At 42.3% G+C, this 60,948-nt stretch overlaps 3 protein-coding genes and 1 long non-coding RNA gene across 6 annotated transcripts; 3 read left to right on the top strand and 1 right to left on the bottom strand.

Moving 5' to 3' along the window:
• The first annotated feature begins 3,790 nt into the window (after positions 1-3,790).
• LOC135573575 (uncharacterized) lies at positions 3,791-5,293 on the top strand. Its single transcript, XR_010464789.1, has 2 exons — positions 3,791-4,200; positions 4,525-5,293. It is a non-coding gene; the product is annotated as an uncharacterized LOC135573575 (long non-coding RNA).
• Positions 5,294-15,168: 9,875 nt separating this feature from the next.
• Positions 15,169-42,296, top strand: LOC115135480 (5-hydroxytryptamine receptor 2C-like). Of its 3 annotated transcripts, XM_029670202.2 has the most exons (5): positions 15,169-15,488; positions 21,683-21,890; positions 37,140-37,628; positions 39,295-39,495; positions 40,045-42,296. In XM_029670202.2, exons 3-5 carry the CDS (start codon positions 37,268-37,270, stop codon positions 40,824-40,826), a joined length of 1,344 nt encoding a protein of 447 aa, XP_029526062.1. In that variant the 5' UTR covers positions 15,169-15,488; positions 21,683-21,890; positions 37,140-37,267; the 3' UTR covers positions 40,827-42,296. The 3 variants fall into 3 exon arrangements, 1 of the variants encoding a protein (XP_029526062.1); XR_010464887.1 differs by lacking the exons at positions 37,140-37,628; positions 39,295-39,495; positions 40,045-42,296 and adding an exon at positions 22,144-22,334 and having other exon boundaries at positions 15,250-15,488; XR_003864506.2 differs by lacking the exons at positions 37,140-37,628; positions 39,295-39,495; positions 40,045-42,296 and adding an exon at positions 22,144-22,334 and having other exon boundaries at positions 15,256-15,488; positions 21,683-21,902.
• A 42-nt stretch (positions 42,297-42,338) lies between these two features.
• Positions 42,339-54,628, top strand: LOC115135479 (actin-binding protein WASF3-like). Its single transcript, XM_029670201.2, has 9 exons — positions 42,339-42,640; positions 48,340-48,500; positions 48,743-48,877; positions 50,890-51,043; positions 51,250-51,379; positions 52,197-52,369; positions 53,196-53,462; positions 53,664-54,043; positions 54,220-54,628. Exons 2-9 carry the CDS (start codon positions 48,368-48,370, stop codon positions 54,375-54,377), a joined length of 1,530 nt encoding a protein of 509 aa, XP_029526061.1. The 5' UTR covers positions 42,339-42,640; positions 48,340-48,367; the 3' UTR covers positions 54,378-54,628.
• Positions 54,629-56,749: 2,121 nt separating this feature from the next.
• LOC115136399 (G-protein coupled receptor 12-like) lies at positions 56,750-59,739 on the bottom strand. Its single transcript, XM_029671982.2, has one exon. It carries the CDS (start codon positions 59,719-59,721, stop codon positions 58,729-58,731), a length of 993 nt encoding a protein of 330 aa, XP_029527842.2. The 5' UTR covers positions 59,722-59,739; the 3' UTR covers positions 56,750-58,728.
• Between the last annotated feature and the right edge of the window lie 1,209 nt (positions 59,740-60,948).

Genomic DNA, 60,948 nt, shown 5'->3' with positions numbered 1-60,948 from the left:
CAATGCCCCCAAATTGATGGCTCACACGGAGGCTCGCTTTTTTCCTGAGCTCTTTTTTTGTAACCTATAGCCTACTACAAGTGTTCCGTTTGGAAAACTTGAACAGTCACCTCACTGTTTTATTCGGCTCTAATGCTATATGTTTGGATCTTCTTTTTGCAAATACATAAGTATGCCTACATGGTTGGCTTATTGATCCTTGATTTGTATTAGGTGTAAAAATATCCAATATGTTCAGTAGGTTATTGATATTAAGCTTGACTTTACTCAAAGGCTCGCATTCCTTCATTATTCAGATTTGTCTCAGAGTTAAAAGAGTGAACAGAAGACATAGAAGCTTCTATTGTGTCTGGCCACAAGCCAAACTGGTGGCCCCCAATTCCCTTATGCCCCCAAAAGGTACAGTATGTCACAGCTGACATGTGGGGGTGAAATGGCTTAACCTTAATCACAGCTTTGTGTACCTAGACATGATATAGACCTACTCAAACGTTGAACTTGTGCTGGCTGTTGAATGGGGACTTTACAACATAATACACTGCATTCAGAAAGTATTCAGACCTCTTCCCTTTTCCCACATTTTGTTACATTACAGCCTTATTCTAAAATTGATACAGTTATTGTTTTTCCACATCAATCTACACACCCCATAATGACAAAGCGAAAACAGGTTTTTAGAAATGTTTGCAAAAAAAAAAATACCTTATTTGCGTAAGTATTCAGATCGTTTGCTATGAGACTTGAAATTGATCTCAGGTGCATCCTGTTTCCATTGATCATCCTTGAGATGGTTCAACAACTTGATTGTAGTCCACCTGTTGTAAATTCCATTGATTGGACATGATTTGGAAAGGCACACACCTGTCTATATAAGGTCCCACAGTTGACAGTGAATGTCAGAGCAAAAAGCAAGCCATGAGGTCGAAGGAATTGTCCGTAGAGCTACGAGACAGGATTGTATCGAGGCACAGATCTGGGGAATGGTACCAAAAACATTCTGCAGCATTGAAGGTCCCCAAGAACACAGTGGCCTCCATCATTCTTAAATGGAAGAAGTTTGGAACCACCAAGACTCTTCCAATAACTGGCAGCCCGGCCAAACTGAGCAAACTGGGGAGAAGAGCCTTAGTCAGGGAGTTCCTCTGTGGAGATGGGAGAACCTTCCAGAAGGACAACCATCTCTGCAGTACTCCACCAATCAGGCCTTTATGGTGGAGTGGCCAGACAGAAGCCACTCCTCAGTAAAAGGCCCATGACAGCCTGCTTGGAGTTTGCCAAAAGGCACCTAAAGGACTCTCAGACCATGAGAAACCAGATTTTCTGGTCTGATGAAACCAAGATTGAATTCTTTGGACTGAATGCCAAGCGTCACGTCTGGAGGACACCTGGCACCATCCCTGCGGTGAAGCGTGGTGGCGGCAGCATCATGCTGTGGAGATGTTTTTCAGTGTCAGGGACTGGGAGACTAGTCAGGATCTAGGGAAAGATGAACGGAGCAAAATACAGCGAGATCCTTGATGAAAACCTACTCCAGAGCGCCAGGGCCTCAGACTGGGGCCGAAGGTTCACCTTCCTACAGGACAATGACCGTAAGTACACAGCAAAGACAATGCAGGAGAGGCTTCGGGACAAGTCTCTGAATGTCCTTGAGTGGCGCAGCCAGAGCCCGGACTTGAACCCGATCTAACATCTCTGGAGAGACCTGAAAATAGCTGTGCAGCGATGCTCCCCATCCAAGCTGATAGAGCTTGAGAGAATCTGCAGAGAAGAATGGGAGAAACTGCCCAAATACAGGTGTGCCAAGCTTGTAGCGTCATACCCAAGAAGACTCAAGGCTGTAATCGCTGCCAAAGGTGCTTCAACAAAGTAAAGGGTCTGAATACTTATGTAAATGTGGTACAATATTTCTGTTTATTTACAATACATTTGCAAAAATGTCTAATAAACCTGTTGCTTTGTCGTTATGGGATATGCGTACCATGTGTAGATTGATGAAGGAAAAAAACAATTTAATCCATTTTAGAATAAGGCTGAAACGTAACAACATTTGGAGGGATCTGAATGCTTTCCGAATGCTTTCCAAATGCACTGCATGCATTTTCACTCCATTCTCAGTCCCCCGCTGTGTCTTGACTGCTTTCCTTGGCACTGCCTATCCCATTCCATCACAGCTGGATATTGTATATGCAGAGGCCTTATGGACCTTGCATCTGTGCTCCAGACTACAAATTTAACACACATTCTACATTCCTGATGTTTTATGATTCCAGGGATTCAGGCCTATTTGTTCCAGATATAATGTCTCAAGCAGTCTTCTATTCCGTGACATTTTCATTGTTCTCTCTATCCAATGGCATGGACTAATTTGACACATTCCAGGCTACTTAACAGCTGAAGCAGCAGTCAATGGCATGATGATTCAAATGCACATAGTGCCCTCTACTGTCAGAAACTGCCATTACATAACCTACTACAACAACACTATGTTGCTGCTGGCTGGGATGTTGGTTACCAGGGATAGTAGCATGATGTAGAACAATAGCTGGCGCTAGATTGATTTTGGGTTCCAAGAGTCAGCATTTCTAAGCACCTTCACAGGGCTTATATAAACGCTTCACAAATCATTTATAAGTTGAGTTATGAAACATTTGGCAAAGCATAGGTGAATTAATGGTTGTACAGGCCTAGGTAATGTCACAGTACCAGAACCATAGAAATCGAATCTCAATCTAGTTCTGTGACCAGCACTCTGGGCCATCATTTTGGTGAAGCATAATGTTGTTGTCGTGGCAACACAACCCGACAATCCAGCTGTTGCACAAAATGTGTACTTCATTTCTTAGCCGCTTCTACTGAATATTTGGAGAAGAGCAAAACACAAATCTATCAGCAACGTATTGGCCAGAGTGACACCTCAGTCTAAATACTCAGATGGAAATTGATAGATGTAATTTCTTGTCTTCATTTCAGATATATATTTTTTCCCCCACCGACCTGAAAATCCAAAGAGGACAACAAACAACATCCTTGTGCTCTGAGTATGCCCTGATCGATCATCTGAGTATGCCCTGATCGAACATCTGAGTATGCCCTGATCGATCATCTGAGTATGTCCTGATCGATCATCTGAGTATGCCCTGATCGATCATCTGAGTATGCCCTGATCGATTATCTGAGTATGCCCTGATCGATCATCTGAGTATGCCCTGATCGATCATCTGAGTATGCCCTGATCGATCATCTGTAGCCTAATCAAGTAGCCTATTTGGTTGGCTATTTTCTTAAACAATCTATCTAACTGTACTAATGTATTATCATGTCCCCTCTGTTACTAAATGTGATTAAATATGACTTTTTCTGTTTTACTGTATATCAATAATGGGGCTAGACGAGACTGGACTGGACTAGACTGGACTAGACTAGACTGGACTGAATATAATAGAAACCAGGTTTCCCTTTGTAATCCATGTTAGTGTGCAAGCCCTGCCACATCCGACGCGCGTCAGAGCTGGTGTAGTAGGATTTGATTTTCGACCTGTAATGACACTTTGCCTGTTTGATGGTTCATCGGAGGGAGTAGCAGGATTTCTTATAAGCTTCAGGGTTAGCTCATTGAAAGCAGCAGCTCTAGCTTTTCTTTAGCTCAGTGAGGATGTTGCCTGGTTGGAATATGTATGTACGGTCACTGTGGGGACGATGCACTTATTTTTGAAGCCGGTACTGATGTGGTAAACTCCTCAATGCCATTGGATGAGTCTCGGAACATATTCCAGTCTGTGCTAGCGAAACAGTTCTGTAATTTAGCATCCATTTCATTGGACCACTTCTGTATTGTGCACGTCACTGGTACTTCCTGTTTGACTTTTTCTTGTAAGGAGGAATCCGGAGGATAGAGTTGTGGTCAGATTTGTCAAATGGAGGGTGAGGAAGAGCCTTGTATGTGTCCCTCTGTGTGGAGTAAAGGTGGTCTAGAGTTTTGTTGCCTGTAGTTAGTTGACACGTTGGTAGAAATGAGGTAAAACCGATTTCAGTTTTCCTGCAATAAAATCACCGGCCACTGGGAGAACCTGTTGGACGTGAGACTGAACAAAGAAAGGACAAGAGACGCCCTCATGAGATGAAGATCAGAGCAGCGGTGGATGAGAGGAAATAGTAAAATCGCTAGACTTATCAAGACTTATCAAGTCGTTGAAAAGACAGGTACAGATACTTCACTCACCTTCTCGTAATGTTTCCTTACCTTGACGGTAATCTGAGACTGAGATCCACACCCTGGTTTGTATACCGAATAGAAATATAAGCTACAATAGTGCAAATAGCCAGAGCCATAGGAATATGACAATAATATTAGACAGGTACAGCCACGTTTCGCTAACATTATCTTGTATATTGCCAGAGCCACTATTCAGTTGAGATTGAATGGACCACACGTAGCATATTCTTGTTTGTAGCCTATGCATAAACTAGCTCAAAATAGTGATGCTGTAACTGTAGAAATTACTTAACTGTTTCTTTCACTTTCAGATTCCCAGACTGGACAGCTACAGGGATTATTACATCCCCAACCTCATCAAAAGGGAATAGGATGAAGAGAGGAACACACACACACACACACACACACACACACACACACATACACACGATAATCCATCCATGTGATTGATATGGCATATCAAGAAGATGATTAAGCAGCATGATCATTACACAAGTACAGCTTGTGCTGGGGACGATAAAAGGCACATCGATGGCAATTTGAATGCACAGAGATACTGCGATGAGATCCCGAGGTCCATTGTCGTGCCGTTCATCCACCCCCATCCACATCATGTTTCAGCATGATAATGCACAGCCCCATGTTGCAAGGGTCTGTACACAATTCCTGGAAGCTGAAAATATCCTAGTTCTTCCATTGCCTGCATACTCACCAGAAATGCCACCCATTGAGCATGTTTGGGATGCTCTGGATCGACGTGTAGGACAGCGTGTTCTAGTTCCTGCCAATATCCAGCAACTTTGCACAGCCATTGAAGAGGAGTGGGACTATATTCAACAGGTCACAGTCAACAGCCTGATCAACTCTATGCGGAGGAGATGTGTCGTGCTACATGAGGCAAATGGTGGTCACACCAGATACTGACTGGTTTTCTGATCCATGTCCCTACCTTTTTTAAAGGGATATATCTGTGACCAACAGATGCATATCTGTATTGCCAGTTATGTGAAATCAATAGACTTCAAATCCATAGACTTCAATCCTTATATGAACTGTAACTCAGTAAAATCTTTGAAATTGTTGCATGTTGCGTTCATATTTTTTCTCAGAAACTGCCTTTTCACGCACGACAGTGTCTAGGTTTTAACGAGAATGGTGCGACAAACAAAAAACACCCAGTCAGCAGCAGTCCTGTGGGAAAAAAACAGCTTGTTGATGAGAGAGGTTGAAAGAGAATGGCAAGAATTGTGCAAGCTGCAGGCAGGTCACAAACAGACAAATACCAGCGCACACAACAGTGGTGTGCAGAACAGCATCTCGGAACGCACTACTCGTCGATCCTTGTCATGGATGGGTTATTGCAGCAGACGACCACACCACACAATCATTTTCAGGTCTTGACATAGATTTTCAAGAAGATTTCATTCAAAGCTGTAACTCGGCCACTCGGGACTTATTAGGACATTTCAGCTTTTCATTTTGTAGTAATTTGTAAAAATGTCTAAAATTATAATTCCACTCTGACATTAATTTCACTTTTGACATTAATCTACACTACCGGCCAAAGGTTTTTCATTCAACAGTTTTTCTTTATTTTTACTATTTTATACATTGTAGAATAATAGTGAATACATCAGAACTATGAAATAACACATATGGAATCATGTAGTAACCAAAAAAAGTGTTAAACAAATCAAAATATATTTTATATTTGAGATTCTTCAAATTGCCAGCCTTTGCCTTGATGACAGCTTTGCACACTCTTGGCATTCTCTCAACCAGCTTCATGAGGTAGTCACTTGGAATATATTTCAATTAACAGATGATCTCATATGTATTTCCCACCGTAAAGCATGGAGGAGGAGGTGTTATGGTGTGGGGGTGCTTTGCTGGTGACACTGTCTGTGATTTATTTAGAATGTATTTATTTATTTTAAATTTTACCCCCTTTTCTCCCCAATTGTTGTTAGTAATTACTATCTTGTCTCATTGCTACAACTCCCGTATGGGCTCGGGAGAGACGAAGGTCGAAAGCCATGCGTCCTCCGAAACACAACCCAACCAAGCCGCACTACTTCTTAACACAGCGCGCCTCCAACCTGGAAGCCAGCCACACCAATGTGTCGGAGGAAACACCGTGCACCTGGCTACCTTGGTTGCACTGGTGCGCGATGAGACAAGGATATCCCTACCGGCCAACCCTCCCTAACCCAGACGACGCTAGGCCAATTGTGCGTAGCCCCATGGACCTCGAGAACACGAGAAAGTAAGAAGCTATATTCAGGGTCAGTTCCAATACCATATTTCAATGTGCAGGGATACTGGAGTGATAGAGGTAGGTATGTATAGTGGTAAAGTGACTAGGCTATACATTGAGTGTACAAAACATTAAGAAGACCTTCCTAATATTGAGTTGAATCCTCCCTCTTTTGTCCTTAGAACAACCTCAATTTGTCAGGCCATGGACTCTACAAGGTGTTGAAAGCTTTCCGTAGGGATGATGGCCCATTGACTCCAATGCTTCCCACAATTGTGTCAAGTTGGCTGGATGTCCTTTGGGTGGTGGACTATTCTTGATACATTAAGAGTTTAATGTACATGCTACTTCACAATATCATACTGGAACTATTCTGTTAAAATAACTAACCAAAATATATTTTTAGAGGGTGATGGTGCTTGATGCTGCTGTGAACCACCACAAGTATATCTTTGTTGATGAAAAGGGCTTCAAACTGGCCAAGACTCTGCGCCGTGGACGGAAACTCATCGGCCATAGGGCGACAGTCCAAGTGCCTGGACAATGTGGGGAAAATGTCTCCATGTGCGCAGCTATCTCTGAAGATGGTATGGTAGTACATTTAATGATTTTGTTTGTTTGTTGCATGAATGATTGTAGAGGATGTCTTCATTGATTACACATTGGATATATATTACACGGGCACACACACATGTAAATAGTGCCGTGCATGCACTCAAACATATTCATTTGGCCTTGCTGTTATGATTGTTGTTGTCCTTGATGTCTTTTGTTTTTTGCCATGTTGTTTTCTGTTTTCCCTCCCTCATTTTTGTCTTTTATTCATTTTGTTGGTTGTTGGGGCATTGGGAGGGGTCTTGGGGTGGGGAATGGAATTATTTTATTTATTTTTCCCGGGGGCGTTGACCCTGGTTGCTTCTGTGTATTGAGGCTGTTAGATGACTAATGTGATGTAGTTGTTGAGCAGCTTCCCTGCAAGTATATTGTATGTTTTAAATATTACAAAAGAAATAGTTGTGAAAATGTACCACATCACTGTGAAGCTACAGTAGAACCAAAGTAATACTTTTTTTTACTGACTTAGACAACCAGGTGAGGGGAGTTCCTTACTAATTAGTGACCTTAATTCATAACTCTAGTACAAGCGTGGAGCGAATGTCACGTTCTGACCTTTATTTCCTTTGTTTTGTCGTTATTTAGTATGGTCAGGGCGTGAGTTGGGGTGGGCAGTCTATGTTTGTTTTTCTATGATTTTGGGATTTCTATGTTTCGGCCTAGTATGGCTCTCAATCAGAGGCAGGTGTCGTTAGTTGTCTCTGATTGAGAAACATACTTAGGTAGCCTGGGTTTCACTGTTTGTTTGTGGGTGTTTGTTTCCGTGTCTGTGTTTGTCGCCACACGGTAGTGTTTTGGTATTCATAGTGTTCAGATCATGTTTTTAAATAAACAACCATGGACACTTACCACGCCGCATCTTGGTCCGATCCCTGCTACACCTCCTCTTCAGACGAAGAGGAGGAAAACCCTTACAGCGAAAACCAGCAGACCCTCCGTGGAATGAGTTTGACACATGCCTTAGACCCACTACTATTTGCATACTGCCCCAAACAGATCCACGGACGACGCAATCGCACTGCACACTGCCCTATCCCACCTGGATAAGAGGAATACCTATGTACGAACGCTGTTCATCGACTACAGCTCAGCCTTCAACACCGTAGTGCCATCCAAGCTCATCACTAAGCTGGGTCCTGTACTTCCTGACGGCCGACCCCCTAATTTGGACAATATCCCTCATTTATTGGTGGAGCTGGCTGCGTGGGTGGACTCCCTAATAGGTTACACACCCAGTGCATATGGATGGCTTGTACATTTCTCAAATGTCCGATCAATTTTTATCTTCCCACTAAATTTTCCTAACGGCAAAAAGTAAATGGACAGTCCTTCAACTTAGTGGATTTGGCTATTTCAGCCAAACCCGTTGCTGACAGGGGTATAAAATCAAGAACACCGCCATGCAATCTCCATAGACAAACATTGGTAGTAGAAGAGTGTACTGAAGAGCTCAGTGACTTTCAACGTGGCAAGATCAAGCACAAGTCAGTTCGTAAAAATGTCTGCCCTGCCAGAGCTGCCCCGGTGAACTGTAAGTGCTGTTATTGTGAAGTGGAAACGTCTAAGAGCAACAATGGCTCAGCCGCGAAGTGGTAGGCCACACATGCTCACAGAACGCGAGTGCTGAAGCACGTAGTGCGTAAAAATCGCTTATCCTCTGTTGCAACACTCACTACCAAGTTCCAAACTGCCACTGGAAGCAAGGTCAGCACAAAAACTGTTTGTCGGGAGCTTCATAACCTGTCAGCCAACAACAACATGTCTAGGACTGCTAGCGGAACCCCTCGCCAACAGCCAATGAAATTGCAGGGCGCCAAATACAAATCAACAGAAATCTCATAAATCAAATTTCTCAAACATACAAGTATTAGGCACCATTTTAAAGATACAATTCTCTTTAATCCAGCCACAGTGTCTGATTTCAAAAATGCTTTACAGCAAAAGCTCCACAAACGATTATGTTAGGTCACCACCAACTCACAGACAAACCCAGCCATTTTTCCAGCCAAAGAGAGGAGTCACAAAAAGCACAAATAGAGATAAAATTAATCACTAACCTTTGATGATCCTCATCAGATGACACTCATAGGACTTCATGTTACACAATACATGTATGTTTTGTTCGGTAAGGTTCATATTATATCCAAAAATCTCATTTTACATTGGCGTGTTATGTTCAGTAGTTCCAAAACATGCAGCCACATGAATTCACAGAAATACTCATTATAAATGTTGATGAACATTCAAGTGTTATGCATGGAACTTTAGATACACTTCTCCTTAATGCAACCGCTGTGTTAGATTTTTTTTTTTTACTTTACAGAAAAAGCATAATCTGGGAACGGCACTCAGAGCCCAAACCAGCCAAAAGAAATATCCGCCATTTTGCGCAGTCAACATTAGTCATAAATAGCATTATAAATATTCACTTACCTTTGATGATCTTCATCAGAATGCAGTTCCCCAATAAATGTTTGTTTTGTTCGATAATGTCCATTTATGTCCATTCATGTCCAAATAGCTTCTTCTGTTAGGGCGTCAGGTAAACAAATCCAAAAGTCAAATCTGGTCCAGTCAGAAGAAAAGTTTAAAAAATTATATTACAGGTCGAAGAAACTTGACAAACTAAGTATAGAATCAATCTTTAGGATGTTTTTATCATAAATGTTCAATAATGTTCCAACCGGAGAATTCCATTGTCTGAAGAAAAGCAATGGAACGAGAGATACCTCTCATGTGAAATGTGACTGAGAACGAGGCTTCTGGCAGACCCCTTAGTCAAACAGCTCTCATCTGGCCCCCCTTCACAGGAGCAGCCTGAAACAACGTTCTAAAGACCGTTGACATCTAGTGGAAGCCTTAGGAAGTGCAAAATATCCCATATCCCACTGTGAATTCGATAGGGGCTGAGTTCAAAAACTCCAAACCTCTGATTTCCGGAGTTCTGTTATACTCACAGACATCATTCAAACAGTTTTAGAAACTTCAGAGTGTTTTATATCCAATAATAATAATAATATGCATATATTAGCATCTGGGACTGAATAGGAGGCAGTTCACTCTGGGCACGCTATTCATCCAAAAGTGCTATCCCAAAGAAGATAAAATGGCTTTCCATGGCCGAGCAAGCCTAAGATCACCATGCACAATGCCAAGTGTCGGCTGGAGTTGTGTAAAGCTCGCCACCATTGGACTCTGGAGCAGTGGAAACACATTCTTTGGAGTGATGAATCACACTTTATCATCTGGCAGTCTGACGGACAAATCTGGGTTTGGTGGATGCCAGGAGAACTCTATCTGACTGATTGCATAGTGCCAACTGTAAAGTTTGGTGGAGGAGGAATAATAGTCTGGGGCTGTTTTTCATCGTTCGGACTAGGCCCCTTAGTTCTAGTGAAGGGAAATCTTAACGTACAGTGTACAGTGAAGAATAACTTGACTGGCCTGCACAGAGCCCTGACCTGAATTGGAATGCCGACTGCGAGCCAGGCCTAATCGCTCTTGTGGCTGAATGAAAGCAATCCCTGCAGCAATGTTCCAACATCTAGTGGAAAGCCTTTCCAGAAGAGTGGAAGCTGTTATAGCAGCAAAGGGGGGACCAACTCCATTTAAATGCCCATGATTTTGGAATGAGATGTTCGACAAGCAGGTGTCCACATACTTTGGTCTGTATAGTATAGGGTACTGTAGGGTACAAAATAAACTTTCCAAGGTCACTGATTCACCCAATGATGAAGATGAAGCATAGATTACTCACCAGTGATGGCCGATGCGGCTCGTGCCAGTATCTGAAGTTAAGCTACTTTTAAAAGAAAACAGTGGTGTTCGCTCAGAATGGCTCAAAAGTTGTTGAGAGGCGGACGAACAGCTGCAATCAACCATAGAAATATAATCCATAAATGGCAGTTCCCATTCAAGTCAGGACTGGCAGCCGTTCTCTGTAGTTAAATGATGCCCTCTATTAGTAGTAGTATTTTGTAGTAGTAGTAGTATTTTGAAATAGTATTTAGTAGTAGTGGTATTTTGAATGATTTTATTTATGTGTGTTCAGACAGGAGTAATATCATTTTGGGGAGAATTATTATTTATAGCCTGATTTTGTCCAAATTATTTCAATTCATCAGGGGGTGCTGCAGCATCCCCAGCACGCCTACTTCCCGCGGCTATGGACGTGTACACTTATCCTTTTTTTAAACTGACTATTGTATTTCTTGATTAAATCTGACTTCGTTTAAAATAATGATTAATCCAGGAATGTCACATGTTCGTAGACACTAGATAAATCAATTAAATTTTGCTCAATTACTTCCGAACCCTCGTGTCCGCAGAGCTCCTCCTAACCACTCTATTGTCTCTCTGTCATTTCAAATCCTGAGTCCAGACATGTCCAGGCCGTGCTGTTTGGGGATATATATGAGGTATTATTGAAAATTGGGTGGCACGGAGAGAATGGAGGAGAGAAACAGGGAGGTGGGCAGGGTGGAGACAAAGCTGCAGCCTTGCTTCTCTTCTCTTTTTCTCATTAGATGAGTTGCTTCTGTCAGAGGTCATCTTGGTCTGTATGGCCCACCTAGTTTAGTAGCACCAACGCTTCCACCCTGGTCAGTGTCACTGAAGTCATGCAGAGACATATCTCTGGTGGACTTTTACCAATACAGTGTTCGTCGATGAATATTCAAACCGTGGAGTGTTTCAGGTGCACATTTACAGACTCCCGGAGAGTAGGCCAAATAAGACTTCCTGTTAGGATTTTCATGATTAGAGCATAGGGTTGATAGTCGAAATATAGCAAGATCTGTTGTCAATCTGCTTCAAGTGTGGTCAGGGGAATGCTAAATAGCATGTGGGAGGCAACGTGGTCTCGATAATGTGTCTTGACAGATAAGTAACACAAAGGGGTTTGATTGCGTCACCAAAAAAGGGAAGTGCAGAAGTGAAAGGCATGCAGGGTGAGATATGTGGCTGTACAAGGGAGTTGACCAGTTTTGGTCTATTTCTGGGAAAACGCATTTCCTTGATAAGATTAGTCCCGTCTCGAATAAATATATTTTGTAGGAGGTACGCACTCAAAAAAGAAAATGTAAAAATGATTTATGCTATTTTATCATTGTGTCTCATCTCTAACCTAGCGGGTGCAGGTAGTAACCTGAGTGTTTCCCAGTGTCTCCAGCTGATTCTGGTCTCTGTCACATCCCTATAGTGTTTGCTGAGATGTCCATGGGCTGACCATTGGGCCATATGTCAGACAGAGGGCCCTCATGATAAAGCAAAGTACCTCCTCGCCGTCCTGGATATGTCATACCTGGTTATTCCCCCCTGGTCTGAGGGCCAAAAACATGGGCAGAAAATACAGATCTTTTTCTCTGCTTTGGCCATGTTGCTGAGCCATCAGCCATGTCAAGACTCTTTAGTGCCAACTGAGTGGCACAATGACGGCCTCCATCTACAGTAGCCCTCGGCTATACCTGTGATAACCAAAAAGTAAACAACACAGTGTTTATTCATAGCCTACGTTGAAATGAGGACAGTTGGAAAATATTTAAAACACCATTGAGGGGGTTAGGGACATGAGTGCAAGACATAAAACAGATATTTTTTTACAATGTTATTGTTGGTATTGACAGTACAATATGGTAGGCTGTTTAAGACGTTTAGTAGTAGCCTATAAGTTATTTCACAAATTGTGCAAGAAATTCACATTCAGTTGAAGAAAGAGAACCCTATCTAATAAAACACAATGTATTTTGCAAGAGGAAGGAAGCTTTCAAACAGACTACATTTGAAATGCATTATTCAGCAAGTTTCATCATCTTCTCTGAAAATGATGTGGAGATCTGCCTGGTTGAATAAATGTTGTTGTCCAATTGAACCAACGTGGAACAGACTTTGAATTGACATCTGTGCCCAGTGGGTGTGGGTTTTTCCCAGTGAGCAAAATGACGTTGAAAATAAGTATTTTCCAGATGTTGAAATTAGGTTCATTTTCAGTTGTGAATGAAAGTTAAAAAGAGGTATTTTCCGGAATTTGAAAAGGCGTCATTTACGGACAAATTTCATTCACTTATACATTCACTTATATCTACATAAAGAAAGATCACAATATGTCATATGTATTATTCCTCCCATCTGTCATATGCATTTATGTTAGCTTTTCCAATAGTGTTAAAAAATGTCGTTCCCTACTCGGGGAGCTGGGCCGTCACCGACGTTCGTTTCACGTGAGCGGTTCAGAGACGTCTTTGAGCAGTCCCAGACATCCTAATATTTTCAAACATGTTTGATTTTAAAGGCAGAAAATCTACAATGCTCTTGTAGTTTGAGATGTGCAAGGACAAGTTTTGAGAACAGTGATCAGCAATAGCCAATGAGAGCTCGCCAGAGAACAAGCCAGTGAGATGATGACGTCTTATCACATTACCCAGAATGTGTAGACTCTCGAACAGGAGCGATTACTACTACTAGCCTACTAGTATGCATTTGTGCTTGCCTTTAACCAAAGCCGAAGTGTTAAATCATTACAGCTCTGAAGTTCGCAAGCAATGTTATACAATTCAAAATGAATTGGCAGTAGTTTAAGGTAGTACTTAAGTAAAAATACTTGAAAGTACTACTTAAGTCGTTTTGGGGGTATCTGTACTTTACTTTACTATTTCTATTTTTGACAACTTTTACTTTTATTTCACTACATTCCTAAAGAAAATTATATACTTTTTACTCCATACATTTTTCCTGACACCCAAAAGTACTTGGTACATTTTGAATGTTTAGCAGGACAGGAAATGGTCCAATTCACACACTTATCAAGAGAGCATCCCTGGTCATCCCTACTGCCTCTGATCTGGCGGACTCACTAAACACATGCTTCGTTTGTAAATTATATCTGAGTGTGTCCCTGGCTCTCCGTAAATTTAAAAAACAAGAAAATGGTGCCGTCTGGTTTGCTTAATATAAGGAATTTGAAATGATTTATTTACTTTTGATACTTAAGTATATTTTAGCAATAACATTTACTTTTAATACTTAAGTATATTTAAAACCAAATACTTTTAGACGTCTCTCAAGTCGAGTCATTTTCTAATGAAGGTGTTTTCACTTTTACTCAAGTACGACAATTGGATACTTTTTCCACCACTGTGAATAAGCTAGATCAGTGGTATTTAAACTATTTCTGCGAGGACCACATTTTTGCTGCAAGCATTTCTGGGATCCTATTTCGCAAGAATTTGTCTGAAAAGCAATGCATTTCGATTTTTACTTCAACAAATAACATTCAAATCATTACAATTAATCTCTTATCAAAATTAAAAGAAACCATTAAATACATTTATATATTGTCCCACATTTTGAATTACACTGAGCTAGATATTACAGTACTGTATGACAAGCGTGAATGTATAACTGAAAACTTTCTGAGTCTGCTTTGAACCACAGCTCGTTCTAGCTACACAACCTAATCACATCATTGTTTTTGCGAGACAGCGTGGTATAGCGAATCCACGTGACCAAGTGAAGATCCTTGTATTGTGTGACCCCCTTTTGTGTAACATTGGTCAGTGTGTGCACCACTATGTTGGCAAGACAAAACACTTTAGGAAAGACAGTTGTTTAATGTGAGAGGCTACACAATGTTATTATTTTTGAAAGTCTAGATAAGAGCATCTTCTAAAAGCCAAAAATGTAAATGTAAAAAGGAACACTTGCAAAGCAAGTTTTATTCTAATGGGCTCCACCCCCAAACAAGACCACATTTGGTCGGTCTGGACGTCTATGTCTCACAAGTTTGGACAGTACAGTAGAGTTTAGTTCAGTACAGTACAGTATAATTTAGTTTAGTAACAGTACAGTAAAGTTTAGTATAGTAGAGAACAGTAAGGTAAAGTACAGTAGGGTAAAGTACAGTACAATATACTTCACTCTACTGTGCTCTACTGTAGTGTACTGAACTATAGGCTACTCTACTTTACTGTATATTACTGTACTGTAATTAACTGTACTCTACTTTACCGTACTGTACTCCACGGTATGGTGCTGCATTGTCCACACTTGTGAAACATAGACATCTATGATGGGTTCAGGTTTGGTCCAGTCCGGATGTATCTGTACATTGAAATCAAATCTAAGCCAATAGACGTCTATTATTGGTTCAGATATGGTTCAGTCCAAGGCCAAATGTCAATGTATTTTCAATGTCGAATGAACTTCGGCGCCGGACAGTGCTCACTGGGTGGGTTTGTTCTCGAGTTGAAGTCAGATGATACACGTTTTCAACTGTAACTGACGCAGATTATACACCGACAGTTCTCATGAAAGGAAGCTGAAAAACATGGGGGTATGATGGAAAACACGTTTTTGAGGAAGTGAAAACGAAAAGGGTGCGCAGAACATCCGACAGTATCATCGGCGGTATGTAACTTCTCGCTTTGAAATACAGTAGATGGGTTATCCTATGTAAAGACATACAAGCGCTCTCCAAACACATAGGCTACATGTTTTTTTTGTGAACTGTGAATTCATTTACGTCACTTTGCTCTTATACAGACAGAGTTTTAGTATTCTCAGTTCTAAATAGCCACTCTAAATAGCCACATTTTTATAAAGCCACAATCTTAATTCGTTTTCAAATGAAAGCCCTGTGGACATTTGAATTTGATTAGCTATAGCCTAAAGCTGAGGGATGGGCTGAAAAAATGTAAACATTCTCAAATTCATAGCTGGAGCTCAGGATGCAAGGACGGACAGTGCATGAGATCAACATGAGTTTGTTTTATCAGGGAGTCATACTGAGACCAAGGTATCTTACAGATGAGCGCTGAATTACATAAATTACAGAAAACACACACGTCAAAATATACATACAAAATGCAAGCAGAAAGAAAAACACTGTCATAAAAAACAAACACATTCATCAGTAATAAAGTCCTCAGTCAGCTTTCTGGAAATCCCTAGAGGCTCTAGAACATCACATTCATCAGTAATAAGGTCCTCAGTCAGCTTTCTGAAAAGCCCTAGAGGCTCTAGAACATCAAAATGTAAGAATATTTTGAAGATTGTTCCACAAATAAGGTGCAAGAAAACTCAGTAGAGACCAAATTAATTTCCAGAGTTAGCCATCCCTGAGACCGTGGGTAGTAACTCGTATGTCTAAAGTTAAGTGACGATGTCAGGTACAGTGGGACTTTTGATTTTATTTTAAAGCGCTTTACACATGAAAGCATAGCAATGTACTGTATCAACCTACGTGGCATCAAAGTGGGCAAATCAACTTTCTGGTTGCTGCGGTGATGAGTACTACAATTAATCGCCTGTAATAAAGCGCAGTGCGCTATGATGAACTGTATCTAACGGATAAAATGAAGTGGCAGCTGAGTTCATATAGATGATGTCGCCATAGTCTAGGACCGATAGGAAAGTCAACTGAATAATCTGCTTTCGCACACTGGGCAACTCTGCGCAACTGTTTTTGTGTTTTATTTTGAGAAACTCCGTCGGGGTCTCACCTTACTGTTGAGAGTTAGAATAATAGAATACACAAGGTGCAATTTTGACATTTGGTGGTGCATCACTAGTCACTCAATTAGCCCATGTCAGCAAAACTAGGTTACATTTTCTTTACAGACAAATCGATATTGTTCATGTAAAAAGTACAGGACCCAGAATCTGTTTGTACGCCTTCCACACTTTGGGGATAGTGACAGATATAATAGTCAGGTAAAAAATATTGGTCAATGATTCAGCAATCCCCAGTAGATTTTTTGTTGTTGTTATATCAATATTTTTTATTTAATTTAATTAGACAAGTCAGTTAAAAATAAATTACAATAACTGCCTACCAGGAACAGTGGGTTAACTGCCTTGTTCAGGGGCAGAATGACAGATTTTTACCTTGTCAGCTCAGGGATTCAAACCAGCAATCTTTCAGTTTCTGGCCCAACGCTCTAACCACTAGGCTACCTGCCACCCCTTAAGCAAAGCATCTAGCACATCACAGATAGCAAATTGTTGAGATGAAAACAAAGATTCACTTGAAGTTGATGGGTTAACCGTCGAGTCAGCTAGAGGCTGGCAGAGGGAAGTGCAGTCAATTCACTAACCAGGGTCAATTAAACCACTATCTCTCAATTAAAAAGTCTACCGAGATAAAATGATGATTCAAATAATCACTTATTCCATTCTTAGTTACGATGCCAGAGCCAGACAGAACTTGCTTAGGCAGGGAAGAAAATGAATTGGTACACTTCAGTGCGTTTACTGATCACCTGCCGAGTCAGAGATTAAAAAGTAGCTTTGATTTAGCTTTCTTAAATCGAGATAATACATCTGTTTCTCAATTGTCTGAAAGATTGCCAGTCCACTACAGTCAATTTGCCTTGCTTTGGCCCAGGCCTGATTTCTCATCTGAATGAGCTCAGATAGCTCAGAAGTGTTAAGTTTATCTTTGACTCTGAATTGTTTATCTGCCCAGAGGAATACATATGGAGGATACATTTTCTAGAGCCAGCTCAGGGTCAGTAATTACAGGAGATCGTGGCTAAATCAGAGTAGAACATGTCATGAAAAAAACCCTTTGAGGAAACTTTTTCAAATTAAACTAGGATTAGTATTTTGCTGTTTCGTAACTGTAATATATACTATGGGACAATGATACCTGAGATCATTTGCAAATACTCCAATAGACAAATATTTATGGGGAATTAAATCAATCAATGAGGAGTAAACAGGGTTTTTCACATTTAGCAGTGTGGGTTTTGAGATCAATTGAGTCATATTAAAACCAATCCATATACTCTTAAATTGATCTGAGGCCGGATATAGCCAGTCTAAATTAAAATCCCTAAAATAACCAACTCTGAGGAGAGAAAAGGTGTTGAAAGTTGTTAAACATTCAGAGGTAGCACCAATAGCATCCGCCATGGCAGCAGGGGGGGCGGTAAATCCCAGCAACAAATATATGTGTCTTCTGGTTTATGGACACATCTACAACCATGGGCTCAAATTTCATTATAATAATATACTTCACTGTCTTTATCAGACACAGAACCATGTTCCCGAGAGACCCAGAATGTCAGGACACGAGTCCTGTCCTCAAATGTAAATTGTGTAATAAAAAAAAATAATCATACTTCGCACACTTATTAGCATTAGCCCAACCCCCTACAATATTTAAAGTCAGAGGGGGTATTCAGCTCATTCCCATAAGTGCTAACAGGCATAGGGTCATCTGCAGCTATTTGTTGAGAGAGCTGAGACTTTGCCAAGGTCCCTGGCCAATCACGTGAGAGCAGAACAGACTGAGCATTTGACAGACCTCCCTCAAGTCGCTGGATGCAGAGCTGGAACTGGGAAAGCAGCGTTGCCAGATCTCAGTCGACACGGATGAAGGTCCCACCTAAAGAATTGAGCTGCTGCAGAGGACCGGAGTGGCTGCCAATGCTCCATTCTGGGTGTGCACAGGAGGTCTTGGTATTTGCATGTATTAAGGATCCCCATTAGATGCTGCCAAGGCATCAGCTACTCTTCCTGGGGTCCGGCAAAATTAAGTCAGTTATACATTTAAAAAAAACATTACAATACATTAATAACAGATTTCACAACATATTAAGTGTGTGCCCTCAGGCCTCTACTCTACTACCACATATCTATAAACACAAAATTCATGTGTACATGTGTGTATAGTGCGTATGTTATCGTGTGTTTGTATGCATGTGTCTATGTTTGTGTTCAAGTCAAATCAAATTTGATTGGTCGCATACACGTGATTAGCAGATGTTATTGCGGGTGTGGCGAAATGCTTGTACTTCTACATGTAGCTCCGACAGTGCAGTAATATCTAACAAGTAATATCTTACAAATTACACAACATATACCCAATACACACAAATCTAAGTAGGAATGAATTAAGACTATACATATGGACGAGCGATGTCATAGCGGAACAGACTAAGATACAGTAGAGTAGTATAGAATACATTATATACATATGAGATGAGTAATGCAAGATATGTAAACATTAAGTGAATAAGATACCATAGAATAGTATAGAATTCAGGTTGTTTTCCAGGCACCACACTCCCAAAGCCCACACCTCCTCTCTGTAGGCTGTCTCGTTATCATTGGCAATCAAGCCTACTACTGTTGTGTCGTCTGCAAGCTATCCCCTCAGAATACAATGACCTCCTGGAAGTGTTCAGTAAGGCACGTGCTACTTCCCTTCCCCCGCACCGTCCTTATGATTGTGCCATTGATTTTCTCCCAGGCACTACACCACCTCGGGGTCTGTTGTATATTCTCTGTCTGGACCAGAGACCAAAGCTATGGAGGATTACATAGAGGATTCTCTGGCCACTGGGGCCGTCCGTCCGTCTGCATCTCCTGCTGACGCAGGGTTTTTCTTTGTGGAAGAAGGACAACACCCTGCATCCGTGCATTGACTACCGGATATTTAATGACGTTACTGTCAAGAATCGTTACCCCCTACCTCTCCTCAGCGTTTGAACCTCTCCAGTGGGCCACCATATTTTCCAAGTTGGACCTTCGAAATGTCTACCACCTGGTTTGGATACGCGAGGGGGGATGACTGGAAGACAGCCTTCAACACAGCCAGTGGACATTTTGAGTTCCAGGTCATGCTATTTGAACTCACCAACGCCAATGTTTTCTAGTCTTTGGTCAATGATGTGCTTCGGGACATGCTAAACCGGTATGTGTTCGTGTACCTTGACGACATCATGGTTTTTTCGCTATCTGCACAAGATCATGTTCTTCATGTCAGACAGGTCCTTCAGCGCCTCCTGGAGAATCAATTGTTTGTGAAAGCCGAGTAGTGTGAGTTCCACCGCTCTTCTATCACCTTTCTTGGATATGTCATTACTATGGGCAATGTTCAGATGGATCTTGGAAAGGTGAAAGCAGTGGTGGATTGGCCTCAACCAATGTCCAGGGTGCAGTTGCAATGGATTCTTGGTTTTGCAAACTTCTACCACTGTTTCATTCGGGATTACAGCACCCTGGTGCCCCCCTCTGCACTCACCTCTCCAAAGGTACCGTTCAAATGGTCTCCAGCTGTCGACAAAGCCTTTGTGGACCTGAAGCATCGGTTCACAACAGCACCCATCCTCATCATCCGGACCCCTCGCGTCAATTTGTGATGGAAGTTGATGCTTCGGCTGTTGGAGAGGGGGCCATCTTATCCCAGCGATCTGCCCAGGACCAGAAGCTTCATCCCTGTGCCTCCCTGTCCCATCGTCTCAATCCTGCTGAGAGGAACTACGATGTTGGCAACCGTGTTCTCCTGGCAGTGAAGATGGCATTGGAATAGTGAAGACACTGACTGGAAGGAGCAGAACAGCCATTCCTGGTCTGGACCGACCATAAAAACCTGGAAGATCTCCGTACATTCAAGCGCCTCAACTCCATGCAGGCCCTGTGGGCCCTTCTGTTCACCAGATTTAACTTCAAAGAATGTGAAGCCTGACGCTCTCTTCCGCCTATACAGTTCCTCTGCCACACCCTCGACCCCTGAAACTATTCTCCCACGCCTTGCTTCCACTGGATTGGAATATTGAGAACCTGGTCCACGAGGCACAATGCTCCCAGCCTGGACCTGAAGGGGGCCCAGCTAACCGGCTGTTTGTCCCTAATCTAGTCTGGTCCCAGGTCCTGGAATGGGCTCATTTATCCAGGCTGACCTGTCATCCAGGGCCCCGTCGTACACTAGCCTTCCTTCCACAACGTTTCTTGTGGCCCACAATGGTCCCTGACGTTTCTGCCTTCGTCACCCCATGCACCGCGTTTGCTCAAAACAAGACTCCACGGCAAGCTCCTTCTGGCCTCCTGCAGCCACTACCGGTTCCTCATTGTCCCTGGTATCATATCTCTGGACTTTGTCACTGGGCTCCCTCCGTCTGATGGCAACACTGTCATTCTGATGGTACTCGACCGGTTCTCCAAGGCTGCCCATTTCATCCCTCTCCCCAAACTACCCCAGATGACCCAGCTTATGGTGCAGCATGTCTTCCGGATCCATGGACTCCTGGTAGACATGGTCTCCAATCGGGGTTCTCGTCTCAGTTCTGGAAGGCATTCTGCACCCTTGTTGGGTGCAGAGCCATCCACTGGTCTGGAGCCATCCACTGGTCTGGGTGGAGTATGCCCGGAACACTTTTCCCAGTTCTGCCACGGGACACTCCCCTTTCGAGTGCTACATGGGGTATCAGCCTCCACTCTTCCCGGCTCAAGAACAGGAGGTCATCGTACCCTCAGCCCAGTTGTTTGTCCGCCGCTGACGACGTACCTGGAGAAGAGCCAGGGTGGCTATTCTCAAGACCAACTCCAGGTATCGTTGACGAGCGGACTGTCGCCGGACCCCAGCTCCCCGCTACCGCATTGGGCAGAGGGCAATGGCTGTCCACACGGGACCTGCCCCTTCAGGTAGAGTCCCGCAAACTGTCCCCTCATTTCATTGGTCCTTTTCCCATCTCCAGAGTCCTGAGTTCCACTGCTGTCTGTCTTGTGTTACCCCGTACCCTCCGTATTCACCCTACCTTCCATGTGTCTAAGATTAAGTCATTGTCTCACTGTTCTTTGTCTTCTGTCTCCAGGCCCACCCCCCCTCCCCATGTTATTGATGGCCATCCAGCCTACACGGTAAAACGTCACCTGGATGTTCGACCACGGGGCAGGGGTTTCCAGTGACTGGTTGACTGGGAGGGTTACGGCCCGGAGGAGAGGTGCTGGGTTGCCGCTAGAGAAATCCTGGACATCCTGGAGACATCACCGACTTCCACTGCCGACACCCCGGTCAGCCAGGTATGCGCCCAGGTAGGACAGCAGGTGGCATTCCTAGAGGGGGGTACTGTCACACCCTGATCAGTTTCACCTGTCCTCGTTGTTGTCTCCACCTCCTCCAGGTGTCGCTTGTTTTCCCCAGTGTATTTATCCCTGTGTTTCCTGTCTCTCTGTGCCACATTTAAGTCATTTAAGTGCCAGTTCGTCTGGTATGTTTAGTCAAGTCAACCAGCGCGTATTTCCTGTACTCCTTTTTCTATTCTCTTTTTGATAGTCCTCCCGGTTTTGACCCCTGCCTGACTCTGGACTACTTTCCCACCTGCCTGATCATCCTGCCTGGCCTGACCTTAATTCTGCCTGCCCTTCGGTACCTTTTGAACTCTGAACTGGTTTTGACCCTTTTGCCTGTCCTCGACCATTCTTTTGCCGTCCCCTATTGGATTAATAAATATTTTCAGACTCCAACCATCTGCCTCCTGTCTCTGCATCTGGGTCTCGCCTTGTGTCATGATACCTTCCCTGTTAGCATCCTGAAAGTCTGTCAATTTGTTCACTGTAAAATAGCGTTGTATCTGGTCAAACACAATTTTTTCCAAATGTTTACTAAAGGTTGGTAACAGGCTGATTGGTCAGCTATTTGAGCCAGATAAAGGGGCTTTGCTATTTTTAGGTAAAGGAATAACTTTTGCTTCCCTCCAGGCCTGAGGGCACACACTTTCTAGTAGGCTTAAATTGAAGATGTGGCAATATCGTCCGCTATTATCCTCAGTCATTTTCCATCCAAGTTTTCAGGCCTCGGTGGCTTTTCATTGTTGATAGACAATAATAAAAAATCCACCTCTTCCACACTTACTTTACGGAATTCAAAATTACAATGCTTGTCTTTCGTAGTTTGGTCAGATATACTTGGTTGTGTACAGTAGTGTCAGCATGTGTTGCTGGCATGTCATGCCTAAATGTGCTAATTTTGCCAATGAAAAAATCGTTAAAGTAGTTGGCAATATCAGTGGGTTTTTGATGAATGTGCCATCTGATTCCATGAATGATGGAGTTTGCCTTTTTGCCCAAAATGTCATTTAAGGTTCTGCAAAGTTTTTTCTATCGTTCTTTGTCATTTATCTTTGTTTCATAGTGTAGTTTCTTCTTTTTTTATTCAGTTTAGTGTCATGATTTCTCAGTTTGAAGTATGTTTACCAACCGGTTGTACATCCAGACCTATTTGCCATCTCTTTAGCCTCATCCCTCTCAACCATACATTTTTTCAATTCCTCATCAATCCACGGGGATTTATCAGTTTAGTAGTTTTCTTAATGGGTGCATGCTCATTAGTAACTGTGATAAGCAATTTCACATGTGTCAAGTGCAATGTCTGGTTGCTCGTCATTACACACCACAGACCAACAAATCAACAACATAGGAATCACTACACAACTTATTGTATGTCCTCCTATACACAATATTAGGCCCAGCCTTTGGAACTTTGGTTTTCCTATATATGGCTACTATATTGTGATCACTACATCCGATGGCTTTGAATACTGCTTTCAAACAAATTTCTGCAACATTCATAAAGATATGATCAATACATGTTCATTTCATTCCTGTACTGTTTGTAACTACCCTGGTAGATTGATAACCTGAACCAGGTTGCATGCACTAGTTACAGTTTGAAGCTTTAGCCAGTCAATATTTAAATCACCCAGAAAGTATACCTCTCTATTGATACGACATACATTATCAAGCATTTCACACATGTTATCCAGATACTGACTGGTAGCACTTGATGGTCTATAGCAGCTTCCCACCAGAAGGGGATTTAGGTGAGGCAGATGAACCTGTAGCCACATTACTTCAACAGTATTTAACATGAGATTCTCTCAAAGCTTTACAGAAATGAGGTCCTTAATATAGACCGCAACACTGCCCCCATCTGCATTTTATTTTCTGTACATCTTATAACCATGTATTGCTACCACTGTATCATCAAAGGTATTATCTAAGTGAGTGTCAGAGATTGTCAGAATATGAATGTCATCTGTTTCTAGCAAATTATTGATTGCATGAACCTTATTTCTTAAGCTACATATGTTAACGTGGGCAATATTTGACACTTTTCTGGGATTTTTTATTATTTTTCTTGATTTACTGGGAAGCTTAGCAGAGGTAGACATGCTCAGGTTATTTAGATAAATATATATATATATTGGTAAATTAGTCTAGCAAGCTATCTAAAGTTGTAGTAGGCCTAATCGTGGCCGAATTACCGACCAGGCATGAAGGGTACGTGCCCAGGGCCCTGACCTCCAGTTGTGAAATCACAACATTTTCTCTCTTTCTGCTTTTAGGCTACACAGTGTTGGTTAACATTTACAATGTTTACAGACATTGGAGTGAAACAAGTGTAGATTTAGGGTTTTGATGGGGTGCGACAGTTGAACTAAGCTTATGAGGAATTATTTTCATTCAAGAATCAATGGGTGTGTATATATATATATATAGTCTGTATATACACTCCCCTCCATATGTAGCATTTAGTTGTTTATTAGCATCCCCATTAGCCAGTGCTAAAGCACCAGCTACTCTTCCCGGGGTCCACAGCAAACATAAATCATGACATAATTCGGAACATTGATAGACAAGAACATCACAAGGACAGAACTATATACATTTAAAATGAGTATACATGCTTTCATACATTTACCGTATGCACTCATATTCATGTGATTCATAGATGCTACTGAATGCATGTGCAACACATTTAAAATGGAAATTGGAAATGCAATAACAAGGAGGGGGGTTGCAAAAATGTGTATTTTGACAGTGAAGCAACATTTTAAAATTTGCTTCTACTCCAGCGTTTTGGATTGTAAATGTTTAATATTAGGCAGTATTTTCATATACTGGGGTGCTAAATTATTGACACCCTTGATAAAGACGAGCAATAATGACTGTTTAAAATAAATAATTCAAATACTGAGCTACATTGTATGCTCAAAAAAATTGTGGAATTAGATTATTTTATACTGTTACAATTGCTCAGAGAAATATATATTTTTTAAACAAATAATACTTATTTTGTCAAAAAGTTAGGGGTCAAAATTATTGATACGGCTAAAGATTCTAATAACTAAAGTTTTTACCCTGGGGTGGCAGGGTAGCCTAGTGGTTAGAGTGTTGGACTAGTAACCTAAAGGTTGCAAGTTTGAATCCCTGAGCTGACAAGGTACAAATCTGTCATTCTGCCCCTGAACAAGGCAGTTAACCCACTGTTCCTAGACTTTCATTGAAAATAATAATTTTTTCTTAACTGACTTGCCTAGTTGACATTTAATTTAAAAAATCCTAGCAAGCAATGACTGCATCAAACTTGTTGCTCTACAAACTTGTTGGATGCAGTTTGTTTTGGTTGTGTTAAAGATAATTTTGTGCCCAATAGAAATGATTGGTAAATAATGTATTGTGTCATTTTGGAGTCACTTTTATTGTGAATAAGAATAGAATTTGTTTCTGAACACTTCTACATTCATGTGGATGCTACCATGATTACGGATAATCCTGAAGGAATAATGACAAATGATGAGTGAGAAAGTAACAGAGGGTACCCTACAAGCAGACATGCTAACCTCACCACTGCTCTTTTGCACACCAATATCTCTACCTGTACATGACCATCTGATCATTTATCACTCCAGTGTTAATCTGCAAAATTGTATTATTCGCCTACCTCCTCATGCCTTTTGCACACATTGTATATAGACTGCCCATTTTTTTTCTACTGTGTGATTGACTTGTTAATTGTTTACTCCATGTTTACTCTGTGTTGTCTGTTCACACTGCTATGCTTTATCTTGGCCAGGTCGCAGTTGCAAATGAGAACTTGTTCTCAACTAGCCTACCTGGTTAAATAAAGGTGAAATAAAAAATAAAAAATTTAAAAATTAAAAGGTTAGCATGTCTGCTTGCAGAGTCACTGTAGACTTTGTAGGGTCACTATATATGGGACCAAATACTAAACTTTTGACTACTTTAATGCACTATAAGTGAATTTATACAAATACTTCTGGTAGTTTCCTGGTAAACGTCGAAAGTTTCCGGTAATATACCATCCCTTTACTACCCTACCTGGACCACCTATTGAGATGCGCCTTTTGTTAAGTAAATCAGGAGATAAATTAGGTGAAAAGGAGACTGGAGTGGGGCCTGGTTTCCATAGGTTTGATACCATTCCATTCACTCCATTCCAGCCATTATTATGAGCTGTCCTCCCCTCAGCAGCCTCCCGTGCTTTACATTAACCTGGGTTGAACATGCCAGACATCAGTGTTGGCGCTGCAAGTCTTCCCCTGGGATGAAGGTCATGTTGTTTTTGAATCACTTCTGACTGTGGAACTGGACTGAGGACCTATTTGCCTACACAACAGAGGAGGCCTGAAAGTAGTTTTTTTTTTCTTCAGCACACTGTTCCCATATGAGAGCCAGACAAGTCAAATGCATGAACAGCACTACATAGACCATTTAGAAGGGGATATTCTGTAAGGCTTCCAACATGTGGTTTTTCATCTACGGTCTAAGTTCCAGCACAAATATGATTTTAAATGCAACCTCATAGTATAGGAACATCATTGCTTATGTCTGCAACATGTGAGCCCACCCAAGATGAATAAAAGTCATGTTAAAAGAAGCAATGGTATCATAAAACATGCATCTTAAGTGGGCTGTTTACGAAGACCAAATCATATACTTTATTCTTATCGTAGTAGTCTTGGTTACCCCAGAACTGAAATCTCACAGAATTTGGTCAGCTGCTCATGAGAGATTACCATTATCGTATGTGTTCTGTTCTCTGTACAGCAGCTGGAAACCTCATATATAGTGTGTTTATATTCTTGCCTCTGAGTTCAAGGGAGGTTCAATGTGAGGGACACATGTTGCTTCTTCAGTATTATACTGTACAGTAAATGCACGTTTCAGACAAATGCATTTCCCATAATGTTCCCAAAGGGACACATTAACAGCCCAATCCCGTGTGTTTGTTCTTATAATTGCCTGTGCAAACCGGGCACATCTCTGAAAGTTTATGTCAGAGATGTTAACGAAATGGATCTAATTTTTGGAAATCTCAGGAAACCAACAGGGTCGTTCTTGAATTGCTGTGGCATTTGCGTCCCTCGCCTTTTCCCCCATGAAAAACACTTTCAAATCACAAAAAGTTACACATCATATATGTTTTTGTTCATATTGAACTGTTAATCAATGATAAAACATAATTGCAAGTCATTTATACTGCAAAATGTTATGTTTACACATTGTTTAAAGTACTAAGATTAAGCAAATTGGCTTGTCCCAGTAGTGACCCAGTAGAGTTGTGGTGATATGTTTTGGGGATTTGGAGATATTTATCTATTATTTGGAATTCTAGAAAGTATTTAACTAAAGTATTTCATATATTCCATGGATTAATAACAACAGAGAAGGCTACTAAAATACCTGTTGTTTTGACAAATGTACTGTGTGTCCCTTAGATGTATGTCATTGGTGTTATTACCTTAAAAAATCACTCATTACAAATATATACTGTACAAGGACCTTGAGCATTCCCTCCAGTGACAAACTGTTATCGGGTGAGTGGTCTACATTAAAGAAAATGTGACCGATCTGCTCAAATCAGTCTTATGTAGCAAAATTAGAATTTGTGTTTTTTACATTGGATAAGAGTAAAGACTCAGAGCTACAAAATGGTATATCATACACTACAGTTGAGGAACAATGGGAAAGTAATTTTGCTTTGAAAGTTAATAAACTTGTAAACTCACTTTTGCAGTCTTACTACGCGATACATTTAAAAAGAAAGCCGTGTTAGAGAGGATTACCTAGACATACTGACCAGCTCAAATAGAGAGACGCATGCTATATGGCAGACCAATCCAAACTCATCTCTCGGCATGTCCAGCCCACTCATTATCTCAGCCAATCATGGCTAGAGGGAAGGTTGCTGTCTATTTCTGTGGCTAAACCAACTAGGCTCGTAATTTAACAATTGTATTAGTATTTACAAATGTTATTGTTATTAAGGCACATGAAAGTTCACATGTTCGATAAGGCATAAAAAACAACGTTTGCGATCAAACGTCTCTCCTGTGAAGTAGTGACCTACGCCTAGTTTCCTAAAAACGGGTCACAAATGATTAGCTAATCCCACTCTTTTAATATGTAATACATTTGAACATTTCGTTGATAATTTGGTTTGGTTTTGTTACTCAATTTAAATGAAGGGAATTTACATTGTGAGCAAAATTATTAGTCATATCACTGTAGTATTTTTTTTGTAGGACTTGTAAGACATTTACTATTATTTTTTAAACAATTACAAAACATACACATACAAATGACAACATACAGATTCACACAAACATCCACAGAATCACCCCTGCCCAGAGTCAACTGCTCACACCCCCATCTCCAGCGCCCACATCACTCTCTGCCACATGGCCTCAAACTGCACCATTTTGTTTCTCTCCGTCGCCCACACACTTTCAACATTTAGATAATAAAGCGTTTGACCTTTCTATAGAGTATGACAGTATGAGTCATAATACCCATAAAATTTAGAGGTCAAACAGGGAAATGGTTCCAATCGTTTTTCCACCATACATTTTTCTCATAGTGGATTTTTAGAAACACTTAAAATAAGGGCTGTGTTCGTGTAGGCTTAGCCTGGCATGACGTTTTGATAACCGTGGAAATCTCTCTAGGACAAGGAGACTATGAATATGTAATATGAAATGCTAATTAGCTGCTAATGTGGCTATCATAAAGAACTACAAATGCCATGATGATCTGGACAAGACTGCTTAATCGAGGCAAAGGTAAGAATCTCTGGATTAACTGTCTAATGTTAGCTAAATGTAGTAATTCATTAATTGGCTACATTTCTTTAAATGGACAATTCTGTGAAAAGTCTTGTGCAACTTTTAAATGGACAAAATGACTGTTAGCAAAGGTGTCAGCTAGAGAGGAAGTGCATGAGCTTGCAGGAATTTGTAGTTTTCATGATGTCGACTTTTAAGCTAATTAGCATTTTCGAATCTGAGAGTAAATAGAGCCTAATATTAAAAAAAGAAGTCACCTTGCCTGGGAGAGATGTACATATTTTTTTTATTTAACTAGGCAAGACAGTTAAGAACAAATTCTTATTTACAATGACGGCCTAGGAACAGTGGGTTAACTGCCTTGTTTAGGTGCAGAATGACAGATTTTTACTTTGTCTGCTCAGGGATTCAATCTAGAAACATTTCGGTTACTGGCCCAACACTCTAACCACTAGGCTACCTGGTTATCAAAATGTCATGCCAGGGTAAGCCTACGTGAATCACAGCCTTTATTTTAAATGTTTCTAAAATCTCCTATGGGAAAAATGTGTGGTTGGAAACATTTACCAATTTGACCGCTAGGTTTTATGGGTATTATGACACCTCCAATGTGGGGCTCTATTGTGTCAACAATGGAGGATTGGTTGATTTCCAGTCTTTAAGTATACATTTTTCAAGATGACTGAAGAGAAAAGTATCATCCAACCCATCGGGTATCTCACTGCACCCTCATATGTCATGTCTTGAAATGTTCAGACACATTAAAAGTACATTTACATTGTAATACTTCTGACAGCCAACTTTCTAACTTTGCCCATAACTTTTTGACATTATAGAATTCCCAGAAGGCATGGATTATTGAGTCATTGTTAGTTTTACGCTTAAGACATTACTCTGCCATTGTGCTGTAGAATTTGTGAATTCTATATATTAGTTTATACTGGATTAAGTGTACATTTTCATTAACTGTAATTTTGTTAGTTATGTTCAAATTCCCTCCATCTTGTGCCAATATCAGTTCTTTTTAAGTCTTGGTTCCAATAGTTTATACATTTTTTTATACGAGATTGTCAGTTGGATAGGCTCTCTGCAAGGTTTTGCATATCTTTCCTATCATATGAACTTCCTTTTCTGACTCAGAAGAGGACTCCCTCAAGATTGCCCTGCTGTCCAAAGAATTTCAAATCTACATTTCTTGATATGAAACTTTTAAGTTGCATGTATTTGAAAATATCTACATTGGTCAGTCCAAAATTGCCTTTTAATTAATGGAAATAAATTGATTTCCTATTACCAAGACATGCACAGTTTCTATGCCTTTAGTTTTCCATGTGGACCAATTTATCGGTGAATTATCGGATTGTTCCATAGCGTTGTGTTTTTAGGGGGTGGTATTGGTTCTTGTAGAATACGTTTAATTTTCTTCCATATTGTTATAGTGTTTTTAACTAAGAAGTTGTTCATATTCTTAGCTTTACCCTTTGAAAATAGACACGTGAAAATATTCTGGGGAGGAGCGTGCGCATCTTCAATGTGTACCTATTGTTCCTCTTTAGTGCATTTAAGTAGTAAGAAAAAACCCTGGGTGGCGAGTTGATACAATTCCAAATCTGGAAGGTTAAAACCACCCTCAGACTTAGAAAGATGTAAAATGTTCCTTTTTATTTTATGAGTTTTATTTGCCCATATAAAGTCGATTACGACCGAGTATACTTTTTAAAATAATGTCTTGGTTGGGGTAATTGGTATTAAATACTTTGGGAGCCATGTCATTCTGAAGAGGTTTATTCTACCTGTAAGCTTTATGGGAAGATTGTTCAATTGAATTAGATCTGATTTCATATTGTTAAGTAATGGGATAACATTATCTTTATATATTTGTTGTCACTTATTAAGCGTCCTAAGTATTTTATATTTTTTTTATGGTCCACTTAACAGATTGCTGTAGATCATTATAAAAAAAGAATCCACACAAATGTTATGCCTTGAGAATATTCTGTAAATATTTTTAGCAAGGGGGCATTGAGTTTTCAATATTGTTCAGGTATATCAGGAGATCATCTGCAAATAATTTTAGTTTATATTCATGTTTACCAATACTGATACCTGTTACGTTTGGGACCTGTCTACAAGCAGTTTAATTGCTGGTGCAAACAGGAGGGGGGAGAGAGGACATCCCTGTCTTGTGGCCCTTTCTAAGACAATTTCATCAGATAAATGTATTATGTGTGTATATTTTTTCTTTAGGACATTTATATAATATTTGAATTAAATGTATTATTTCAGATGAAAAGTTGAAAGCTTCTAAAGTTTTGAATGGAAAAGGCCGTTCAAGATGGTCAAAAGCCTTTTGCGCATCAACAGCCATTATTGATGGATCTATATCTTGTTGTTTTTTCGGTATTGTATTAAACTGAAACTTTCTTGTATTTGTTATTAAGTGTCTATTTTTAATAAACCCTGTTTGATTGATATGTGTCAAGTCTGGTAAGACTTTTGCCCTTCTATTTCTTATGAGCTTTGTTATTATTTTATTGTCACAATTGATTATCCTTCGGGTCTGTAATCAGCAGGGAACTCTCCAGATTTACCTGGTTTTAATATAACTGAGAAAAAAATGTTTGACTCATGGAACTAGGAAGCACTGAATTGAGTGGCATGTGTGTTGTCATTTGTGTAAATAGGGGTGCTACTTTGTCCCAAAATGTTAAATAAAATTCTATGGGAAAGCCATCCAATCGTGGTGCTTTTCTCTGTGTGAATGTTTTAACAGTAGCTGATATTTAGTTTTGGGTGATTTCTGTTTTTACTGATTATTTTTGGTCTGCTGTTAATTGCGTCAGGGTTGTTGAGTCTTTTTTGGAACACCATTATTTTGAGATTTACTGTCAGGGCCCAGGTCTGGCAGAATCTGTGCAGAATATCTAGGTGCTGCTGTAGGCCCTCCTTGGTTGGTGACAGAAGCACCAGATCATCAGCAAACAGTAGATATTTGACTTCAGATTATAGTAGGGTGAGGCCTGGTGCTGCAGACCTTTCTAGTGCCCGCGCCAATTCATTGATATATATGTTGAAGAGGATGGGGCTTAAGCTGCATCAATGTCTTACCCCCAACACCACTTTCCATCAATTTGTATAGCAGACACTCATGCCAAATTGAGTCATATGCTTTTTTGAAATCAACAAAGCATGAGAAGACTTTGCCTTTGTTTTGGTTTGTTTGGTTGTCAATTAGGGTGTGCAGGGTGAATACATGGTCTGCTGTACGGTAATTTGGTACAAAGCCAATTTGACATTTGCTCAGTACATTGTTTTCATTGAGGAAATGTACAAGTCTGCTGTTAATGATAATGCAGCGGATTTTCCCAAGGTTGTTGTTTGACGCATATCCCACGGTAGTTATTGGGGTCAAATTTGTCTCCACTTTTGTGGATTGAGGTGATCAGTCCTTGGTTCCAAATATTGGGGAAGATGCCAGAGCTAAGGATGATGTTGAAGCGTTTTAGTATAGCCAATTGTATTTGATCCTGTATATGTTTTTGCTCTTTATTCTTTGTTATAGAGCCAAAAAGATTGGAGAAGTGGTTTACCCATACATCTCCATTTTGGATAGATAATTATTTCTGTTGTTGTTTGTGTTTCTTTCTCTCTCTCTCTCTCTCTCTCTCTCTCTCTCTCTCTCTCTCTCTCTCTCTCTCTCTCTCTCTCTCTGATGTGAGTCAGACAGCTCAGTTCAGTTGAAGTGAGTCAACAGAATCCGCTACGGGTTCCTACTGTGTGAGACGCTTATTCTGTCACCTTGGACAGGGACATCACATCAAATGTATTTGTCACATACACATGGTTAGCAGATGTTAATGCGAGTGTAACGAAATGCTTGTGCTTCTAGTTCCGACAATGCAGTAATAACCAACGAGTAATCTAACCTAACAATTCCAAAACTACTACCTTATACACACAAGTGTAAAGGGATAAAGAATATTTACATAAAGATATGAATGAGTGATGGTACAGAACGGCATAGGCAAGATGCAGTAGATGGTATCGAGTACAGTATATACATATGAGATGAGTAATGTAGGGTATGTAAACAAAGTGGCATAGTTTAAAGTGGCTAGTGATACATGTATTACATAAAGATGCAGTAGATGATATAAGAGTACAGTATATACATATACATATGAGATGAATAATGTAGGGTATGTAAACATTATATTAAGTAGCATTGTTCAAAGTGGCTAGTGATATATTTTACATCTATTTCCATCAATTCCCATTATTAAAGTGGCTGGAGTTGAGTCAGTGTGTTGGCAGCAGCCACTCAATGTTAGCGGTGGCTGTTTAACAGTCTGACGGCCTTGAGATAGAAGCTGTTTTTCAGTCTCTCTGTCCCTGCTTTGATGCACCTGTACTGACCTCGCCTTCTGGATGATAACGGGGTGAACAGGTAGTGGCTCGGGTGGTTGTTGTCCTTGATGATCTTTATGGCCTTCCTGTGACATCGGGTGGTGTAGGTGTCCTGGAGGGCAGGTAGTTTGCCCCCGGTGATGCGTTGTGCAGACCTCACTACCCTCTGGAGAGCCTTACGGCAGTTGCTGTACCAGGCGGTGATACAGCCCGACAGGATGCTCTCGATTGTGCATATGTAGAAGTTTGTGAGGGCTTTTGGTGACAAGCCGAATTTCTTCAGGCTCCTGAGGTTGAAGAGGCGCTGCTGCGCCTTCTTCACGATGCTGTCTGTGTGGGTGGACCAATTCAGTTTGTCTGTGATGTGTACGCCGAGGAACTTAAAACTTACTACCCTCTCCACTACTGTCCCATCGATGTGGATAGGTGGGTGCTCCCTCTACTGTTTCCTGAAGTCCACAATCATCTCCTTAGTTTTGTTGACGTTGAGTGTGATGTTATTTTCCTGACATTTCCCTATGAGTCCTGCCAGCTCTAGATGTCAAGTTAATTACGGTCTCTTCAGAACCACTGTAAGTGAGCAGTCTCACAGTAGCTTTTCCTCTCCTGGGAGGCCAGTCATAGCATCACCCTCTAGGCCTATGGCTCTTCCCAGGCCCTCAGTCCAGGTTCTGTCTGTCAGTACTGTAATGTTTGTCTGATGACGCTTGATTATGGTAGGCCTAACTGAAGTGGAATGAATTCTTGAGTTACAAACGTAGGGCTATTATTATATAGCCAGATTTGTTAGTGTATTAGCTAACGCCTTTATCATGCGTTATCATACCATACTTGGCATTACAAAAGTCAGAGGAGTTAGCTAAAGCTTGGAACAGATTTGGATATATTATCAACACACTTAAGACTTTTATAACACAGAAAGATATAACACAGGTTATGTACATGGAGTAACACATGCAGATGTAGGATCTTAATTTGATCACTCTTTTGTTGCTGAGTATTTTCCTGCACGGCAGGAAATGCAAACTTGTGGTGTATTTGAGTTTTAAAAAGGCTTCTTAAGTTTGCAATTTCTAAGTTGAAATGTCAGACTTGATTTGTCCTCATGAAAAATGTTGCAACCACTAGAGAAATGTCCATTCATTATGAACTACATAATAATTCAAATTTACTTACAAATTTATGGAGGAATGAAGATAGCCAGGTACTAAAATCAACTCAGACTATCTCTAATTTGTCTCCCTCTTGAATCTTTATATGTTAAATTACTGGTGTAACAACTCAATTTGGTTCATTTACCACTGCCACAGCATTCACTATTCATTTAGCCCCTTTGAAGGATAATGCATTGACAATGTTTGGGATTATAGCACGGCATGGTGTGACATACGCATGTTCTCACAGTGGTAGTGCCTTGTAGTCTGGCTATCATACTGTAGACACAGCATAGACTCCCGGTGTGGCACATAGACAGACGTGGTACACATCAGCACTAGGCTGTTCTTACAGAAGAACAGCATGCAATACCATCTGGGGTCTTCTTCAATAGCCAAGTGCTGTATCAAGTCTATGATTTTTTGTATTTGTTGCAGATTTGAGTCATCTTCTCTGCATAAACTGCCTTATCCTGCTGTTTATTCCCAAACTTTTGCATGTTTAATTAAATGAGGTGTCCAATGCTCTATTTATCTATTCCATTCTACTTTATTCACAGAGACAGACATGTCAGGGCCACCCGAGTGAGGGTTGCCCTCATTACTGTTCTTAGTCAGACTGCATCAATCAATCAAATGTATTCATAAAGCCCTTTTTACATCAGCAGATGTCACAGAGTGCTATACAGTTACCCAGTTTAAAACCCCAAACAGCAAGCAATGCAAATGTAGAAACCCGGTGGCTAAGAAAAACTCCCTAGAAAGGCCGAAACCTAGGAAGAAACCTAGAGAGGAACCAGGCTCTGAGGGGTGGCCAGTCCTCTTCTGGCTGTGCCGGGTGGAGATTGTAAGAGTACACGGCCATTTAAAGCCTGATTGTTCAAGGTCTTCAAGGTGTTCAAACGTTCATAGATGACCAGGAGGGTCAAATAATAATCTGTGGTTGTAGAGGGTGCAACAGGTCAGTACCTCAAAAGTAATTGTCAGTTGGCTTTTCATAGCCGAGCATTCAGACATTGAGACAGCAGGTGCGGTAGAGGGAAAGAGAGAGAGTCGAAAACAGCAGGTCCTGGACAAGGTAGCATGTCCGGTGAACAGGTCAGGATTCCCTAGCCGCAGGCAGAACAGTTGAAACTGGAGCAGCAGCCCGACCAGTTGGACTGGGGACAGCCAGGAGTAATCAGGCCAGGTGGTCCTGAGGCATGATCCTAGGGCTCAGGTCCTGAGGGAGGGTTGGGAGAGAGGGAGAGAGAGATAATTAGAGGGAGCATACTTAAATTCACACAGGACACCAGATAAGAAGGAGAATTACACCAGATATAACAGACTGACCCTAGCCCCCCCGGCACATAGACTATTGCAGCATATATACTGGAGACTGAGACAGGGGTGGGTCGGGGGACCTTGTGGCCAACCAGGCAGGATACAACCCACCCACTTTGCCAAAGCACAGCCCCCACTGTTGATATCCCACTATAGGGATATAAACAGACCACCAACTTACTATCCTGAGACAAGTGCTGACTATAGCCCATGAAGATATCCTCCACCACACAAGCCCGAGGGGGCGCAAAACCAGACAGGAAGATCACGTCCGTGACTCAACCCACTCAAGTCACGCACCCCTCCTAGGGACGGCATGGAAGAGCACCAGTAAGTCAGTGACTCAGCCCCCGTAATAGGGTTAGAGGCAGAGAATCCCAGTGGAGAGAGGGGAGCCGACCAGGCAGAGACAGCAAGGGAGGTTCGTCGCTCCAGTGCCTTTCTGTTCACCGTCACACCCCTGGGCCAGACTACACTTAATCATAGGACCCACTGAATAAATGGGTCTTCAGTAAAGACTTAAAGGTCGAGGCCGAGTCTGCGTCTCTCACCTGAATAACCAGACCATTCCATAAAAATTGAGCTCAATAGGAGAAACCCTGCCTCCAGCTGTTTGCTTAGAAATTCAAGGCATAATTTCTGTAGCGGTCCTGCTGTTCCTTGACTCGGTGGATCAGAACCGGATCCATGTCCCATGGTCACTCCCTGCACATCCTCTTTGGCACCAGTAGAGAGCCCAGAGCATCCAGCCCATCTGTCAGGAACAGTGGATTTAAACCATAGCAATTAGAGAATCACCCCTATTGCTGTCCCCTCTAAAGCTGTCCTCTGTATGATATGCACATGCAAATAGCACTTCATTTCTAGTAACACGTCATTTCAAGAAATAAAATAACATACTAGTATTGCCCTGGGGGGAAAAAATTTGAAATGTGTTTACAGAAATGATAAAGGAATTTATATGTTTAAAGTAATGACTAAATAATTCCACCCTGAAACATATTTAACGGTGGGAAATGTATTAGAATAATAAGACTATACTCCAATAATTTGTGTGTGGGACAAGTTACAGTAAGAGGGAGAAATGTATGGTTGAGAAAACAGAGGCTGTTAGACTACACATGACCTGGTTATAACTCTGATAAAGCTGACAATGGGAGAGGGCCCTTCCAAGGCCTCTCTAATCTAGGGAGGAGAGGAATGGCGAGAAACTGGCTGGTAGAAAAGTGATAAAACTGTGTGTGTGTGTGTGTGTGTGTGTGTGTGTGTGTGTGTGTGTGTGTGTGTGTAGAAGTTATAAAATGACTGTGTTTGCATTTTTGACTTCATAACATTCTCTGAATAAAGAACTACCCCATTGCAGACTGGGGGCTTTGTCTAATTCTTCATTAATCAGGGTCTTACAAACTTCTGGGAATTGGTCCAAGCTATAGTGATAGTTGAGTTCAACCATTGGGATAAAAAAAATTGTGACAAGAAATGGGACTAACTCAGAAATGTTTCGGTTTCTTTTGCAGATTTGGTATACAATAATCATAATAAACAACCGGAACATCCAAGAACACGAAGAACTTAACCTCCAGTCTGCCATTGACATCGCATAAATATTTGTTGGGCTCCCTAGTGGTGCCTTGGAACACAGGTGATGGCTGAGCACAGCAGCAACCCTGCTTGGAGGGTCCAAGCTGGCTCCACCCTAGCCTCGCTCAGTGACAGGATGACTCTGCCAGAGAGCACTACCGTTCTCTTTAATCTGAGTTTCCCCATGGAATGGAATCAGTCTGACTCCAGACCAGAGACACCTGACAAGGAGAAGAACTGGTCTGCTCTGCTCATTTTGCTGGTCATCTTCTTCACTGTGGCGGGCAACATCCTGCTCATCCTGGCTGTGTCTCTGGAGAGGAAGCTGCAGAATGCCACCAGCTTCATCCTGCGCTCCCTGGCTGTGGCAGACATGCTCGTGGGCTTTCTCGTCATGCCGGTCTCACTGATTAACATTCTCTATGGTATGTGGTAGGTTGAACTCTTTTAGAATTGCAAAGCAGTGTTTGTTTGCCCTCTGGATAATGATCTCTTGAAAGCAGCATGGGATAAAAGGCTTTACTGTGAGGCAGGGGCGTCAATTGGGTATGGCAGGGTATGGCCCTAGCTCAACACCTTCAATTTAGAAATAGGCTACTAAAATGATTCCAATCCCGTTTCAATGGCAAATGCAGTTTAGCGGCACATCAACGCAGCTGCTTGTTTTTGCTGTGCTCCAAATTGCATTTAAAAAAACATTGTTGCATAGAAATGCAGTAAATGAGCTTCAATTTTATAAAAATTCCCATCCAGGGACCGACTTTGCTTAACTTCAGAGACAAACCCGCAGTGGGATGCAGAGTGCAACTAGAAAAAAGGCAGTGAAATTGAAGGCCAGTGTAACATAAACAAATATAGGGAAAAATGCAGGAAATATGGAGGCGTTTTATTTAATTGTGTTATCGTAAAAAATGTTTTGCTGAAAACTATTTTTTTGCATCCATTTACAATTTATTTGCTCTTGCATTTATCAATTATTTATTTCCAATATTTTGTTTTACTATCAATACTTTGGGGTTTATGTTTTTTGCTTTCAATATCATTATTTTTGTTTTCAATATCATTATTTTTGTTTGCAATACTAAGAATTGTATTCTCGACTTCAGAAGTTTTGCTTGATATTAATGTCACGAAGGTAATTCACACATTAGAGGATTGCATCATATAATAACATCATTGCTCTGTTAAATGTGTTCTAAGCGGGAATTGAAACATTTACAAATTAAGAACCAAAATAGTACACCCCGCCACATTTTCTGTAAAAAGCTGAGGGATGAGGCTGGAGAAAAGCAACCACTTTCAAATCCATAAACTACGCTATGGATGCAAGGACTCACCATCTATGTTATCCCAATTATAGCATTAACCATGGTTTTAGGCAAACCTGTGTTTGTTTAAATTCAGTTTGTTTACAAATATTGGAGTAAATGTGGAGTTTTCTGACATGTGAAAGTACAAATTAGATTTTCACTTTCACATGTGGCATTGCAAGTTCACGCGTGACAAAAAAAATGCAGGTCTACATGTGAAAAACTTTCACAATGTGGAAATGCACATTAGATTTTTACATACGATAGTTTTTCTTTTACATGTGAAACAGCAAATGTGATTTTCACATGTGACTGTTTTTCACATTTAAAAATGCAATTCAGCATGTGAAAGTTTTTAACGTAGTAACCGCGAATGTCATATATTGTACGCAAAATAGTACGCAGCCACATTGTACGCAATATAGTACGCAGCATCATTGTACGCAGCATCATCTGGATATGTACGCAACAAAAGTTCAACATTCATCTTCTGCTACAGTTTCTGTCAAGACGTCTACGCGTATAGTTTGACGAATACGTTCGGTAAATCCACCCCGAATGCACTGCCACTGCCTCTGCAAGGCAACGCTGCAAGGCAAACGCAGCGTTTCGTTGGAAATGAATGTAATTCTGGTGTACCAAAATGCTGTCTATTTGATGATATACTGAATTGAGAATGAAAAATGACTTTGGATTTGTTTGCATGGTCACAAAGCAGGTGTTCCTATTTGATAATGAAATGTCAGTAATTCTTGGTGAACTGTGTCTGTCCATTCTTCAGACTACCTGTGGCCCTTCCCCAGACCCCTTTGTCCCATCTGGATCTACCTAGACGTGCTGTTCTCCACAGCCTCCATCATGCACCTGTGTACCATTTCACTGGACCGCTATGTGGGCATCTGTAACCCCATCAAGCACAGCCGCTCCAACTCCCTCTCCAAGGCCAAGGCTAAGATCGCCCTCGTCTGGAGCATCTCCATAGGTGAGTTCCGGCTGACGTAGCTACTGGAAGTAGAACAACAACCAAAACAACAGATCTAAATCATTTGCTCCCACGGTGTTGTCTGCGTGCGAGAGATAGTGCGTCTAGAGAGATAGTGAGTTACTTTGAAACCTTATTTTTCTTTCTCTACTGTCCTGTCAAGAAGGAATGCTTTTCTCTCACCTCTCCTGGGGGCTCTCAAGGGGAGCCTCATGGCATCTTCACCCTGAGTGATGCTCTAAATGGTTGCCGACGGGACAGGCTATCATGGTCTCGACGGCTCAAGGCTTTTTGGTTTTGCGGAAATCGGATAGCCAGGCAACCTGTGAGCCTGTCGACTTCATCTAAAAAAAAAAACCTCTATTTTCTATTTTCTCCGCCCTCGTGTCCTTTTTTGAAAGCCTCTGGTGGTCAATATGAATCACTATAATCCCCCCCCCCCCTTTAATTTAATAACATGACGTTTTGAGATAGATGTAGCTGTGTTTGTGCATTGGTTTAAATGTGATATTCATTGTCCTTTCCTGCCCATCTCTCTCTCTCTGACAGTGATCTCCATGCCCATCCCTGTGATTGGCCTGTATGATGAGGGGAAGGTGTTTGTCAATGGGATCTGTGTACTGAACGAGCACAGCTTCGTCCTGATTGGCTCCTTCGTAGCCTTCTTCGTCCCTCTGGTCATCATGGTGGTCAGCTACTGTTTGACCGTGCGCATGCTGCAGTGCCAAGCCTCTGATTACCTGCACGGAGGCATGGCGTCGATCGGCCGGCCTACCTTACTCGGGATCACCCCAAGGCTCCCCGCAGGGGACAGTCTTAGCCTCCTCAAACAGGACCCGAGTCCCGAGACCTTGCCAGCTGTTGCAGCCTCCAATATTTCCGTCTCTCAAGCCTCCTCGCAACCTGTCTCTCCAGCAGGGAGGCAGGAGCCAGGGGGACCTGGTGGGAAGCCTGGCGTGGCTCAATCAATCAAAAATGAGAGGAGAGCCTCCAAGGTCCTGGGTGTGGTGTTTTTCCTCTTCCTGATGATGTGGTGTCCGTTCTTCATCACCAATGTGCTGAGCGTGTTGTGTGAGGACTCGATAATAAGCCTGTGCAATAAGCCCGTGTTGGCAGTGCTCCTAAATGTCTTCGTTTGGGTGGGATATGCCTCCTCTGGTGTCAACCCACTGGTCTACACTCTATTCAACAGGACCTACAGACAGGCCTTCCACCGCTACCTACGGTGTATCTACCACAGCCCGCCAGCCAAGAGCACCCCAGCCTACCCTGTCTTTCCTGTTTACACCACCACCCCTATTCTCTGCGGGAAAGATGCCAACCGTCTGTAACTGTAGCAGACACAATGGGAATAATGGGGTGCGTTAATGGACATTAGAGAAGTTGGTCAGCGTGCCCCCCTCCCCCGCTGAGCACGTCAGCTGTGTCTGAACTAGCTAGCTGTCTCTCTCTCTCTCTCTCTACATCCAAAACAGGGTGGTGACAAAGCCATTGCTTCATGTCACTGCTTGGATTTCCCCCCCTCTCCACTCCCTGTTCGAACACAGGAGATGTACTCAATGTCTCCCTGCCCAAACACGTAAATATGAGATATGTATTAGTCTACAAGGCTGCACAATGTGACTGAAGACATTTGATACTTTAATATTTGCATTACATTTAGTGAGTAATAAGCGCATACTCAGTGTGGTGAAATGTCCGTTAACTGCGCTGCTGTTGCTGTTTGCATCTCTCATTGACAGGGCTGTGAGAGGTCACGGATGGCATGACAGGGGAAACCACCTGATGTATCTCTCCAATCATAGAGCCACAGTGCCACCATGTGGGAACATAGAATGCAGCACACAAGCGTTTCACTTCTTACTTCTTTTTCTGCCTGTCTGATAGCTTCAAGTGGCCGTTGAAGGGGAAGCGTATGTCCCATTGGACACAGATATGTTTCCCTCCTCATTCCCAGAGGACTGTTGCTATTTTGGTACATTTATCCTGACAGATGAATAGGATATGATCTGTGTCGTCTTCTTCCGCAGTTCTCAGATGTACAATATTTGAATCGGTATTGTCTTCCAACTTCCATCATTAGTCTTGGGTATATGGTTGGTTTGCCCTTTACTAGAAACCATGTTATGCGTGCAGCAACAAGGACGTAAAACATTTCAAAGGTCACCTCATTAGCATTAGATATCAAGAATAAACCATGTTGAAATGCCCCTATCCTTTCAACAGAATACTTTTGCTTAAAGATTGAACGGTACACATTTGCTTTCAGCCTCTTAGATACGGTGTATTGCAATACCAAGTATCACCCTATTGCCAATATAAAGAACTGTATAGGTACAACTACAAGAGCCATTGTTGATCTACATACATATTTATGACTTTTGACTCTTTTGCATTGTCATTAGTGGGTGAGATGTAGAGTGGATGCAAGAGAAAGAAAGAATGTTCATCCAAGCTTCTGGTTAATTCCGCACTGAGCTATGAATGAATGAATTCTTTCCACTTTAATAGGCTGTACTACACAAACAAACACAAAGACACTCAACACAGGCACTTCTCACCCTGGACAATAAGAGTCCCTTGTATTCCCCTTTCCCACAGATTCCACAGCATAGCACACTAGTACTGCCCCCCACCCTGATGCATGGAACATGCGATTATCACATAACCTGGCCTGCATATTGGATGAAGCCATTTTGTCACAGCTACAGTATGCCATTATATTATGCGTCTGCTCTTTGTTGTTTGACAGATAAAGCATGTATGTCATTTTGCCTATTAAATTGTTTTTTTCTTTCGGTTCTGTGGGGTCTGGGCATCTTTGAAACACAGGGTGGTGGTCCGTATGAGCCCATGTACGCATGCGTCGTGGTTTCGCTGCTGCAGAGCGTTCGCGTTCCACGGTCGCGGAGGAAGCCGACGCTGCCAAGGAAACACACATGCAGACTTAAGGGAATCCAGATTTCAGCATCGTCGTCCATTCCCTTGACTTCGATAATTCACCGGTAGTGATGGTAGCGCGCAGTAACGCATTTGACCTATAGATCTATTCCACGCGCGATGTCTAAATAGCTGCCAAATAATACAGGCAACGAGAGGAGGTCAAATAAATCAAATAAAAAGTAAAGGGAAAGACAAACCAGCGGTAAGTAGATTTAGGTACCATTTCACCATTCTTAGATCGCTAGGATAGACATCATTATTATACATTGCACAATAAGTATTTCCAATTATATAATGTGTTTGGGGGCGGGGGGGGGGGGGGGTCTAAACAAGAAGAGAGGGGATGCGGGTGACACCGGTTCTATTTATTATAATCTTACAATATAAGAAACGCTTGCATGAGAAAGAAAAGTATGTGTTTGTGTGACAGATATTGTGCCTTGGAATTAGGGACATAGATTGACGCTCTCACCACTCGAGACACCCGTCTCCTGGCCAATTCTAATCAATATATTGCTTTTCCTCTTCACATTCACGAATATACCATTTTCAGCTGTACTTGAACAATGGTTAACTGCTGTAGCCCTATGGTCGTAACGAACACCTGTTCTGTTCCCTTTGCGTTACAAATCACATGCTTGTGCAGAAGCAGCAATGGTTGGATGTATGACGTGATCATCAGTCCAACTGCAGGAACTCACTGATGTCATTATTTTTAGTCAGTCAGATGTCTAATGAAGGATGACTACTAATTAAGTCAAATGGATATTTTTTTTTTGGGGGGGGGGGGGGCAATCTGTACCTGCACGAGGCTGCAGGTGCAGTCACATATCTGCTCATCTATTACTATGAAGTTACAAAGAAAGTAGGCTTACTGAACTAAGTTACTGTGAAACAACGTGAATACTACAGTAACGAATTGCTACAGAACATGATTCAGCCCCCCTCAAAAATGCCAACCTGCTAATTACACAGGTGCAACTGATGCACAAGTGTTACCCAAATGCACTATTTAAATAAAGCATACTGTATATCCTATGAGATGAGAAGTCCAGGTGTTCTGAGATTATCGGTCTCCTTTGTAGCTCAGTTGGTAGACCATGGTGCTTGTTAATGGCAGGTTAGTGGGTTCAAATCCTGGCACCACCCATATGTAAAATGTATGCGTGCATGACTGTATGTTGCATTGGATAAAAGTGTCTGCTAAATGGCATATGTTACAGCAGTATCACTAGTCTGAAATATCACCTCCATATTTCTTATTAAAAGAGGCACTTTTCTGCAACCAAGACCTCAAACAGTTTGTAGGAAAGAAATAGGAGGGGGGGCCTCAGAGCTTATATGGAACACATTTTGGTTGGCCTTGATAATTGACAGACAATTCTTGGTTAACTTGTTTTATTTGTCAACTCAAATGGTAGTTTGGCAATCTTGATTGATTTGGGATTACAAAGGGTAGGCCATAAAATGTGGTCTTAATTGCGGTTTACAGTTTGCGGTGACAGTTCGCATCCTGTAATTTTTTTAAGCAATGGAGGAAGCTTATGGTGTCATGACTTTGGCAGTTTTCGGCAAGTGTCATGACTTCGATGGACTCCATACAGTTCTTTGAGGATTCACTTAATTTCAGCAACAGGAGAAACCTGTCAAGTTGGGTGTTGTGCTTGTATATTTGACTCAAATGCTTGTATATTTGTGCTGATCTTTACATATTCTAATTGCTCTTACCTAGTTTGAATAGATTCAGGTCTACGATGGGAGGAATGCAGTAGATCATTGAGTTTCTACTATCTTGTTCTGAACATAGATTATGTAAAAGGGAGCCTGGAGCCAGTGTCATGCTAGCAGCACTGTGGAAGTGTTGCTATGGTTTCCACTCATGAATCAGTTTTCTTCCCATGACTGTTGAGGCTGTGGCGGCATGCTATACTGGCTCCAGTAGAGGAGACAATAATGAGAGATGAGAGAAAAGACACACAACTTGACGTTTCGGAATCAATGGTAGCATTTAGCCAGATTCTGAGAGCCACTCTTAGTTTGAATAGTGAGAAACTCCAACAAGAAAGGGGCATTGTGAGCGATGGAAAGGATGGCTAAAAATGCAGAAGAGGGTAATGGTTAGCAGATGCCAGCAACAGACTGGAGGCCAATAGATTTTTGAGGGGACAGCAGTGTTTGGGTGTGAAAGTAATCATTCATGAAGAATTAACACACAAAGGAGAACAGAAAGTTCACTCATTCATATTTGAACAATAAGCTATGTCAGTAAATAAATAAGCATTTGGAAGGTGGGGTCTCAGCGGCCTCAGCAATGGGAGCGAGTCATGTATACATGATCCAAGTGATAGTTCACCCAGATAGTAAACGTACAGTTGAAGTCAGAAGTTTACTTTCACTTAGGTTGGAGTCATTAAAACTCGTTTTTCAACCACTCCACAAATTTCTTGTTAACACACTATAGTTTTGTCAAGTCGGTTAGGACATCTACTTTGTGCATGACATGCCTCTTTGCTTGACATCATGGGAAAATCAAAGGAAATCAGCCAAGACCCCATAATAGATTTTTTTTACCTCCACAAGTCTGGTTCACCCTTGGGGGCAATTTCCAAACGCCTGAAGGTACCACATTAATCCGTACAAACAATAGTATGCAAGTATAAACACCATGGAACCATGCAGCCGTCATACCGCTCAGGAAGGAGACGCGTTTTGTCTCCTAGAGATGAACGTACTTTGGTGCGAAAAGTGCAAATCAATCCCAGAACAACAGCAAATGACCTTGTGAAGATTCTGGAGGAAATAGGTACAAAAGTATCTATATCCTCAGTAAAACGAGTTCTATATCGACATAACCTGAAAGGCCGCTCAGCAAGGAAGAAGCCACTGCTCCAAAACCGCCATAAAAAAGCCAGACTACGGTTTGCAACTGCACATGGGGACATAGATCGTACTTTTTGGAGTAATGTCCTCTGGTCTGATGAAACAAAAATGAAACTGTTTGGCCATAATGACCATCATTATGTTTGGAGGAAAAAGGGGGCGGCTTGCAAACTGAAGAACACCATCCCAACCATGAAGCATGGGGGTGGCTGCATCATGTTGTGGGGGTGCTTTGCTGCAGGAGGGACTGGTGCACTTCACGAAATAGATGGCATCATGAGGAAGCAAAATTATGTGGATATATTGAAGCAAAATCTCAAGACATCAGTCAGGAAGTTAAAACTTGGTCATAAGTGGGTCTTCCAAATGGACAATGACCCCAAGCATACTTCCAAAGTTGTAGCAAAATGGCAACAAAGTCAAGGTATTGGAGTGGCCATCACAAAGCCCTGAACACAATCCTATAGAAAATTTGTGGGCAGAACTGAAAAAGCGCATGCGAGCAAGGAGGCCTACAAACCTGACTCAGTTACACCAGCTCTGTCAGGAGGAATGGGCTGAAATTCACCCAACTTATTGTGGGAAGCTTGTGGAAGGCTACCCAAAATGTTTGACCCAAGTTAAACATTTTAAAGGCATTACTACCAAATACTAATTGAGTGTATGTAAACGTCTGACCCACTGGGAATGTGATGAAAGAAATAAAAGCTGAAATAAATTATTCTCTCTACTATTATTCTGACATTTCACATTCTTAAAATAAAGTGGTGATCCTAACTGACCTAAAACAGCACATTTTTACCCGGATGAAATGTCAGGAATTGTGAAAAACTGAGTTTAAGTGTACTTGGCTAAGGTGTATGTAAACCTCCGACTTCAACCGTACATATATACATAACCAAGGAGCTGCAGAGCAGACATGCTAAAAGGCCATACTCCCATCCTCCAGAGAGTATCATGAACCCGTCTATCTTTGATAGTCTCCGTGCATGAGGTTGCATTTCCCTGCTAGAGGTTCCCCTTGAGGTTGTTTACGCATGTTTAGCTATTTTACCATGCCAATTTATTGCAATTTTTGACAGCTGCAAAAAGGACTCTGTAGCCTTGGGGAACATCTCGGCCTATTTATTTGAAATAGGAGACATATAATTAAAGCCTGACATTCCAAGATGATATGCTGATGTAGGAAAACTAATAATGTTCTTTGTCTTTCTGGTTCTACATATGTTTTGTGTATTCTGTCCTTTTTCATTTTGCCTGGTCCAATGCTTCTATTTGCAGTGTACTACAGTATGTGTATGATTGCTTTGTTCTATTTCTCTCAAATGTACTTCTTCTCATCACATTGCAATGGGCAACAGAGCATAAGGGAAGGTCCTTGGAGGTTGCCATGGTGATGGCCCCAGACTGTAGCTCTGATATAGTAGAGCCCCTTGCTGTTTGCATGCACACTACTCACAACCCCCCCCCCCCCCCCCCCACACACACACACCCAATGCAATACACTTTGTTGTACACGATCACAGAATAGACAAGATTTTGAAGCCCATAATTAGTCATCCATTGACATGAACAGAATAGCCTTCATTCGATAAGGTACATTAGTACTATCTCACGAGCAAAATTTGTAAGCTTACTGTAGGTAAGTCTGTTTTTAGACTTGATATGCCCAAATGCCAAATGAAGATGAAAGCCCATTCTCATTGGATCCAAGCTCTTTGTCATTGGATATGCTTATTGGGTTATTTTTGTTCTGCTATTTTTTAAATATTTTTGCTTGAAAGAGACACGACATGTAAAGGCCTATAAATATAGTGATTGAGAGAGATAGGAGGTAGAACACTTGTGAAAGAGGGACGTAAGCAAGAGGAAGAGAGGTCTCCTCCATTGTCTCCACTATAGGGACATGCTGAGCAGTAGGCAGGTGAATGCCAGGCAGGTGTGTAAATGAATGCCAGGCGGTTGTGTAAATGAATGCCAGGCGGTTGTGTAAATGAATGCCAGGCGGTTGTGTAAATGAATACCAGGCGGTTGTGTAAATGAATGCCAGGTGGTTGTGTAAAGGCATGCCAGGCGGTTGTGTAAAGGCATGCCAGGCGGTTGTGTAAATGAATGCCAGGCGGTTGTGTAAATGAATACCAGGCGGTTGTGTAAATGAATGCCAGGCGGTTGTGTAAATGAATGCCAGGTGGTTGTGTAAAGGCATGCCAGGCGGTTGTGTAAAGGCATGCCAGGTGGTTGTGTAAAGGCATGCCAGGCGGTTGTGTAAAGGCATGCCAGGCGGTTGTGTAAAGGCATGCCAGCCTGCATTAGGGCTGTGTGGGGAGAGATTCAGGCTAGATGGCCACTACCCATTAGCCTGATGGGCTGAGCACAGAGTTCGTACCCACACACACACACACACACACACACACACACACACACATACACACACACACACACACACACACACACACACACACACACACACACTCACTGTCACACACACTCATTGTCAAACACACACTATCCATGATGCAATAGGCCATGATACTGTCCTAATATTTCATTGGTTCTTTAGTCTGTGCCCCCCGACCTTTGAATCCTAATTTCCAGGCTTCCTTTGATTGCCCTTGCCTTCCTTTCAAACATAGTAAGTACTACTATAATCACAGTGTCATACTAATGAAGTTATGACCTTTCATAAATGCTTACTCTCAACCTCTTTTCTTTGACAATACTAGGTCTTTTGTCCGGCACACCTTTCATTATTAGTCCATATGATTGCTGTACCATTGCTGTAGATGTTGTGATTTCCCTCTGTTGGTTAATTACATGGGTTCTCTCCGTTCTCTCTCCTCCACCTATTGACTCTTTCTTTATTCAGTGCCCCTGATTGAGGTGTCACACAACATGGCGTTCAATATAGACTGCTCCACTGAACACTGAGTTCTATTGTTCTATAGCCGCAATGAATGTGCTAATTGGAGTGGTTTTTTTTGTGTGTGTTTTTTTAACCCTTTCCTCCCTGGCTCTCTGTAGGTGAGTGTGTGTGTAGGGCGCCGCCGCCATGCCGCTGGTGAAGAGATGCATCGAGCCCAGGCACCTGTGCCGTGGAGCCGTGCCGGATGGGGTCACCAGCGAGCTGGAGTGTGTCACTAACAGCACCCTGGCAGCCATCATCAAACAGTTGGGGGGCCTGAGTAAGTCTACACACCTGACTGACTGTCTGTCTGCTGACTGACTGACTGTCTGTCTGCTGACTGACTGACACCGACTGACTGAATGCTGAATGGAAATGAACTCTTAACCAAACTATTTCAGGCAGTATTTTTTATTTTCTTCAAACATGTAATGTATGGTTTATTTTAAAGGTACATTCTCATAGCCCTACTCTGACCCTGACCTCTGTTAATGCATGTTGTGTGTGTTTTTGTGAACGCAGGTCGACATGCAGAGGACATCTTCGGGGAGCTGTTCAACGAGGCCAACAGCTTCTACATGAGAATGAACAGCCTCCAGGAGAGAGTGGACCTGCTGGCTGTCAAAGTCACCCAGCTGGACTCCACTGTGGAGGAGGGTAGGTGGAGGCGGCGCGTGACAGGGGTTATGAGGGGCGGCAGAATCTGCTGAGGAAAGGGGAGTGGTCACATAATACTGTACATGCTATAGCATGATGATACTCAGTCAAAGTTGCAGCCCAGCATATGGTATGAGAGCGTGAATAAGCATCGAATTAAGCGCACCGTGCTAATTAGCGAAGTAAAACATGCCGTTGCATAATGCAAAGGGCTTCACCAGGGCTTCGTGCCCCACAGCTGAGCCACAGACTCACTGCTGCTGCAATCACCAATACATTGATTTCCATTATACAGCCTGGGATATGTTGAATACTGTATACAGTGCAGTCGGAAAGTATTCAGACCCCTTGACCTTTTCCACATTCTGTTATGTTACAGCCTTATTCCAAAATTGATTAAATTGTATTTTTTTCATACACACACCATCCCATATTGAAAAAACAAACGCTGTCTTTTTTAAAATTTTTGCACTGAAATATCACATTTACATAAGTACTTCAGTACTTACTGAGTAAAGACTCAGTACTTTGTTGAAGCACCTTTGGTAGTGATTACAGAATCGAGTCTTGAGTATGATGCTACAAGCTTGGCTCACCTGTATTTGGGGAGTTTCTCACATTCAACTCTGCAGATCCTCTCAAGCTTTGTCAGGTTGAATGGGGAGCGTCGCTGCACAGTTATTTTCAGGTCTCTCCAGAGATGTTCGATCGGATTCCAGCTGGGCCACCAAGGACATTCTTGTGTTGTCTTGGCTGTGTGCTGAGGGTCGTTGTCCTGTTGGAAGGACAACCTGAGTGCTCCAGGTTTTCTCTGTTCATATTTCCCTCGATCCTGACAGGTCTCCCAGTCACTGTTGCTGAAAAACATCCCCAGAGCATGATGCTGCCACCACCATGCTTCACCGAATGGATGGTGCCAGGTTTCCTCCAGACGTGACACTTGGCATTCAGGCCAAAGAGTTCAATCTTGGTTTTATCAGACCAGAGAATTTTGTTTCTCATGGTCTGAGAGTCCTTTAGGTGCCTTTTGGCAAACTCCAAGCAGGCTGTCATGTGCCTTTTACTGAGGAGTGGCTTCCGTCTGGCCACTCTACCATAAAGGCCTGATTGGTGGAGTGCTGCAGAGATGGTTGTTCTTCTGGAAGGTTCTCCCATCTCCACAGGGGAACTCTGAAGCTCTGTCAGAGTGACCATAGGGTCCTTGGTCCCCCGATTGCTCAGTTTGGCCGGACAGCCAGTTATAGGAAGAGTCTTGGTGGTTCCAAACTTCTTCCATTTAAGCATGATGGAGGCCACTGTGTTCTTGAGGACTTCAATGCTGCAGAAATGTTTTGGTACCCTTCCCCAGATCTCTGCCTCGACACAATCCTGTCTCAGAGCTCTATGGACAATTCCTTCAACCTCATGGCTTGTTTTTTGCTCTGACATGCACTGTCAATTGTGGTACCTTATATAGACAGGTGTGTGCCTTTCCAAATCATGTCCAATCAATTGAATTTATCACAGGTGGACTCCAACGAAGTTGTAGAAACATCTCAAGGATGATCAATTGAAACAGGATGCACCTGAAGCTCAATTTCGAGTGTCATAGCAAAGTGTCTGAATAGTTATGTAAATCAGGGATTTCTAAAAACCTGGTTTCCCTTTGTCATTATGGGGTATTGTGTGTAGATTGACGAGAGCATTTTTTTTTTATTCATCCATTTCAGAATAAGTCTCTAACGTAACAAAATGTGGAAAAAGTCAAGGGGTCTGATTACTTTCCGAATGCACTGTATGTATCCCATTTAGCATCTCTGCTTACCTTAATCATGATTCATGAGCCTCTGTTTGCGGTCCTATTGAACTGTGTTGAAGCATTGATCCACCACTAATGAATGTGGTTGGTTTTCATGTTATTGAACTTCTAAACGTCCTCATGCAAACTGGGTTCCCGTGGCCATTCATAGCTGATAATGAGTCAGTGTTCGAGGGTTCATTCATTGTGTTCGTTCTTGGCATTCTGGTCCCAGTTTCGCTGCAGGACATCAACATGCGGAAGGCTTTCAAGAGCTCCACCATCCAGGACCAGCAGGTGGTGTCCAGGAACTCCATCCTCAACCCCGTCATGGAGATGTACCATCGCTGTGACAAACCTCCACCCCTCAACATCCTCAGCCCCTACAGGTCAACCCTCATCCAAACACATAACAACTTACTGAACCCCACTTTAGTCTTTGCGTTTTTCCTTGGGTACAGGATACAGAATTAAGCATTGGGGATGTGCAAATGATGTGCATTACAACATAGTTATATAATATATCATATATAAAGTGTAGGTGTCAATTGCATTGCCGAAGCACAGTCTCAGGTCAGGATGTGTTGTCATACAGGGATGACAAAAAGGATGGCCTGAAGTTCTACACAGACCCATCCTACTTCTTTAACCTGTGGAAGGAGAAGATGATCCAAGCAACAGAAAACAAGCGGAAGGAGAAGAGGAAGCAGAAGGCGGGTGACAAGGTGTGTGACTTTGTTTGTGTGTCTTATGTGCGTCGATGATGAATCATTATTCTCACACGTCGCTACATTCCGCTGCAAGCTCTTTGCTGGCTCTTGGTATTTTTTGGGGGGGTATTTTATTAGGACACTCTTCCTGGGGGTCCGCACCGAACATGAAACATGACATAATTACATAACATTAATAGACGAGAACAGCTCTCTCTTATCCTCTATACTCTCATGACTGTTGGCTGTTTCCCCCCCCCTCTCAGACCCGCTCTCCTTCCCTCCGCCATTGAACATCAGGCCCGTCAGGATTAGCTCGTTGCTCCTTTTAGACTGTCTGCGCACAAGCGTCCTAAGCCTGGGGATGTGGACGTGTGTTTAGACCGAGATAGAGGACAGGAAGGAAAGGAAAGAGAGAGAGAGAGGGAGCGAGGGCTTAAGGGGCGAGGGAGGGAGCAAGAGAAAAGACAGCGACATGGTTAGTAAATAGCCTTGTCATATGTGTTTAGCAAGATGAGACACCTCTTACAAACACTACTAAGCTGTATAGCTAAAATTGACTTAATTAGAGGAGGCGTGCTCATTTATTTACTAAGAACTAAGACTAAGAAGGTCCACCACTAGTGTAAGGAACCGTAGCGGAATTGAAATGTATTTTATACATAATAAATGAGCATTTACATGTCCTGTTTATGGTTTATGTTTGTCCCATAATGATGATAGTCGATGGTAGTTTTTTCCCATATGTAGGGTTTATACCGCATAAGGGAATCCTCTGGCGCAGTCCATATCCCTGTATTTCGGCTGTAGTCACCGTCCTTGTCATTTTCAGGAGCAGAAACAGGTGGAGGACCCCAGCCGGGAGGTGAAGAAGGTGAGGAAGGCCCGGAACCGCCGTCAGGAGTGGAACATGATGGCCTACGACAAGGAGTTCCGTCCAGACACCCGCCTCACGCCTTCACCCTACCATGGCATGTCCTCTGAGGGATCCCTCTCTCCAGACAGGTCAGTAGGGATGCACTGAATCAATCAATCAAGGAACAATTATTATATATTACTGTATATATTATTATAGATATTATGTGAAATATGGGGAAATGCTCATCACAAAATGTAAATGTACAAAATCTGCTTTCTGCTGCCATCTACCTAAATGTTCGAACGCCTCCATGTTCCTTAGAGGGATACTGCGAGATTTAGAGATGTAGGTATAGAGATGTATAGAGAGCTCAACGTTGTATGTTTCTCAATGGCGCTGCCCGTCCGCTCACAGACGCCATAATGGAACAGAGACAACGTTGTGACCTCTATACATCTCTATGCGACAGCTGGTCAGAGTGAGGATGTGAATAGAATCTTGTTTCTTATGATTATCAGTTAAATAAGCACATTTAGAAAATATTGATTACTATGTATAGCTTTGTAAGACTTTAAATGACCAACCACCAAGCTTTGGAGTATTTAGAAGATCTGTTTCCTTGCTTTTGAGAGGAGCTGGCTACTGTACCAGCAGACTTTCAGCAATTGCGCTAAGCTAACAATATGCTAACTTTAATAAAACTGCACGCAGAGACATAAAAATGGTATCATGAGTTATTCTGACTCCGGGTAAGTAGAAAAATCACCTAAATCTTGATATATCCCTTCAACATGTAGTATTCTACATTGTACTCACAGTATAATGTTTGACTACCAAGTTACTAGGGTTTTCTTAGATGGCAAATAAAGAAACGTGGATGTCCATTGACATGAGACTATGTGTACACTGAACGTCTTGGAAGATATCCCTTTTGCTCCTCATCAACCTCTGTCTGTGGATGAAATGTTCCAGGTCTGGTATGTCTGATGAACAGTCCTACCCTGCCAGCCCTAACCACCCACCCCAGGAGGGAGTTGTGCTGGGTCCTGATGGGAAGGAGCACCTAACAGGCCCCAACCAGACCCAGTCCCTGGACCGGGCCTACCGCCCCCCTGCTGCTGCTACCACTGCAGCTCAAGGCCGCCAGCATTCCCTGGGCCGCATGCAGCCCCACCACGGACCCACACCTGCAGACCCATCCCTGAACGGACCCCGGCCCGCAGCTTCCAAAGAGGCCAGGTGTGTTAGCCAGCTACCCCTCTTGTCCCGCCTTCTGTGCGCATTTTTGCTATTTTATCTAAGCTGAATTCAAGTCTGAAAGCCTTTTCTATCTACAGTAAATGTCACAGGTATTTATCTCATCCAACATGAATGATGTAGTGCTGGAATGGTGAGAAAGACTATGTCTGACTTGGTTGGTTTCCTGTCATTGGTCCACAGCGGTCACCAGATGCCAGAGCACTTTATCCCTCCGGCCCCGCCCCCACCTCCTCCCCTCATCCCCTCAGCCCAGACGGCCTTTGACAGCAAAACAGGGCCTCCCACCCTGGCCCCTGGCACAGTGGCCACCCTGTCCCGCCCCTACAGCCCCTCACCCCCTCCGCCCCCACCCGCTGGCTATGTCCCCTCTCCATCTCACCCTGTCACTGGAGGACCTCCTGTTGCCCCTCCTCCACCCCCACCTGGTGGCCCCCCAACATTCGCTCCCTCTCCAGCCCATGCCATACACCCCTCTGGGGGAACACTGCCAAGGAAGGGCAAGGTGCTAGGCATCCCGATAAGTGACGCACGCAGCGACCTGCTGTCAGCCATCCGCAGAGGTGAGACCCTCTGGTTCTAGGTGGAACGGCCAGGATTACACTACATGATCTGTCTGCATTACTGTACATGGAAAGCTACTATTCTAGTAACATATTTACTGTATGAGAAATGTATTTTGACAGTTTGTAGTACGTATCATCTGTACAGTAGATGACCGTTGTGTTGTGTTCCTTAGGCATCCAGTTGAGGAAGGTGCAGGAGCAGCGTGAGCAGGAAGCCAAGAAGGAGCCAGTGGGGAACGACGTGGCCACCATCCTGTCCCGACGCATCGCAGTGGAGTACAGCGAATCAGATGAGGACTCGGAGCCTGAGGAGAACGAGTGGTCAGACTGAGACGGAGCAGAGGGCTTAGGCTTACTTTACTTACCTACAGAGTGCTGCTATTCCAATAACAGGAAACACACACACACACACACACACACAGTCATCGCACACTACGTCTCGATAGACCTCTTGTTAGAGGAAGTAGATGAGAAAGTAGATGAGGAGACGCTTACACAGTATGACAGTATCCATTATCTAGTCAGATATGGGCTGGGAGGAAACCACAGTGGATCTGGAGCTGGGGGGGTGGGGGGGGGGGGGGGTCTGTTGAAAGCAGGCACAGCAAGCTTATACTTATATATATAATATGATATAGTATAATATATTACTTATGGTCCAGTATAAAAGTGTTTATTTCATGAGTCCTGATATTGTAGTTTGAATATTATTTGTGGTTTCAGTTGCATTTAGATTTTCAATGCATCTCCTCCACCTGTAAATGAGCCACACCAACACCACAGATGTTGTTTTCTAGGTGAAGATGCTATGGCATTCTTTCAACTCATCTAACTTGATGCACTTAAATATTTGTTCATTGAAAAGTATTATTTAGAGTCATCTTCTATTCTGGCTGTGCTGTTTGTGATAACTGTGCATATGAAGATGATGTCACATCAAGTGTTAAATCAGGTGGGTGGATACTTTTGGACATATGATGCTGTAGCCGTAACCGTATTGTCAACACAGCTTTTTGTTATCTGATGGATGTCCCTTTAAATTTGTCACTTTGTTCAATTGTTTACAGTGTTGTGGTTGAGTATTGATACCCTATCTGGCAGTGTTTAACATCAGTTGTCGTTTTTGGTTTACATAATTTGCTAAAGATTTGCTGGTTGACTAATGACCACTGTGTAAGACAGACCCTAACATGGAAATTATTTTGGGGTTTATATTCTCTATGGTACTTTGTGCGTGCGTGCGTGGTGTGCGTGCGTGCGTGGTGTGCGTGTCAGTGAAAGGGAATATCTCAATGCCTTGCCGTTTCCTTCTTTTCTGTCTCACTTCTTTTATGTTGAAGGCCTGGAGAGATAGTATCTGATTGCTGGTGGGCTTGTCGTCCATTTTGACTAACGTTCTACTGGAAGAGATGCGAGAGGGTTCATAGCAGTGTTTCGAACATACTGACCCTGTGTTCTATTAAGTCATGTGTTTGTACAACTACTGTGTTTTACAATTCATTGTTGTATAGATTTTTTTTTGTAACACTGCTTGTAAAAATGAATTTGGGTATCTAGATATGAAATGACTATCACACTGATCGAACCTGGAAATAATAAGGGCATGTGTGAGGGGGTAATAAAATGAAATAAGTGTTACGAGGCCTTACTTTTGTATTGGATCCTCTTGTGGCTGTTTTTTTGCAAATCGCTGGTCTATTCCATTGACATAACTTCCCTATTGTACCGTATCACTCGAATGTGAACAACCAATTTATGCACTAGTTCTGAGAGACATTTGTATGTCGTTATTTTTTGCATGTACAGTGTGACCACCACCCACCACGTCAGGCCATCTGGCCATCTGCGACGGCAGGAAGGGCATAGGGACAAATGAACTCATAAGATCCACAACATGGGAGGGGACAGCTCATTCAGAGCCCAGGGAGAACACAGTATTTCTTGCCCAGCTGTATAGCCACACCCTAAGGATGGTATTTTAAGTACAGGTAAATCCCCACTAGATGTGGTACTGTACAAATAGAATTATAAGGACCTTGTGAGTATGAATATCTCATGTTTCGCACAATTACACGAATCCATAGAGAGCTCTGTTTTGTATGTTTTGGGGGTGTAGTTCTTTCCAAAATTCCAGAACCTTCCAGTGGTACAGTGTTTTGGAATTAACTCTCTGTGTCTCTTTCTGAGTTCAGTGGAGTTTTTCCACACCAGACAGATACGGATAGCTGTTGTTGGATCCTGTTTGTCTTCAAAGGCAGTGGCGTCACACACGGCAGCGGTCACTGTGCCTCCATCTGTCCCAGAGTGCATCAAGCCAGGAGCCAACTGAGTGACCCAAAACAGACGAGCGGTTAACAAACATTTATTGACCTTTCCCCACAGACACCTAGTTGGATATCTCGGTGCTACAGATTTGGTTGATTGCCTTTGTTACGAAAACCTCAACTAAAACCCTGTCTTGGTGACAATATGGTGAAGTGTTTTGAACAGAAGTCACCAATGCAACACAACGAGTAGTCCAGGATCTTGAGGAAGCAAACAAATTTGACAGTAGTGTTGCAATCGTTTGGCATCGTTTATGACAACAATCATTCCTTGAATACATTGAACGGGACACATTGAAGTTGTTTCCTAAAGACAAAATGAATCATTTATGATTTAAAAAACAACAACTAGATTAACAAACTACATACATTTTTTTCAATAAATATATAAAAATATAGCTTTATACCAATACGATAAGACCTTATGGGTTTCTAAACCCTGTGAGAATACTAAATAGCTGAATCAATCATGCTGACTGTGGTGGATGAGCGACAGTGAATCATCTGAATCGGACACAAGCATTCCATACAGTACTTCCACAAGCAGAGCTTGTCGGCACACACAAGATCGTCTTCAATTCAATAGTGATGACACTGGTTGCAGAGTTCCCACCAATGTTGACTGGAATCATAGGGGCTTCCAATGATTGTGGGTTGCTTATAGCAGCTCTTTGGCTGCACAACCAGAGAATAGGCAGTAGATAAGCCTACATACTGTAAGGGGTCTCCACACACATCTCAAACAACAGACGTTGCATTATCATTCAAGCGCTGTACACCACACATTATTGACGTCATAGAGCTGCTCATACTGTACCATACAGTCATAAACTGGCAAATGGCTATTTGTTAAGTATATTGATCCCTTTCTATTGAGAACCAACATATACATGTCATTCAGTTTATCACTTTACACAAGTTATACATTATTGCCAGTGAGACATAGTAAGGCAAAACAATTAAGACATTCTGTAGAAAATTGGTGTTTACCGACTATTGGAACGAGTGACATAACAGAGAACAAAACTGTACCATTTGCATAATTTAGATGCACTGCACCTATTATGTACAACTACCCTACAGACAAATCTAGGTGTGACAAATATTGATTCGCTGTGGAAACATGAGCAATGTTATAACCAATAAAGCAATATATTATGACTTCTGTCCGCAATCAGATGTCGATATGTTAGGTCTACCGAGGATGTGTAGGCTATGGGCGTACAGATATTGCACGTGGACAATTGTAATTATAAGCAAGTAGTGTTGTGCGCGTGGCGAATCTAAGGAGTTTACCACTTTAAACATTTAGAGTGCCCTGTCATACTGGGAATATATGATACGGTCTGGGCGCGTTCATTTGGAAAACTTTGGCTGACACTATGTTGCTGTTTTTGTCTTGAATTCAATATGCACACAAGTGAGGCTTATTCTCTGCTGCTGTATTATTTATGGACAATGACGCCACAGAGCTCGCATAACCAGGCATACGCGTGCGTTATTGAGTGGGTGATAGCTCACGTTTCACTGTCCATGGTGCTGAAAAGGCCGGCGCTGAATTGAGCTGTCCACTCATTCCAGCCTTTCTCCTTCGCAATAAAACGTTAATCACAAAATCAGCTCAATTTGACTTGCCCCAACATTTAACAGACTGAGGGGACAGTTTCAGCATAGTTTTGAGGGTGCAGAGGCGCAGCAAGTCAGTATCCTACCACGTTTCAGCGTCATTCGGAAGAACATTCAACAAACCTTTGATAAAAAACATTATTCCCAATGAATTGAATCAGTACGGGGACATTAGAAGTAGTTTGTTTCCTTCCACCTGTTGTACTGACACAGAACAGGTATTTGCCTATTGAGTCAGGGCGCTAGGCTACTCTGAATGCTTTATGAGCAACACGGAGCCACTGCACAATACATGTCCCAATGGGCGCACACTAGTTGAATCAACGTTGAACCAACGTGGAATAAAATGGACTTGAGTTGAATTGACGTCTGTGCCCAGTGGGGTGCACTTATAAACGCATCTATTATATATAATAAAAACGGGGTGTAACATGAGACCTTTACTATACAGTGAAGGCTACTACCTCCACATTAAAGGTGCAAGTAGCTCTGGCACAATACACTTTTAGAGAGATTGAACGACTTTGTTTCGAGAAGAGAAGGGCCTTATCCCAATGCTATCACCAGTAAAAAATGCAACAAGAGGACAGTTATTCAATACAAATAAAATGCACACAACAACAACAACAACAACAACAACAACAAAAAACACTTACAAAGCTTTTCGGCATAGTCAGTAAGATTGCGATGTGCTTGTAACTACTCGATAGGCTATGACGTTCACACGTTTGCCTAGACATCACTTGGTGTCCTTGGTCGCAGAGAAAAGTTGGAAGACACACATCCACAACAACAAGCGATTCTCATAGATTTCTGCATGTCGGGATTTCTGAAAGCATAAATGATGGGGTTTATCATAGAGTGACAAATGGCCGGCAGAGCGGTGACGTAGGTATAGACAGGGGGATATCCGATGTCAGCCACCAGAGAGTACATGGCGAAAGGGATCCAGCACAATGCAAAGGTGCCAAGGATAATGGAGAGGGTGGATACCCCTTTAGTGGTGGTGGAGGAGGAGTGGGAGGTAGTCATGAACTTCTGCTGCACGGCGATTTGCTGCGCGTGCCGAAAAGCAATCTTGCAAATCTGCAGGTATAGTTGCAAAATAAGTGCAAACACAAAAAGAAAAGTCACCGCCAGTGCAGCGGCGTGATTTTTATCAATGGGGGCGCAAATGCTGCAAGTCGTCTCATCCTCAAGGCAGTTCCATCCCATGATCGGTAGCGCACCAAGAGTGATGCTAGTCACCCAAATGAGCACCAGTGTGACGATGGTAAAAATCACCGTTCGTTCCGTGTGGTAAGTCAGTGCGTTGTAAAGGGAGAGGTATCTATCCACCGTGATTGCCAGGATATTGAGAACGGAGGCCGAAAAAGCAGTGATGAGCAGTCCAGCTGATAGCAGAGTCACGAATCCCGTATCAAAAATGTAGGTGATGGTGAAATTCACTATCAAACCAAGCCCGGCCAATAGGTCCGCAAAAGCCAAGCTCCCTATCAACACAAACATGGGCGCTTTCAGGGTGGGCGTGTAAATAATTAAGGCAAGGACAATTGCATTTTCGCAGGACATTAGGGTTCCCGTGACACACAGGACTATATCCCAGGGGTTGACGCTTATGACCACCGGTTCCATCTCGAACTGGAATGATGGAGGTGGTGTGGATTTCCCTCCTTCTTGAACATCCCAGGTTGAGGAAGAGGTGTTTTTGAATTGGTTACTCATTGCTGCGGCAGAGAGTGAATCATCACTGAGAAAGACAGAGAAGGGGAGGGGGCGCGAGGTAGAGACAATTTCAGAATGATCACCGGAGGAAATGTACAGTGTAAAGGCATTTGCGTTCAAGAGTGTATCTTACGTATTTCCAAATAAAACATGTGACTCATTAGACTGCCGCACGCCAAATTGCGAAGTGGCTAAAACGCCACATTTTACTACTTATGATTCCCTCCGTTGACTCAACATTTAGAGCAAAGAGTTCAATTGAAACGAGAGCCCCTCTGTAGGGAGTATTCACATCACACATGGGCTGTTTAAGCAGGACTTGAATGAAAGGATAAACATGGAAATGAATGGGTTGTCTTTGATCTAATTTGAGATCTATGTCATTTCGATTAGTAATAGGATGCCCCAAAAAATTGTTGTTTCACTTTGGGCTTGTCGTCAATATTATTAATCCACACATGTAGGCTATTGTACCCTCACGCCTGATTATATTGGCCTTCTAAGGTAAAACAAAAACAAACAAAAAACATATGATGACATTTCTGTGAGAAAGTGGTTTTCTAGTCTATAATTTCTCTGTAGTCTAAACCTGAACATCACATAATATGTAGATATATAACCTGATCACTAACCAGAGCATCCATGCGTGTCACTATCAGTCAGTCAAGTGATGTTGCGATGGCTTGTTGAGGTCTACCCGGGCGCATTCCTTAACAGGGAAGATGGAGACGTTGAGCGCCCAGGTGGAGACTTATCACCAGTAACCGCTGGCGCCGTTTCACCCCTCTTTTTTCTTTTGCCGTTATTGTAACAAATCTTTTGTAAATCGATTTCTCACAGGAGGACGTTAAGACTTGGGTGACACACTGCTAGTGATGCTGGCAATTCGCTGGCATTGACTCTTGCTTGTTTCAATCCTATTGGTCCTTTGGATTATTCTCCAAATGACGTCAAGTGCTCCCTCTCCATTCTTTACCGATGTGTTATTCAGAGCATCCCCCTGCTCTCACATTAGCATACCAGTATAAATAGACAACTGTTTGTAAACCTGGAACCTGTAGGTGGCAGCATATTACTTTAAAGGCTCTGCTTGCCAAAGAAACATCCAGATTTCGCTATGTCTATAATTTAGTTAGCTGACAAAATTCAACTCCATCAGAAACTTCCTTCACCATGGAGCTGTCCATTTGGCAAATCTGACCATAACTGATTCCTGCTTACATGCAA

Source organism: Oncorhynchus nerka, linkage group LG10 (assembly GCF_034236695.1).
Source record: "Oncorhynchus nerka isolate Pitt River linkage group LG10, Oner_Uvic_2.0, whole genome shotgun sequence".
Classification (NCBI taxonomy): domain Eukaryota; kingdom Metazoa; phylum Chordata; class Actinopteri; order Salmoniformes; family Salmonidae; genus Oncorhynchus; species Oncorhynchus nerka.
The sequence above is the reverse complement of the archived record's forward strand: the minus strand, read 5'-3'. Positions and strand labels throughout refer to the sequence as shown.

Bases quoted from the DNA above. Each gene is read 5' to 3' on its own strand.
- LOC115135480 (XM_029670202.2), top strand. From the start codon at position 37,268: ATGGCTGAGCACAGCAGCAACCCTGCTTGGAGGGTCCAAGCTGGCTCC. The intron at 37,629-39,294 runs GTATGTGGTAGG...TCCATTCTTCAG, and splicing joins ACTGATTAACATTCTCTATG to ACTACCTGTGGCCCTTCCCC. The intron at 39,496-40,044 runs GTGAGTTCCGGC...TCTCTCTGACAG, and splicing joins CGTCTGGAGCATCTCCATAG to TGATCTCCATGCCCATCCCT.
- LOC115135479 (XM_029670201.2), top strand. From the start codon at position 48,368: ATGCCGCTGGTGAAGAGATGCATCGAGCCCAGGCACCTGTGCCGTGGA. The intron at 48,501-48,742 runs GTAAGTCTACAC...TTGTGAACGCAG, and splicing joins CAAACAGTTGGGGGGCCTGA to GTCGACATGCAGAGGACATC. The intron at 51,044-51,249 runs GTCAACCCTCAT...GTTGTCATACAG, and splicing joins AACATCCTCAGCCCCTACAG to GGATGACAAAAAGGATGGCC.
- LOC115136399 (XM_029671982.2), bottom strand. From the start codon at position 59,721: ATGAGTAACCAATTCAAAAACACCTCTTCCTCAACCTGGGATGTTCAA.